The sequence below is a fragment of the Triturus cristatus genome, chromosome 2_1 (genome assembly GCF_964204655.1).
Source record: "Triturus cristatus chromosome 2_1, aTriCri1.1, whole genome shotgun sequence".
In the NCBI taxonomy this organism is placed as follows: Eukaryota; Metazoa; Chordata; class Amphibia; order Caudata; family Salamandridae; genus Triturus; species Triturus cristatus.
Genome location: NC_140581.1, coordinates 537,407,013 through 537,479,101, shown reverse-complemented (window position 1 = coordinate 537,479,101; position 72,089 = coordinate 537,407,013).

The following is a 72,089-nucleotide window of genomic DNA, read 5'->3' as shown; positions in this document are numbered from 1 at the left end:
CCTGTCTAGTAGTTTAAGTAAACATTCTTCCAGCTACCGAGCAAAAGGCTCGACTTCTCTGTCCTCATGCAAGTAATTCATAGCCCTGTTACCATGGAATATTCCTACCCCCTCGCTTTCAGTGTAGACATTTAGACGCTTGTACACGCACGCACAGTCAGTATAGAATAGATTCTGTCCGAGAGTCCTTCTTTTATGGATAACATAGTTCTTTAAACATAGGATGTTAGATATGATTTGGGATTAGGTTGACTTGACCCCCCAGACTTTTTGTCTCCACATGTAGAGCTAAACGTCAAGTCCCCTTCACCCCCTAGTTGCACGTCAATCACACGTCATACTGCTGCGCGCGCATCTATGCCAAGTATTATCTTATAGATCCACCTATAGGTGACATCAGAACCAATTATGTTCCTTTTTACTCCTTGTTCCACCCATTTTTGGTTACGTAGACAAATCGTCATTTTTCCTTATCAATTGTTACGCCTACTGTATTCGCTTCATTATAATGTATGTACTATAAAAGTCATTTCATGTCAATAATGCATGTACTTCACTTCCTGAACCTCCGTGGTGATGGAACTTGGAGCAACCGATTATAATCGATTATTGGAATAAAGCCCATTCCGAACCTCTAATACCACGGATTCTGCCTCTCATTTTACTGAGCTATTTAATTATGTTTCTGTATCAAATTATGTCCAGGTAAAGGAAAATTATTTACCACAAGCTGACTGTCAGGAAGGAATAGTGGGGATGCAGGTGAAGTGAGTGTAGACAAAAGCATTATGGGGCCTGTAGTCACAGATAATGCTCCCCCTCCTAATTGGCCCATCAAGACCTCTCTGAAACATGCCCACATCACAGGGAGTGGAAAATAACTGACAAGATGGCTGACACTGGGTCCTGCTGTGGGGAGCACAAGGCCCTGCTAGGGCATGTGTGCAAATCAGAAGCAGGACACCACTGACTGACATCCTGAAAGACAACTTGCACGCCCTACAATGGAAGCACATGTCATGATGGGAAGCAGGACTGACAGCCCTGACCATACTAATCAGCATGGGGAGGCACCCCCCCAACACAAACTCCACACAACTCACCGGGTACAATGCATTGACACACACCTCATTGAAATATCAGCAAAAGATACCCCGTACTGGGTGCTGCTGTGTGAAGCACAGAGGCTCACTTGGGACTTGTAGCCAAACAAACACCAGGATTTTACAGTCAGCCATCTTGCCATTGCTGTCACACCACCTCACAGGGAAGCAGAGTCAAGAGGGTGGAAGCATGGGCATGCTGGGAAGGGGGGTGTAGCCAAGAGTATGATGGGACTCACAGTCACTGACAACATACACCCACCCACATGGCCCAGCAAACTCAACCTGAAACATACTCGCCTCACAGGGAGTGGGAAGGGACTGACAAGATGTCTGACACTGGGCTCTGTTGTGGGGAGCACAAGGCCATGCTGGCAAATGGCCACAAATAAAATCAAACTCTGTCTGTGACAAGCTGGGAAAAAGCAGTGTAAAGGCAGGCATCTGTTAGAAAAGTAGAAAATGTCATGTTTGTGAACCAACGATGCATCTAGAAACATAAATCACATTGTGTGTCTCTTCCAAACACAGGTCGTGCTGGGCACCCAGTGACAAATTATGAGGATACCCAGTCCCTGACTCTGTTGGAGCTCTCAGTGGTCTGACTCTCTCACTGTCCTCTTCGGATGACGACGACCAACCTGGCCCCTCCGGTGTGAGCCATCATGCAGCACCAGCAGCAGCAACATCTGCCCCCCCTGTACCCATGCCTCCAGCATCTGGACACCGACAGGGCACCCCTGCCAACACGGACAGACCAAGGACAATTAACACCCACAGCACTGGGACACAGGACCCCCCGGAAGCTACAGCCAACACCACCAGCAACACCACCCAAGGGGTCCCAGGGTCACTTGTGCGTACCGCCGCTGGTCCTGCCCATGTGGAGAGGGGTCCTGGGAGGGGTGGGAGGCACAGGGCACACCTTGCAGAGGGGTCTGGACTGCATGATGACCCCCATCTGGCAAACATCATAGATGCGTACCAGGATAGCACCGGAGGATTTGGCCAGGTAGTGGGGATCCTTAAGGACATGCAACATGAGCAGGTCGCCCACCATGCCCACATGGAGGCAAAGTGGGATGGCCTTACTGCGGTGCATCGGGACATACTACAATGCCTCCGCCAGATCAACACCAACCTGTCCCCACCCCCCTGTGTGCCCACAACATCTGTCGCAACACCATCTGCCAGCGCCACAGGGAGGGAGGAGGACTCTGGAGGAGAGTGCCCTGCACCGCAGAGGCCTGCACATGAGGATTCCCCCCCCCCCGAAAGAAAGAGGGGTCGTCCGAAGAAGGACATGTGAGAGGCAGATGTCCCAGCACATCCCCCAGGGCCTCTAAACCTGTTCTGGACAATATTCTTTTTGCGCAACCTGTTCACCTTGTCCAATCGCACACAACTCACCCACATGACATGGAGGGTTCATGTTGGGCCAATGTAGCAGACGACTGTGGACTTTACTCTGGACATTTCATCTACCAGCACTTCCAACTCCAATGTGAACTTTGGATTCCCAAACCACTGTACAGCACCCACCATCCTGTGCACCTCACTCACACATGTTTGTAAATAAACTCACCACTACACTATACTTGCCTCTGTTGTGATTTAAACTTGTCATGTTCAGGGCGAAGTCGATCTGCTACACAACACAGTGCATGCCAAATACTGCAACAATGTGACCAACGTAAGGTGAGTGATGGGGATGTGACACATGTGAGGGAGACAAACCACTATGGCAACACAAAACATACTCACCATGGCCATGTTACTCATCACATACAATGATGTTGACCTGAAACACATTGGCATGCACAGACACAACACCAAGCACAGTCAGTGGTCACAAGTCCACAGGTGAGGAAAGCAGATGTCACTCAGGGACAGAAAGACAACGCACATAGCAAAGCGTAGCACAGGTTCATTACACATCAGCAACACGTTTATTCCACAATAGTTGCACGGTAATTCTACGAATAAGTTGATGGGAATTGTCAACTTCAACACTGGTGTTGGCTTCTGGATGTTGGGGATCAGTGTTGACCACACAACAGGCAAAGAACCCTGGGAAGGACAGACAAGATACAGTCAAAAGCACAGACAAACAGGAGAGAAATGCAATACACATGCACAAAACATGTTGCAAAACACCTACACAAACACTAGTTAGCAGTACTACCCTATTGTGGAGTACACACCCGTTGAATTGACACATCACAGCATGCATCCAGTCAAGTGGCACACAGACACACTCAGACAGCAACAGAGATGGGTCAACACATTCCTGGCTACCTCCATACATTCACATAACAACCCTGGAAACTCACTTTCAGGTGAAGAAGTTGTTGATGAGCTGGGAGCAGACGTCACCATCATCTTCATCATCACTGGCATCTTGGCCCAGGCCGGGATCCTCCACAGGTGCCGGACGTTGGTCGTCGTCATCCTCATCCTGGATGAGAGGCACCTCCTTCTGCACCGCCATGTTGTGTAGCTTGCAGCAGACTAGTATTATTTTTCACACCTTTGCAGGCTCATATGGGAGGGCCCCTACGGTCTTGTCCAGGCAGCGAAAGTGGCTTTTCAGGAGGCCGAATGTCTGCTCAATCACCCTCCTGCTCCGACCATGTGCCTCATTGTAGCGCAGATCGGCTGGTGTCACAGGGTTCCTGAGGGGTGTCAGCAACCACCGCATGTTGGGGTATCCGGAGTCACCTACACACACAAAAATGAACAAGTAGATGAGTTTTGTAGCAGTGCGGAATACAACACTGACAAACACACACAATGAGAAACAGTCAGTACACACCGACAAGCCAGGCACGCTGAGCTGGCATCTGTGACATCAGCGTTGCAATGTGACTACTCCTCATAATGTCGTCATCGTGCGCAGATCCAGGGAACCGTGCACACACATGTGTGATCAACATGTCAGCAAGACAGACCACCAGAGCATTGATCGAATAGTAGTGCTTCCTATTGCGGTATGCCTGCTCATGTGCCTGTGGTGGTATCAGGGCAACATGTGTCCCGTCAATGGGTCCAATGACGTTCGGCATCCTCCCCAGTGAATAAAAGGCATCCTTAATTTCAGGGAGTTCATCTTGGCTCGAGAACTTGATATACAGGTCAAGGAATTGCAACATCCCCTCCAAGACATTGCGTAGCACCCGACAAAACATCGTTTGCGACATCCCACCAGCCGTAGCCACAGTGTACTGGAAGGTTACAGTAGCAAAGAAGTGCAGGACTGCCATCACCTTCACCTCTGGGGTCAGTGCTGTAGGGTATGTCCGGCCAGGTAGCAGATGTGGCGCCAACTGCTCCGCCAGCTCCTCAATCAGTGGCCTGGTGAAGCGGTACCGTCTGATGCTGTCTCGTTCCTGCATGGTTGCAAGGTCTGGGAACGGACGATGGACAGCTGGTTTCCTGCAGTGCAGAGATCCACAAAAGAAGATTTTCAGTACATCCCCCCATGTGGCCATGACCACGATCACTCTCACATGCTAGTTCATGACATTACACAATGTACTGAGGTGTGTGCTGTTGGTCATGGACACATATGTCACCTACAAGACCACCACCTCACATATCAATTCCACATGTCCACATGAGTGCCATGTAGTGCAATGGGCTACTCATCTGGCTGTGTCACCCAACCTATATGCTGCTGCAATGTTAAAAAAAACCACCCCAGAGACTAATGAGGACTCATGTCTCCCAGACATCACAGATCTTTGCCATGCAGAAACTCAGGCTCCCTGTATTGCCACATCAACACAGCAATGGACATGGCGTAGCACGTACACACCACAAGGCAAGCGTAAGTCCCACAGGTAGTGGCCACTGTTGTTCATGCCGGTCCTACATGTACGTCTCTTAGACACACACCCCATCAAGGTTGATGCATATACCACATGGATGTGGAGACTGTCACTCATTGGAACATGTGATCAGACACATCTGAGACACAACATGCACACAGACTGTGGGTGCACATCAGTATTGGGGCTACAGGTCTCACTGTGATGTACATGCCATCACCCCCAGGACTAAGGGTGTATGTGACATGCCCCAAACATATCCAACCTGACACTGTGGCCTTCACTCATGCCAATTACTGTCCAATTGCACATCACAGTGCTAATGTGCACAACACACAAAGGACTCTCCCCCCATGTACACAAAGTGCCAGACAATAAAACTGCTGTGGCCCCCTCAAACAACCGGGGAATGCAGCCTCACATGCCATGGGACACTGTGTGGCCAATGCTATAGTGTGGCAGGTGTGTGCAGGTGTCCATTGGCCAGTATATGTGTGTTGCATCCGTCTAATAGTCACACTAATGCGGTCCGACGCGGGTGACAATGCGTACGCATTGCACGGGTCATGTCCGAGCCGTGCGTACGCCTTGTCATTGAATGCAATGAGGTCCGACGCAGGTGACAATGCGTACGCATTGCACGGGTCATGTCCGAGCCGTGCGTACGCCTTGTCATTGAATGCAATGAGGTCCGACGCAGGTGACAATGCGTACGCATTGCACGGGTCATGTCCGAGCCGTGTGTATGCCTTGTCATTGAATGCAATGAGGTCCGACGCGGGTGACACTGCGTATGCATTGCACGGGTCATGTCCGAGCCGTGCGCACGCCTTGTCATTGAATGCAATGAGGTCCGACGCGGGTGACAATGCGTACACATTGCACGGGTCATGTCCGAGCCGTGCGTACGCCTTTTCATTGAATGCAATGAGGTCCGACGCAGGTGACTATCATGCATACGCGTCGGACAGGCATGGTCCGAGACAGGCGTACACCTTGGCCATTGAATCGTATGGAGACGGGTGCGTGTGTACATTCAAAATACGCGTTGTACAGTCAGTTGAACGAGCCGGGCGCACCCATTGGCTCAGGACTGTCATGGAGACGGATGCGAATTCAAAACTTGTACGAGTTGTGCACTGGAAATTCAGTTGGATACCTTCAACAATGTTGCAATTTCAAGTGTTCCATGAAGGTGAAGATTTGAACGATGCGGTAGGCCTGTACAAGTCGTACTTTTGAATGGATTGGCCGGATTCATAGAATGCAACCATGTTGGACCTATCACTTTGGACACATGGCACAGAGTCTGCCTCTGCAGCACAGATATAAGGCTGGCTGGACCCCAGGGAGCTCACTTGCCTGCACTACATGCTACTGGACCACATCCCTGCTACCACTGCTGCTGTCTATGCATCCTCTGGCTCCTGCTATGGCACGTACACTGGAGAGGGCCCCAGCCTTCACTGAGGAGGAGAACCAGGCCCTGCTGGAAGGGCTCCTTCCAGAGTACAGAAAGCTCTATGGGACATCAGGGGAGAAGGTGAGTGTGCTGTCCACTGCCTTCCTAATTATGCATGTTGTCTGACTAGCAGTACTCGCAGTGTTTACAGCAGTGGCAAACATTCTCACTGACTACTTTAATCCCCCAAAGTGTGTAGGTATATGTACTGAATAGGTTTCCTGCTGCTAAAGTGCATTTTTGCCAGCTTAAACTATCCAGGCATTGTTAACATGTCAGACATGCATGCGAGTTATCATTCCCCAGGGTTGCACTACCTGGGTAATTAATTTCCCTTTGTGATGATTACATGTATATCTAATTGTGTGCTGCACAAATATGGGGTATGTGTGTTAATGTACTTTTCACTTTGTCCTCCTCACAGGTTGATGCCCACGAGAAGCAGGAGATCTGGCTGACCATCGCCCGGGCTGTTCGTTCGTACAAGCGCCGCATCCGCAACTGCCAGAAGAGGTGGCAGGACCTTCGGGGCTGGACCTGGAGGATAGTTAGAGTCCAGCTGAAGCTGTCACCTCCACGCAGGAGGGGCGGACACCAGACCCTGACTCCCCACATGCTCCGGATATTGGCGGTGGTCTTCCCGGACCTGGATAAGCGGCTGAAGGCCAGACAGCAGCAGGAAGTGGGTAAGTTCATGCCTGATCTGTGTACTATGTCTGACATGCAAATAGAAGTCTTTTGTCCGGGTCACACTTCCACATTACGTAGGTCTTGTAGACCCAAAATCAGGTCCCTCATATGTGTGATGCACCCTCCTCATCTGTTCCACAGGTGTGGCCCCTACAGTCTTTTGCTTGTGTCACTAGGGCACTGTGTCCCTGCAGTCAGCTATGTATCAGGTACCAGTCAGCATCAGTTCCCGTGACTCTGTTGTGTGTTTCATGGGTGGGTCAATTGTTTACACAATGTCTGAGATCTGACATGTGAACTGTGTGTGCCCTTGAGATGTGTACCAATTGCTGGTCTGACTCGCAACATGTTTCTGGGGTATTCAATACAAAACCATGCAACAGGGTACTCCAATTTTTGGGCATCAGGAGTAGGTATAGCAAGTATGCCACAATTGCTTAGCCACCTGACTACTGTCCGGGGCAAAACACTGGTTCACTTAGTCCTACCCAGTCCTGCCCTCTCAAGGGCATTCAGAAACGCTCTGTAATCCCACTCCTGTGTGTGACATTGCAGGTTATGCTTCGTGACATGTGCCCTCAGTTGTGTGCCTCTGTATCATTAGGGTGTGGCTTGTTGCTATGTATAACTGGGGTGTCCATGATTCAGAGGGTCAGGATGACATCTGCAATGTGACTGTGTGAGACAAGACCTGTGTGACATATAGGTGTGTGATCATGTGACAGCGCACAATGGTGTATGCAACTCTGTCCCTCATGCAGCTGGATTATATGCATGGCAGACTGTGATGTGTTAATGTACATGGATTTGTGTTTGCTGAGACTCATATGTCTGATTTTCATGATGTGGGGTCTTCTGGGTCCTGGATATGTTGTTTGCATGGGATGGGCAAGTGCGCAGGTCATCTGCAGAGTCAGATTTGCTCCTGAGCTAGGATTGTGAGTCAGTGCATATTGTTGTTGTCTGGATGCTCTGCCCCTGTGACAGGAGACAGTGTTGACTGACTTTGAGGGCATCCCAGTGCCATGGCATTGAACTTGCTATGAGTGAATCTGCGTTGTGTTCAAGTGTGCACCATGCACCCCATTGTGGCGTTGCCCATCAGGACATGAGTACATCATAGTGTGTGTTGCTGGCATGCATCCCAAGCATGTGAAATGAGTCTCTGCCCATTCCTTCATCCGGACACCAGTGCTGAGTCAGTCGCAAGAGATGTGCTGTGGGTCTAGTGACATACTCCTACATGTTCACTTGCATGTACAACTAATGTGTGGGTGGTGCATGTTGGCACATTGGGGAATTAGCATCCACCATGCAACAGACATATGTGTGCAAGTTAAGGAGGGATATGTGTGCCATGGTTGATGTTGAAAATGACAATTGGCTTATTCTTAACAGTGTTGGCACTTTGAGCTGTGTTCAGCTGATGATGCCAGGGCTTGCCCTGTGATGTGATGTACTCACTGTGGTGTGTGCAGTCGGTGCAGGTGACTGATGTTGTTCTCTTACTTCCTATTCCTACCCAGATACATCCACGGCCACAGGAGGGGACAGCTCCACGGACCAGGAGGAGCCACAGAGCCTTACAGGGACAGAAGGAGAGGAGTCAGGTGGACCCAGTGGCACGGAGGGCAAGTTGAGCCACACAGAGGAGTCGTCAGCACCATCCCCATCAGCTGAAGGCCACAGCAGCTCTGAGGATGACTCCCCTGTGGAGGCGGGTGTCAGCAGCCACCAAACCCCAGCTAGTGTGCTGTCTCCGCCACCACCACCACCACCACCACCCCTCTCCCATCGACTCCCATCCCAGAGGTCCTTGTGGGCTCCCGTGTTTGTGAGAATGTCTTTTTTGTGCCAGGCACCACACCCCCAGCCACTGTGTCCCCTGCTGCCCTGAGTGAGGAGTCTGTGGACTTACTTAGACAGATGCATGTAGGGCAGACGTCGATGCTGAAGGTCCTCCATGCACACACAGGTCTGTTGAAACAGCTGGTGTCATTCATGGAGTGCATTTCCTCGGGAATGTCTGCCCTACAGAGGACCAACCAGTCCATGGCCTCCTCCCTGACGGCAGCAGTGTCCCTCCTCCAACAGTCTCACACCCCTCCTACCCCTGCAGCACCCACAATTCCTAGCACACTACCTGTCCAAAGCACAGAAACCCCAAACCAAGGGCTAGATGTGCCCACAAGCAATCGCAGGGGACTGATTCCACACTCACAGGGGCTGGTTTGCTGACACACACACGCAGTCATCCACAACCACTCCACAGTCCTCCGAGACCTCTCCCTCCCAGCCCCCTCCCCTTGCCTCACCTGCAACCCCATCCCCCCAGAAGCTCTTCCTCTGTGACCATGGCCTCTTCCCCAATGACCCAGCAGATCCTGATTACATGGGGAAGAGGAAGTCCCCACATACAGAAGGGAGTGCCCCTCACACCCAGACACCCTCCCCCAGGTGCACTCAGACCGAGACGCCCACCCGCAAGTCTCCCAGCACAAGAAGAGCAAGACCCCCCCCGCCAGCATGCAGCTCCAAGGCAAAGTCTCCGTCCTCCATCCCCCAGGCCACCACTCCGGAGGTTCCCCCACCACTCCCTGCCCCGGGTTCCCCCACACACAGATACACCATCCCCAAAATGCTAAGGCCATCCCCCCTAGCACTTGCTCCTCCACACCTGGTCAGACAGTTGGTGCCACTGATTTGGGTACCGTGTCCCCACCCCCTGCGCTGCAGACCTCACCTGTCCCCCATTCCACTCCCATGGATGTAGGCACTGCTTTGGAGTCCACGCCCACCCCGTCTGACTTGGGCACTGCAGTGGTGAGCCAATCCATTCCATCTGACCTGCCCACTGGAGTTGTGCCAGCACCCACCCCATCTTACTTGTGCCCCACAGTTGTGACAGCACCCACCACTTCAGACATCTCCACTGCAGTTGCAAGTGTCTCACCTGCATCTCCCACCTCTTCACTGCCTCCTTCTGCTGCACCCTGATCCTGTCCCTGCGGTGCCTGGCCTGCCCCCATGTATGCCCCTCCGAGGGGATGACCCCGGTCCGTAGCAGTGCAGGCAAGCAAGGTGTGACAGTTGTCACTCTAGTTCAATCCTTGGCAATTTGACATGGACTGGCCATTGGCCTTTTGGTTGCACAGACGTTTCGAATTTCATATACTGAATTTGTGACTCTAGTTCACTGCTTGCCATTTGGACATGGACTGGCCATTGGTCTTTTGTTGGAACAGACGTTTCACTTTTCATATGCTGAATAAAGCTTTTTACTTTGTCCCTGTGAACTTGATTTAGCTGTACATCATGTTGAGGTTGTTTTAGATGCCCTTGCACCTGTAATGCTTGGTTTACAATGTTGCATACTGATGTGTTGATGTGAGGTACTCCCTGTGGTCCATGAGATATGTATCCTATTCTGGTGGGTATCCATGTCATCCTTTGTAGCAAACTGGGTGTGTCTGGATCAACTATTTGTGTACAACTCTCTGTGAGCATTTAATTGCCATGGTCGCATCTGTGGCTTGCACCCCTGCACATATGATGTGCTTCCCATAGTCCAAATTGTCATCTCCACATACTTCGTGCTCATCACTACTGGCCCTACAGGTGTGGGCATCATTGTAGTAGGAGAAACTGGGTCCTCTGTCCAACTTGCTAGACATATGTTTGGGGTATGTGCAGCTGACTTAGGGGTGACTCCCGTACCCAGGCTGTTGTGACCAGAGCCTTCATTGTGTGGTAACTGAAGGCTGACTGACCAAGTGTTCTGCAGACATGTGTGGGACTTGCGGTGAATATGTTTGGCACAGCTGGGCTCCCACAGGAGTTGTGTCCCCTGATGTGAATGTTTGCATGGATGGTTCCCTAGCTCCCGGTTGTCCATGGATGAGGGGCCATGCTGAGTGATTTGTGTTTGTGTATGTGTGATGTATGTTTGTGGCACAGGACACATGTCTGGGTTTCCCAGTTTGTACGGCATCTGCCTCTTTCCTCACAGTGGAGGTGTCATGCATGCTTGTGTCACAAAAATGTCTTGTCCCTGGGGATTGTGCTGTTGTGTGTCAGTCTCTTGCTGTGTTACTTGGTGTTCATTCCAGCTAGTGTCACATGTGTCTGTTGTGCTTCCTCTCATCTCCCAACACCTGATTGCCCACTGAGGGTGTCCCAATGATGGTTTACTTTTGTATGGCACTGTGTCCACATCTGTGTCACTGCGGTTCAGCCCCTCTCATGTGTTGTGTAGTTGCCTGGGGATACTGTGACACACACACACACACATGTTGTGTCCGATGTGCAGTGTGAGTTTGCCTGTTTGTGTATGTGCATCTGCACCAGTGCATTGGTATTGCTGTTGTGGGCCATTGTCTGGATGCTGTTTCTGTGATTTTGCATGCTGTCCCTGTGAGTCATTTCACATCATTGTGCACATTCATCCTGGTTACTGGGTGCTATTGCTGGCATGGAATGTGAGTTAGTGAGCTGACACCTACAGTCTACACATGTTGTTTTGATTGGTGTGTCTATTTTCGAGATGTGTGCATGCTTGGTGATGGTCACTTCTGCTGTTGTGTCATTGTACGCTGTGTGCATTGTCATCCCCCATGTGTGGTGCTTGTCTGCACATGGCCAAGAGTGTGTTATGTTTTCACAGCACTGTTAGCCTCACCACATCTCTGTGTGTATGGGACACAACCACTAGTTTGCCCCAGAAGTGTTTGAAGTGTTGGGAGCAGGGATCATACATGTTGTTTGTTATTTGCAGCTTTGACCATGATGACACTTACCTTTTGTTCTGTGATGAGGGGGGTTTAGTCCTCATCACCATAATGCTCAACATCTGTAGCATTTTGGAAGCCCCCACTTAACTTCTGTTCTACACAGTGAGGGGGTGTTCTTTTTATATTGCCACAGTGCTATGGTGATGCTTGCCTTGTGTATGTCACACTCATGTGTTGGTCACACATGTGCTGTTACTTACATTGTATGCTTGTAGCCATATTCACTGTTGTGGGAATTTGTCACAGACTACACACTGTTGTCATGATGTTGTGGGGGATGTATTTTGTGGACATACCTGATGTTTTCGTATGCTGGATGTGTTGTGCATGACCCATCCTATGGCTGGGGGTGGCAGGGGTGATGGGCAACATAAGCCCTGTGAGTGGGGTTGGCAGGGGTGATGGGGAACATAAGCCCTATGGTTGGGGGTGGCAGGGGTGATGGGCAACATAGTCCCTATGGGTGGAGGTGGCAGTAGTGATGAGCAACAGGTCCCCTGTGAGTGGGGGTGGCAGGGGTGATGGGCAACATAAGCCCTATGGGTGAGCGTGGCAGGGGTGATGGGCAACATAGTCCCTATGGGTGGGGGTGGCAGTAGTGATGGGCAACAGGTCCCCTGTGAGTGGGGGTCGCAGGGGTGATGGGCAACATAAGCCCTGTGAGTGGGGGTGGCAGGGGTGATGGGCAACATAAGCCCTGTGAGTGGGGGTGGCAGGGGTGATGGGCAACATAAACCCTTGGGTGGGGGTGGCAGGGGTGATGGGCAACATAGTCCCTATGGGTGGGGGTGGCAGAAGTGATGAGCAACAGGTCCCCTGTGAGTGGGGGTGGCAGGGGTGATGGGCAACAGGTCCCCTGTGAGTGGGGGTGGCAGGGGTGATGGGCAACATAAGCTCTATGGGTGGGGGTGGCAGGGGTGATGGGCAACATAGTCCCTATGGGTGGAGGTGGCAGTAGTGATGAGCAACAGGTCCCCTGTGAGTGGCTGTGGCAGGGGTGATGGGCAATATAAGCCCTATGGGTGGGGGTGGCAGGGGTGATGGGCAACATAAGCCCTATGGGTGGGGGTGGCAGGGGTGATGGGCAACATTGTCCCTATGGGTGGGGGTGGCAGTAGTGATGAGCAACAGGTCCCCTGTGAGTGGGGGTGGCAGGGGTGATGGGCAACAGGCCCCCTGTGAGTGGGGGTGGCAGGGGTGATGGGCAACAGGTCCCCTGTGAGTGGGGTGGCAGAGGTGATGAGCAACAGGTCCCCTGAGAGTGTGGGTGGTAGGGGTGATGGGCAACATAAGCCCTGTGAGTGGGGGTGGCAGGGGGGATGGGCAACATAAACCCTATGGGTGGGGGTGGCAGGGGTGATAGGCAACATAGTCCCTATGGGTGGGGGTGGCAGTAGTGATGAGCAACAGGTCCCCTGTGAGTGGGGGTGGCAGGGGTGATGGGCAACATAAGCCTTGTGAGTGGGGGTGGCAGGGGTGATGGGCAACATAGTCCCTATGGTTGGGGGTGGCAGGGGTGCTGGCCATGCAACCCCTATGGTGGGCTGTTGTTAGTGGCCCAGATATGGATCCCCTGTGTGTGTGTGTCATTTTGCGGGTACGTGTCGTTTGTTTATGTGGTAGGTGTCTGACTTACCGCCTGCGCCGTCGGCATCGGTTCCAGATCCGGTCATACATGTAGAGTACTGGTATGACCTGCGCAGTGGGATTCATGTTGTGTTTGTGTCGTACACGCTGCTTTTTGCTCCATCTCGTACCCGCTGCAAGCTGGTCCGTCTCAAAGCCGTGTATTGATTTGTGGTGCGAATCGTAGCTGATATGCTTGTTTTCCGGATGCTGTGACGTGCCGTACGTGACGACCCGACCGGCGCGTAGGAAGTATGCATCGTACTTGTCATGCCGGAAACTGCTATGGATACTGCTTCCGGGCGACACGGTTCCTCTTTGGGAGTTACGGTTCGGACGGAGAATGGGTCTTGATTCACAGCCTACGTGTCGGTCGTGTTTTTGGCAGTTATGCGCATCGTACTTACTCTACAGGACGGACCGACTCCGGGTACGTGTCGGTCGCAGGGTAAGGCTACGGACAGCTGTCTGACCGGCCATCGGAATTGGCCCCTATATGTGTAAGTATATAGGGGGTTTGCAAGGCATATATGGGTTGGTGTGTGGTATAGTGTGTTATAACTCAGGTATTATTATTAAAATCTGAGTATCAATTACAAAACATGGAAATATAATAATACATTTATTTTTAAAACATTTTTTAAAAAGTAACATTTACTTTTACGCACAGGGTGCAAAGGATTTAGTGGTGTAGAGTGCATTAATACTCAGGTGTTAATCTTAATGCCTGTGTACTAATATTTACACTTGTTAATATAAGAAAATTAATTACGAGAAATGGCTATTTAATTGTAACACTGCCATTTCAGCACAGAATGCATTGGATATAGGGTACAGGGTTGGAAGTATATTAATACACAGACATTGATTTCAATTCCAGTGTATTAATATTTATATATTATATTATATTCATTATAAAAAAATGGTTATTAAACTGTGACAGTAACATTTAGGTACCAGATGCAAGTACTATAGGGGATAGGTGAGGAAGTGTGTTAATATTCAGGTATTCATTTTAATACCTGTGTATTAGTATATATAAATTATTTATATTAATGGCAAGTCCGAAAAAATATGGTTCTTCCCTTGGAGATTTTATCACTCGTTATTTGCCTCCATGAGGCAAACTTTGACAGGGTTCACTGGGGTTGCCAAGGCCAGCTTACTGATCCAATAAATGTCAATAGGGGAGTACGTCAGGACTGTGTACTGGCGCCAACACTCTTTTCCCTTTTTGTGTGTGACGTCATCCAGTTTCTTTCCGATGCCCCAGCAGATGCCCCCCTTTGGGGGGAGTAAAAGTGGTGACCCTACTGTTAGAGTGAGATAGTTTTATTTCGTTCCATCAGTTTTAGCAGTGTTTTGCATTGTTTTTATTGATAATACCTAAACGGTCTTGAGTTTAATGCACCCCCTAGATTGAAGGCAGCATAGCGGGTTTTGTCATTCATCTTGGAATCGGCGAAGGTTTTTGTTGTTTTGGTCTTGTAGTTTTTAATCTATTTATACAATGAAACGTAGATTTTTTTTTTTAGTCCTCATTTCACCATGGCTACTGCACTCTGGGCCATATGTGAATACCCTCAATCCGTCTGTGGTCCATACAGATTCAGACTCTGGTCTCCACGTCCCAGGTCTTTAAATAGGAGGGCTGAGAACCACCTCTGCCTAAATCCATGGCCTGATGTAATCATGGGACCGGAAATCAATATATATTACCAACCATATGCATTATATCTGAGCCCTACCCTGACCACTTCAAATAATCTCCCCAAACCTCCTCTGTCTGGTATGGGTTGCACTTGATGTCAATATTGCAAGTCCACTTTACTACGCTTAACCAGGCTGTAGGATGAGGAGGGAGGGGGTCCAGCCAATGTTTACAGATCTCATGCCTGGCCAGGAGCAGCAAATAGAAAAGTAAACTCCTTTGCTTTCCACTTAAGGCGTGTTGTAAGACGCTGTCCACCCCGAGAAATACCTGTGTTTCAGACACAAGTATCTTCTCTGCTAATATGGCTCCTAAGGTAGCTTCTACCTTCTTCCAGAATTCATTGATCGAGGGGCATGTAAAAAACATCATGGACATCATTAGCCAGTAAGAGACCACACCTCTAACAACAGGGAACCAGATGTTGCACAAACTTGGCCAATCTTTGCTGAGTCCAATACAACCTGTGGATGACAAAAACATGATGCCTTTTAAAATTATCAGGGGTTACTAAGGCGTAAGTAAATTTCATTTCATAGAGTCTGTCCACAAAGATTGTATGTTGCCTTCCTGCAGTGTATTTGACCAAATATCGGAGGGGGCCTTCAGTTTCCCTTCTTCTGCCTCCAAAAACTGACCATCCCATTTTGCCACTTCTTTGGCCATCAGACTAGTGTCCTGAAGTGAGGTCTCAACGTCCCAAATACCCCCAACCCCCCCTAGGACTGTCGAAGACCATGAGGTAAGTTGCAGGTACTTGAACCTGGATAGCTTGTTTCCTGTCCTGATGATTAGAACCTCCCAGGGAATTATTCCTCCAGTTGTTAACAGATCCCCCCATTTTGTTATCCCCTCTTGCTTTAGAGGCAGACTCAGAGCATCTTTCATGCACTCCAGTATTACTGGAGATCCCCAGATTGGGGAAAGTTCTGAAAAATTGACAATCTTTAATGACCTTCTCACTGCAAGCCACAGTCTTAATGCGGATTTTGAAACCTTTAACCTGACTTTTTTTTTTTACGTTTGGGCCCCGAATTTGTATAAAAAGGCATCTGGGCCAACATCTTTGGTCATTTCTCTCAATATAGACCCCCATGTTGTATTAGTGGGCTCCCCTGTTCCATAGGCAGACCATGGCGGTCTGAGCACCTGCTTCAAGGTGGCAGTGATGAAAGATTTGGGGTGTGTGCTCACCCCTTTCTTCTTCCAGGCAGAATCCAAGATGGATCAGTGAAAGTGAGTAGTGCGCCTGCACGCAATGAGTGGGATTGCACCTGAGAAAATTGGCAACATGTCCAGTAACCCATAAATATTCTCTACTGATGAGTGAGGAATACGAAAACAATGTTGTCTAGAGATACGATTTTGAAAGATGGCATTAACTGAAAAATAAAATGAACTTTGTGTGAAAAACTGAACTACAACTACCAGGACGCTATGGGGTAATGGGCCTGTTACATGCAACACTGCGTTCCAATGCACTTTCACTGATGAAAAGCTCTCATGAGCGGCCCCCAAGCTAAAGAACTTTGGAATGCCCGCATGCTATGAGTGGGATTCTACCGGAGAAAATTGGCAGCATGTCCAGAAACCTGTAAATATTCTCTATTGATGACGGAGGAATCCTGAAACACTGGTATCTAGAGATACGATTTTGAAAAACAGCATTAGCTGAAAAATAATATGAACTTTGTGTGAAAAACTGAACTATAACTACCAAAATGCGATGGGGTAATGGCGCTGTAACATGCAAGCAGTGCATTCCTACCCCCTGTCACTGATAAAAGGCTCTTGTGAGCCTCCCCTAAGCTGATGAGCTTTTAAACGCCTGCACTCTATGAGTGGTATTATACCTGAGAAACTTGGCAGCATGTCCAGCAACCTGCAAGTATTCTCTACCGATGAGGACTGAACTACAACTACCAAGACGCTATGGGGTAATGGGGTAATGGCGCTGTTACATGCACACAGTGCACTCTTACCCACTTTTACTGATAAAAGGCTCTCATGTGCTGCCCCCAAGCTGACGAGCTTTGAAACGCCTGCACTCTATACGTGGGATTGTACCTGAGAAAATTGGCAGCATGTCCAGTAACCCGTAAATATTCTCTACTGATGAGGGAGGAATACGAAAACAATGTTGTATAGAGATACGATTTTGAAAGATGGCATTAACTGAAAAATAATATGAACTTTGTGTGAAAAACTGAACTATAACTACCAAAATGCGATGGGGTAATGGCGCTGTAACATGCAAGCAGTGCATTCCTTCCCCCTTTCACTGATAAAAGGCTCTTGTGAGCCTCCCCTAAGCTGATGAGCTTTAGAACGCCTGCACTCTATAAGTGGTATTATACCTGAGAAACTTGGCAGCATGTCCAGCAACCTGCAAGTATTCTCTACCGATGAGGACTGAACTACAACTACCAAGACGCTATGGGGTAATGGGGTAATGGCACTGTTACATGCAAGCAGTGCACTCTTACCCACTTTTACTGATAAAAGGCTCTCATGTGCTGCCCCCAAGCTGATGAGCTTTGAAACGCCTGCACGCTATAAGTGGGATTGTACCTGAGAAAATTGGCAGCATGTCCAGTAACCCGTAAATATTCTCTACTGATGAGGGAGGAATACGAAAACAATGTTGTATAGAGATACGATTTTGAAAGATGGCATTAACTGAAAAATAATATGAACTTTGTGTGAAAAACTGAACTACAACTACCAGGACACTATGGGGTAATGGGCCTGTTACATGCAACACTGCGTTCCAATGCACTTTCACTGATGAAAAGCTCTCATGAGCGGCCCCCAAGCTAAAGAACTTTGGAATGCCCGCATGCTATGAGTGGGTTTCTACTGGAGAAAATTGGCAGCATGTCCAGAAACCTGTAAATATTCTCTATTGATGACGGAGGAATCCTGAAACACTGGTATCTAGAGATACGATTTTGAAAAACAGCATTAGCTGAAAAATAATATGAACTTTGTGTGAAAAACGGAACTATAACTACCAAAATGCGATGGGGTAATGGCGCTGTAACATGCAAGCAGTGCATTCCTACCCCCTTTCATTGATAAAAGGCTCTTGTGAGCCTCCCCTAAGCTGATGAGCTTTAAAACGCCTGCACTCTATAAGTGGTATTACACCTGAGAAACTTGGCAGCATGTCCAGCAACCTGCAAGTATTCTCTACCGATGAGGACTGAACTACAACTACCAAGACACTATGGGGTAATGGGGTAATGCCGCTGTTACATGCAAGCAGTGCACTCTTACCCACTTTTACTGATAAAAGGCTCTCATGTGCTGCCCCCAAGCTGACGAGCTTTGAAACGCCTGCACGCTATAAGTGGGATTGTACCTGAGAAAATTGGCAGCATGTCCAGTAACCCGTAAATATTCTCTACTGATGAGGGAGGAATACGAAAACAATGTTGTCTAGAGATACGATTTTGAAAGATGGCATTAACTGAAAAATAATGTGAACTTTGTGTGAAAAACTGAATTACAGCTACCAGGACGCTATGAGGTAATGGGCCTATTACATGCAACACTGCGTTCCAATGCACTTTCACTGATGAAAAGCTCTCATGAGCGGCCCCCAAGCTAAAGAACTTTGGAATGCCCGCATGCTATGAGTGGGTTTCTACTGGAGAAAATTGGCAGCATGTCCAGAAACCTGTAAATATTCTCTATTGATGACGGAGGAATCCTGAAATACTAGTATCTAGAGATACGACTTTGAAAAACAGCATTAGCTGAAAAATAATATGAACTTTGTGTGAAAAACTGAACTATAACTACCAAAATGCGATGGGGTAATGGCGCTGTAACATGCAAGCAGTGCATTCCTACCCCTTTCACTGATAAAAGGCTCTTGTGAGCCTCCCCTAAGCTGATGAGCTTTAAAACGCCTGCGCTCTATGAGTGGTATTATACCTGGGAAACTTGGCAGCATGTCCAGCAACCTGCAAGTATTCTCTACCGATGAGGACTGAACTACAACTACCAAGACGCTATGGGGTAATGGGGTAATGGCGCTGTTACATGCAAGCAGTGCACTCTTACCCACTTTTACTGATAAAAGGCTCTCATGTGCTGCCCCCAAGCTGACGAGCTTTGAAACGCCTGCACGCTATAAGTGGGATTGTACCTGAGAAAATTGGCAGCATGTCCAGTAACCCGTAAATATTCTCTACTGATGAGGGAGGAATACGAAAACAATGTTGTCTAGAGATACGATTTTGAAAGATGGCATTAACTGAAAAATAATATGAACTTTGTGTGAAAAACTGAACTACAACTACCAGGACGCTATGGGGTAATGGGCCTGTTACATGCAACACTGCGTTCCAATGCACTTTCACTGATGAAAAGCTCTCATGAGCGGCCCCCAAGCTAAAGAACTTTGGAATGCCTGCATGCTATGAGTGGGTTTCTACTGGAGAAAATTGGCAGCATGTCCAGAAACCTGTAAATATTCTCTATTGATGACGGAGGAATCCTGAAACACTGGTATCTAGAGATACGATTTTGAAAAACAGCATTAGCTGAAAAATAATATGAACTTTGTGTGAAAAACTGAACTATAACTACCAAAATGCGATGGGGTAATGGCGCTGTAACATGCAAGCAGTGCATTCCTACCCCCTTTCACTGATAAAAGGCTCTTGTGAGCCTCCCCTAAGCTGATGAGCATTAAAACGCCTGCGCTCTATGAGTGGTATTATACCTGAGAAACTTGGCAGCATGTCCAGCAACCTGCAAGTATTCTCTACCGATGAGGACTGAACTACAACTACCAAGACGCTATGGGGTAATGGGGTAATGGCGCTGTTACATGCAAGCAGTGCACTCTTACCCACTTTTACTGATAAAAGGCTCTCATGTGCTGCCCCCAAGCTGACGAGCTTTGAAACGCCTGCACGCTATAAGTGGGATTGTACCTGAGAAAATTGGCAGCATGTCCAGTAACCCGTAAATATTCTCTACTGATGAGGGAGGAATACGAAAACAATGTTGTCTACAGATACGATTTTGAAAGATGGCATTAACTGAAAAATAATATGAACTTTGTGTGAAAAACTGAACTACAACTACCAGGACGCTATGGGGTAATGGGCCTGTTACATGCAACACTGCGTTCCAATGCACTTTCACTGATGAAAAGCTCTCATGAGCGGCCCCCAAGCTAAAGAACTTTGGAATGCCCGCATGCTATGAGTGGGTTTCTACTGGAGAAAATTGGCAGCATGTCCAGAAACCTGTAAATATTCTTTATTGATGACGGAGGAATCCTGAAATACTGGTATCTAGAGATACGATTTTGAAAAACAGCATTAGCTGAAAAATAATATGAACTTTGTGTGAAAAACTGAACTATAACTACCAAAATGCGATGGGGTAATGGCGCTGTAACATGCAAGCAGTGCATTCCTACCCCCTTTCACTGATAAAAGGCTCTTGTGAGCCTCCCCTAAGCTGATGAGCTTTAAAACGCCTGCACTCTATGAGTGGTATTATACCTGAGAAACTTGGCAGCATGTCCAGCAACCTGCAAGTATTTCCTACCGATGAGGACTGAACTACAACTACCAAGACGCTATGGGGTAATGGGGTAATGGCGCTGTTACATGCACACAGTGCACTCTTACCCACTTTTACTGATAAAAGGCTCTCGTGTGCTGCCCCCAAGCTGACGAGCTTTGAAACGCCTGCACGCTATAAGTGGGAATTTACCTAAAAATATTGGCAGCATGTCCAACAGCCCATAAATATCCTCTACTGATGAGAGAGGAATCCAGAAACACTGGTGTCTAGAGATACGATTTCGAAAGACGGCATTAGCTGAAAAATAATATGAACTTTGTGTGAAAAACTGAACTACAACTACCAAAATGTGATGGGGTAATGGCGCTGTAACATGCAAGCAGTACGTTCCTACCCACTTTCAAGAATAAAAGGCTCTAGTGAGCCTCCTCCAAGCTGACGAGCTTTAGAACGCCTGCATGCTATAAGTGGGTTTATACCTTGGAAAATTAACAGCATGTCCAGCAACCCGTAAGTATTCTCTACTGATGAGGAAGCAATCCAGAAACACTTGTGTCTAGAGATATGATTTCGAAAAACAGCATAAGCTGTGTGAAAAACTGAACTACAACTACCAAGACGCTATGGGTTAATGGCGCTGTTACATGCAAGCAGTGTGCTCCTACCCACTTTCTCTGCTAAAAGGCTCTTGTGAGCTGCCACTAAGCTGACAAGCTTTGAAATGCCTGAACGTTATGAGTGGAATTATACCTGAAAAACATGGCTGCATGTCTAGCAACCTGTAAATGTTCTCTACTGATTAGGGAGGAATCCCGAAACACTGGTGTCTAGAGATACAATGTCGAAAGACAGCATTAGCTGAAAACTAATATGAACTTTGTGGGAAAAACTGAACTACAACTACCAAGATGCTATGGGGTAATGGCCCTATTACATGCTAGCAGTGCGTTCCTACCCCCTTTCACTGATAAAAGGCTCTCACTTAAGCTGATGAGCTTTGGAACGCCTGCACACTATGAGTGGGATTCTACCTGAGAAAATTGGCAGCATGTCCAGCAACTCTTAAATATTCTCTACTGATGAGGACACAATCCTGAAACACTGGTGTCTAGAGATACAAATCCTGAAAGATGCAATTAGCTGAAAAATATTATGAACTTTGTGTTGGAAACTGAACCATACCTACCAAGACGCTATGGAGTGATGGCGCTGTTACATGCAAGCAGTGCGTACCTACCCACTTTCACAGATTCCAACAAGGATCTCTTTCTTCTGGGCCTCCCTTCACAGCAAGATCATCACCTGGAGGACTACAACCCTGTTTGTGGCAGTCTACAGGTGAGTCCTTTTTTAACCATATACCCATTGCAGGGACTACCCTCATTTGGGCCGTACCCCGATAATGAGTATATGTATTTGTCCCATCTATATAATGCATATGTGTGCATCCGACACATATGCAGTGGCAATGCACACAGGCATAAATATATTTGGTATTAGTACTCACCACAGCTGCAAGATCCCCGCCTCCACACGCCGGCCTAATGGCGACTGGAAAAACTGCGGTCTTTATACCACCAGTGCTGTGTGCTACTGGCAGGGGCTGAGGCATTGCTATGGAGGTCATACCACTAAACTCGAAATGAGGCACTAAGCCTTTGAATGTAATTTTAATGCCAGTTTCCATCTCTGTATCTTCTCTAATACATTCATGCCCCTTTACCTCATAATATTTAACCATGAGCTCTGAAGCAGGATGTATCTCAGACAGTTTGAAACAAGCTTCGACAATAAACACTAACACGTTTAGTAGAAGTGGATTTAAAAATAGTCAGATATTTTTAGATATTGGTCAATTATAGAGTTGGAAAAAACAGTAGATACAGGCCCATTTTATTGGCATTAATATTTTTCTTTGCTTCATCTGTTTGTAATACATTAAACATTATCAGCACATCATTTGAAGAAAAAACATTGGTCCAAGCGACGTTGGGAGAGTGTAATGCATCCGTTTTTTATTTTTGCAATTATTATATAGTGCAAACTCAACCCAAAGGTGTTGGAGCGCTTTACACAAGTTAATATAGGAACACTGGAAGATTAAGGGCCTAATTATGAGTCTGGCAGTCCGATGACATCCATCGCTGCACCGGCCGTCCGACCACACAATTACAACTTTGGTGGTCATACTGCCATTGCACCACCACAACTGCCAGGGAAAAGCCATTTCCTGGAGGTGATGCGGTGGTCAGGGGCTCAGAAATAGACTTGTGGGGCTGCTGCTGCACCGCCATGGATTTTACAAGTTTCAGTGGTGACATGGAGGTCTTTATTCCATGAAAAGGCTTGTGGTCCTTAAACAAAGAGGCACTACAGGGCTCCCTGTTGCCCATGTGGATGGGAATGTATGCAGGGGGGCACAACATGTCCCCCCCTGTGTAAACACACTACAATTCCTGCACAGCATGGACTTTACAGTCCATGCCGTGCAGGAACAGTTTTTAGTGTTCCCAGTGTGGTGCCCATTTCAGAGGCACTGCTGTGGGACTGCCAACAAAAGTCCAACAGACACAAGAAAACTCGTAATCTTGCGGCCGGTGCACACACAGGTTTCGGGGTGCAGGCACAGGCTGTCAACATGGTGGTCCACTCCTGCATCGCCACACTCGTAATCAGGCTCTATGTGATTTGTCCAAAATCACAAGATTTTGAGCAGAGACCGAGACTTAGACCTGGTTCCCAGTTCCAAGTTCTGCAGCTCTGGTTATTAGGCCACATCCTCTTGCCAGAATTTTAATTTATTTTGTATTGTTTTATATAACGCAAACTCGACCCAAAGGTATTGGAGCACTTTACATGAGCACATGAGCACCAGTTACATTACAAAAAGACACCTTCATGTTTAGGTCTCACCTGCACATCACTTGCAATAAGCTTGCAATGTCTTTTGTGTTGAAAAAAAGAAATCTTAAAGGGGTGTAGAACCCGCCCCATACTTACCTGGACTTACGATTGGTTTATTCTAATGTCACTCACTTTGTGTACTCCATGTATTCTCTGATAGAGACATGGAAAGGAGGGTGGTGGGTCTGCTGTCATTTTTTGATATCAGGATTCCATTCTTTTAACACATTGGCCCTTCTCCTTTCACCTTGCAGTTCTCTGACCACTTCGGTCTCCAATTCATCTCCACTTCTGTCTTCTTTTTTTTCTTCCTCTTCTCTGTAATCTGTTTGATCCAGTGTCCACTGTTATGTGCTTGACCCATGTATTTGTATTCTTCATGTTTCATTCCTTTTCATTCTCCTCCATTTTCTTTGTGTTTATTGTCTTCATACCCTTACGTTTATGTAATAATCCACTAGCCCCATGCTATCTATCTTGGACCCTTCCTCATCATCTCTTTTCACCTCCAACTATCTATCTGTCTCCCTTTTCAGTCTCTGGCACTCGCCTCTAACTACCCGCCTCTCTCCTGAATGCTACGTACCAGCCTCGATAATAACACAGTAAGCAGCATATGCAGTAGGAGACACCTACTGAATGAATATTTAGCATCTGAACATTGACAAAGTTAATAGATGTTGCCTAGGCAAAGCCTACTGCTTGTAATGCATGTATGTTGTGCCTAACTAGAGCTCTTTTTGATTGAATACACAGCGGGAATGAAAGTTAGTGCATGTGAGAACGTGGATTATTACTTGAGATGGTGGTTGTCCACCACAAGTAATAATGTCACTGTTCTTGGTAGGCCCAGTAAAAGTAACAGTAATTTTATTCTGAACTGAACCATTTGTAGATCTAGCACAGATTAAAAAGACAAAAACACAGCACAATAAAAATCCCACTTCAATTTATAGCAATAGACAATATTTTAATTAACAAATTGAAACCAAATCAACAATAATAAGGGGACCCGGAGAAATACATTTTTGAAGTTTTAAGAAAAATAGTACCAAAAAGTGATAAGTGCCAACTATGGTTATCTGGTTGCACTTGCCAGATACCTCACAGGCATTAAAGACAACTGCAATGGAGTGCAGGTCATATACAGAGACAATGTTTGTTCCGGTAGGAAGTTTTATCTTCTGACGTAGTTTCTGAAATGGAACTCAAAAATACTCAGTAGGGCCAGGCTGCAGGCTGTGGCTGAGAGGGCTTTGACAAAGCCTACAGCTGTTGGGCGAAGTCTTGGTGAAGCGTTTGACTTTTGGCGGGAAAGCTTTGAGCAAGAGGAATACAAAATGTGCACCCTTGAGGATCCTTCACCAGCCAGATACCTTTGGCGCTTTCCTCTGATGAAGATTTCTAGCTTCAGACTTGGTTACTTTTTTGGAGCTCAGATTCCTCCAGAAGGGCAAGGCTGAAAGTTGCAGACAACCAGAGCTCCAGTAGGCAGGATACTTCTCAACGTCCAGCTGAAACAGATTTGTTTATGCAGAAAAGCTCCAAGAAGAAGCAACCTGAATCATTGGCGCAGAAGTAATGCACCTTTGTTTGATTGACGTGGCCCAGGTCTCCTGGCCTTCTGTTTGTTCCCCGGGCAAAAAGTCTTCCAAAAGCTTTTAAGTCCTAAGTTTTAGGTTTAAGCAGGAGGAGTATGCTCTGACATTAGCCAAGGATTCTATCACTTCAGGAACAGCACTAAGTGGCTGATCATGAGCCCCATGCCCTATTATGATTTGGGTGGTGGGACTGCCACAGCCACCCACAGCTGCCAGGGAACCCCCATTCCCAGAGGAATGGGGGTTCCTCTGGGAATGGTGCAATACGTCTCTCGCACTGTACAGGTGGGGCCTGGGGTTGCAACGCAACCAGCTGGCCCGGCCGGGATTACCATTAACCCCATCATGGTTAATTCGGTAATGGGCAGGTGCCCCCAGAATAAGGACGATATGCCTTATTGGCTTGCTGAGAAATTTGACCAGCTGGAAGCAGTATTTCCAAATTCTACTCCTGTGGAAAAACACAGGATCCTTACCATTAGTTTGCAGAAAGACTTGGTCCCAGAGGCAACAGATTGTGAGAACTGAGGTAAAGTATTTGCAGCAGTCTACGCGAAGTGCTTCGGCACACTGTCTATGACTGTACTGCCCTCCGTGATCAAGCGTGTTCGGGATGAGCATGGTCTGGAGGCGGCGGTCGAGTTAGGAATAAGGCTTGTCGGCATGTTCGACGTAGTTGCTGATCTCATCCTTGCTAACGTCAAGGGAGATGCGGTTAACTTTCAAGTGTCGAATGAGCTGTGCCTCATCGCCGAAGTCGATAAACCCCGGCAGTTACAAAGAATTATTGCAGAGGCTTATAAGAGCATTGGCCGCAATAGTCTGGGGGTTAAGCCTTTTGCTAAAACAACAGCGCAACCGCAAACTCAGACGGTTAAGTTTACAAAAGACAACCGTCCAGCTTTTCCAAAGCAAAATTGGAAAACTAAGAAACAGGGGAAGCAGCAACAGAAACAGGGGTCTCGTCCCGTGTCACCGATACCAGTTACTACTGAACGCACATATGAATTGCGCGATCACACTAGAATTAGGTCTTCTGATAGATTTCAGGTTCCTGAACAACGTTCTCCTCGTTCTTCACAGGAAACATCGGTCTCACAATCTGGTGGAGGAGAACGTGGCAAAGGTCGGGGTGCCCCTCAAGGACGCGAGCATCCCCGCCCGGCTGATGGTACAAGCAAGCAGGACAAGTTTGCACGTCAACGACCCCCGTTTCAGAAAAAGAAAGTTACTGCATTAACAGCGAGGTATGCCACAGATAGTGAGAACACAGTTTTGGTACCTGACATGGGCACTAACGCTGCTAGACAGCTCAGCGGAGGTTACACTACTGCGGCAAGCACTGCGTCCATATCTGAAGGCGACAGCAACTGACACATTTATTACTGTAGAACCTGCTGACACTAGAGTGGCTCCCCCTGACAGACTAAACGACAAAGGGCCATATGTAGGTACAACATGTTTTGCGATTCTCTAATTGCAATTTTTAGGGAATCGCAATTAGAGAATTGCAAAAAACGGAATGTAGGTAGGATTAGCAAAATATTTTGCGATTCCTACCTATTCCTTATTTGCGAGTCCCAAATTGAGATTCGCAAATAAGGAATACCTTGCCATTCATTCCTATGGGCTAGAAGGCCCATAGAAAAGAATAGGAAGACATTCTCAATTTGCGATTCTCAATTAGAGAATCGCAAATTGAGAATGCAATTTCAAGGTTGCAAGGGTGTCAATAGGACACCCTTTTGCACCCCTGAAATAAACATGTGTGCACATGTGGCGCACATACATGCGCTAAGGGCATGTATGTGCGCCACATGGCACTTTGAAAAATGCAAAAAAGTGCATTTTTCAAGGAGCTCGCAAATTACCACCAACCTGAGGTTGGTGGTAATATGCGATTCCTTAAGCCAAAATTGCACAACTTGGGTGCTTCCTACATTGCATGTAAGGAATCGCAATTTGGGATTCCTTAAATGCATTAGCAAAATAAGGAATCGCAAATTTTGCGATTCCTTATTTTGCATGTGGGTTTTTGTGTGCTACAAAGCACACTGCCCAAATTGCGATCGCAAATGCCGAAATTCGACGAATTTCAGCATTTGCGATCGCAATTTGCCTTCCTACATATGGCCCATAGTCCTTTTAATTGAAGGTGACATACAACGTACCATAAAAGGGATTTTTGGGGAAAATCTGACCTCTACATATGACATTCTGCTAGCAGAGGCGGACTGGCTGCCAGCTTTCGTATTTCCCGCTCCCAGAGGGGAGGAGGTAATCCTCCCATCTTACGTGCACACAGTGCCGAAGGAGCAAGCTCAGAACTTTGCAGAAGAGTGGGCACAGGTGCTTGCTCCAGTATTTTACCGAACTCAGGTTGGGTGGGATAAATTGTTGCCAAGCCATGAAATTCCATTACGGTCTATGCCCCAGCCACAACCCCAATATCCCATGTGCCGAGAAGCTAGAACTCATGACGCAGAAATCCTTGAACAATCGGAATATCAAGGTGTAATTGAAACATGTGTGTCACCCATGAATAATCCTCTTTTTACTGTAACTAAACCTGATGGGTCGTACCGCCTAGTTTTGGATTATTGGCATTTGAACTCTCATTGTCGAACGTGCGCAGTACAAAATACACACAGTTCTGCCCTCATTGATAGTCTCGTGAGAAAAAGGTTTAAGACCACCCTTGACATCTCCAATGGCTTTTATAGCAATAACCTGTCCTCTATTAGTAGTCAGTGGACAGCCTTTACTGCTGGCAGCAAACAGAAACAGTTTAAAAGATTAGCCACGGGCTACAAAAACAGTCCAGGTGTCTTTGCCGCGCGTGTAGTCTCTCTGTTAGAGAGCATTGACCCTGATGCGTACTCGTATGTTGATGATATCTATCTCACAGACGACAAATTATGGCCACATCTGTGTCGCGTTGACCGCATCATTGTTATGTTTGCGGACTTCGGTTGCAAATTTAACTTTGCTAAATCACACATTGCAGAGTATACAGTGTTGTTTTTGGGCTACGAACTCAACAATGAAGATCGAGGTTTAGCACCTTCGTTCCTGGAGAAAGGCGCATGTTTGCGCGCTCCAACAACTCTGAAAAAACTACAATCTATGCTGGGTTTTTAAAATTTCATGCGTACTTACATTCCTGATTATGCCAAGCGTATCAAGCCGCTATATGCCTTGTTACAACCTACTTTTTCCAAATCGAGCTGGCTGCCAGAACATTCAGCTATCCTGCTATCTTTGCAGACTGAACTTCTTGCTTCTAAATACTTATTGACGCGTGATAACCACACAAACCTCGTGATAAGAATTGTGCCTGGTGCAGTGGGTTTTACATACTTAACGTTCAATGAGGGAGACACAGTGCCTATTGCTTACAAGTCACACTTGGACACTTCGGCTGAAATGCGCTTTTCAACTGTCGAAAAAGTTTTGACAGCAGTGCAGATTGCGATTCTAAAGGAGAGAGCGCTTTTGCAAGGGAAACGCATGTTGGTTGTCACACAGTATCCTGCCCTAGAGGTAGTGACGAAAGCCAGTGTACCAAATTCTAGAGCTTTGCATCCGCGTTGGATACAATGGACCACTTCTTTGACGTCTCCGGATGTCACTTTCATCTTTGATGCCTCATTGCAGACTCAGGAGTATTATCAGCATGAATTTGTTCATCCAACTCCTCTGTCCTTGCGCCTGCTTGAGGATTACAATTGTATCATTTACACTGACGGTTCGGCGTTACTGGTGACGGTGTTCCAAGCACGCATATTCAGTGGCCTGCGCAATAGTGGCGGGTATTTTTGTGAATGGAGAATTCAAGTCTGATGTCGTGCATACGGAGACATTGGGTGATTGTACTGCCCAGTTGGCAGAGCTTCGGGCTCTGGTGCTTGCACTGGAGTTTGCTGATCCTCTAGGGACTACTCTTATTGTGAGTTACTATTTTTACTGTGTTCAGTCTTTCAGCGACAATTTATTCTTTTGGTCTCAAAATGTGTATCGTGATTCCAAAGTTATCACAATCAAACATAAAATGCTTTGGGTGCGAGTAGCAGAACTTAAACAACGTCTGCCGCTCGTGAATGTAATCCATACTCTTGGTCACCAGCGCGTAGGTGTACACGCTGTTGGCAACAGTTTATTTGACGAAGCAGTGAAAACAGCAGTGGCGACATATCTGGTAGCAGCAGTTACAAGATCCAAAAGTAAGATTGATGATGACATCTTGGCAGTGATTGCTGCAACAGAGAAGGGTGATAATTACCCTAGAGATTTCCCTTCCAAATACTCTTATCATTTAAGCCCTGATAAAGTTCCCTACATGAGAATTAACGACGTTGGTGACAGATTGATTCCCAACGCGGACCGCAGACTTGCTTTGATAACAGCCGCTCACGAAGGTATGGCTTCTGCCCATGCCGGCGTTTCTGCGACTGTCACTATCTTACAACAGCATTACTGGTGGCGCGGATTGTATAAACAAACTCATAATTATGTCCTTACTTGTGACATTTGCCAGCAGATTAAACCTTCAACTGCAGCGCGACCGCCTCAAACACAGTTGTACATATCTAATAAACCACTTGGGTATGTTTATTTAGATCACTGCGGTCCTTTCTCCTCTGATACGGCGTATAAGTACATCTTAGTTGCAGTGGATTCGTGCACAGGTTTTCTATGGGTCTGGCCACAACGGAGTGCTGATACTCATCAGAGATTTGCGTGTCTTTGTGGTAATTTTTGCATGTGGTACCTTCCATTCGGACTAGGGTCCAGCATTCGCCTCTAAGGCGTACAAGGATGCCATGAGATCTTTGGGGTCCAAGTCAAATTTTCGTCTTCATACCGACCTGAGGGCAATAGTGTTGTGGAACGAATGAACCGTGACTTAAAACAATCCTTGACAGCTAGGGTTTTAGGTACTGGCAGGAACTGGTTGGCTCATTTGTATAGCGTTCAACGTGCACTTAATAATCTCCCTAGAAGGTCTCTGGGTGAGCGGACCCCATACGAAATGCTCTTTGTCTTAAAAATGTTTGTCCCGGACCTTGATGGTCTAGACATGGCGGCGTCGGCCGTACCCTTTGACGTAGATGATCATTCTGCTGTGTTACCGAATCTACAAGAGACCCGAGGCAGTCTTGCAAAGGAACACTTGCCCTCCATAACTGATGCTGCACTTCAGATTCCGGTAGTTGGCTGGCTACCTCGAGTTGGTGACCTGTTCCGTGGGAAGGTGGAGAACATGAAGGAGTTTGGCCCCTCTTATCGTGCACCGGTTCCAGTGCTTGGCGTGCAGGGTACAAGAACAGTCATTTTACCTCCACTTCCTGGTCACAAGGATAACAGGTACATCTCCATTGACAATGTCAAACTACAACGAGTGGCCGATTCTTCTTAGTATGACTCCAGCAGTCTCTTGCCCAGCAATGCTGAGAAATTCTGTTTTAGCTCCGGCAACAACCAACAGGCCTGACATTGCCATCGAGATGCATACAGTTACTAATCCTTTATTGACTCCACCGTCTGGTGGTCCCGTTGAAGATACGGAGTATGCCTATCCCACAGATGTGTTGTTGCCTTGTGTGCAATCAAGTGCAGTTGGCCAGTCACGTTTGACATTTGACACTAACTCTACAACATCGATTGCCCCATCAAAAATTTCTATTTCTGCTGTTTGATTTAAAAGACATTTTTTAATTCCCCCTTGGACCTACATTTGGCTGGTGCTCATATCTATTTTTTTATTCATGTCGATTGGATTTGTAGTTGTATTTTTTCGTCTAGTGAATGGACATTATCTTACAGAAAGATCTGCAATTAGATTAATTGATGGAACTTTGGCATCCCACTCCTCATCACACATCATGAAGAGGGACCCCACTTTTGTTAATAATACTGCCTGGCCTGTGTTAGATGGGATTGCATGGGCTGCTGTAAAATTTCAAATTCATGGCCCTACAGAGGTGATTAATGTCCCCAATGTATTTCGTGTTTCTATGGGGGATGTTGTGAAACAAGACATATGCTCTGATGATTGGGATGTCCAAGCTGTCTGTTTTATACCATGGTCAAAATCAATTGCGTTCTATAATGCAGTTTGCATGGACTTTACAAACATTGAAGGCTAGGAAAGTTCCTTGGGACTACATGAACACATCTTCTTTATTCCTGCCTATCAATCTGACTGACAAACAACAGTCCATGTCCATGAAGGATGCAACATATTCAGTATTGCAAATTGAAAAATTGGAACCGTTGCCATTCTCTGTGGCCGAATCGAACTCAGCTGTGTGGCTTATCCATGAGTTAATCACTTTACCTTTTCCTTTGTTTAAGTTCAGTTCATGTATAAAACACTATGCCTTAGGCAGATATGAACCGCTCGGTACAGCTTTCTAACATGAAGTTTGGTCACTCCAATTTACATACAGGTGCATGAGAGAGGGTAAAGAGGTTTATTTGAAAGGAGAGGATTGCACTTCCACACCTGATCATTCAGTAGTCTGTAGGAACATCCAATTTGATGGTGCATGCAACGTTCACGCACCGAATTTAGCTTGCGTTCTGAAGGGAAATCCTGTGCCAGCGATAACACCCACTTTCACGTTATTAGCTAACGGTAGTTATTTGCTTTTAAATAATGAGGCGTCCTGCGGGATACTAATAGGGATTCCGTACATTGTAACTGTCCCACAATGAGTAGTCTGTTGTAAGAATGTCCTTTTCCCACCTCCGCATGGGAGACTGGATGTATCCACCTGGCGTTCCGTACCAACCTTGAAGGCAGAGTTCAACAAGAGGAGCAGAATAAGGGCTCTATTGTCTCAAAAAGAAGTCGCCCTGACTTCCTCTCGTGAAACATTTGTCCTTCACGTAGCAAACACCCGCATCGAGGTGCACACTCTTTTAAATACTGATCTGCCCCTTCATTTCGGTGCTCTGATTCACACTACATTCAATGCCTCTTCAACAACTGGCTTGGTACATTTTTTCAAAGTTGTGGGCTCCGGCCTTGTGACCTCGTTCCAAAAAATATTTGGTGTGATACCGGCATTTTTTCATTCTATTTTATCCAGCGTCTTCGGTGGGCTTCCATTAATTCTCGCCTTGACTGCTGGTGTGCTGCTGTTGGTTTGTTTGCTCCGCAATGGCTGCACGATCTGTGTCACACGACTGCCTGTCTTGGCTGCTTCAGCAACGCAACCGGATTCTTGAATACTATGGAACACTACCGCTGGCCACTTTGAGTGTAGCCTATGGATTGTCCTTCCGGTTCTCATACTTTACTTGCGTGCAACCTGTTTTACATTGCCTAGATTATTCATTTGAATGGGATCTGGATTTGTGCCTGTCCAACACGGCGTCTCCTGCCCCGGATTATGATCTACTGAGGAGTCCCTTAGTGGCTCATGAGTTAGACTGTTCCGGTATCGGGATTATGGCCTGTGTGGCTGCGCATGGAATTCTGGAAAATTGGGGTATATACGCAGCAGTCCATGACTTCCTGGCGCGAAGTTTTCTTGAAGAACACGCAAGTTGTCCTCTGATGGTGCTAGAGGCTCTGGTGAACGAAGAACATGTATGTTCTTTTGGTTTATTAGATTGGATGGCTGACTCATTCACTGAAGATTACAAAGACTTCCTCTTGGACGCTGTTGCCACATACTGTGCCTATATGTTGATGGATTAAATTGGCTGTTGTACATCTTCCTGACATATCGACTGTAATTTTTATTTTTAAATTTTCTGATCCCGAAGGGGCTCTGTAGAACCCCTGATTGATTTTTATTTTTTTATTTTTTCCTAACAAACTTTTCGAACTTTCACTACCAATAATACGGATTGGCAATATATGAATTTGGTTCTGTCTCACTCGAACTTGAACTCTACATTCCTACATTGCTTCCCTATTCTGTTCGTGGTCCGATCAAGGGAGGGTGTAGTGGAGACAGGGTTTTGTCTGCATACATTGGCATATTAGCATAAGTGTTTTAGATGTTAGCGCCACCTTGCCACTTTGCTGCTTTTGCACACAACACTACAGGTAGTTGTTATTATAAGTATAACTACTTGCTTGCTTTTTCACATGAGAACGGTCTGTTTTTTAAACATCCCTAGACTTGCACCGCGACCTTAGTCTGAACACTGTGTGCAGAAACCGTCAAGGTCAAATAACAATGTATGCTGTTGAATTCAGGTTGATCGGCCCACGCTCTAGACACAACAAGCACACAGCTGCAAATATCTGAAACTCGGGTGCCTTTAATATTGCATTTGCCTGCATGATTCAGACACTTGGAGAAAACCTTTCCAGACACAGAGAGCAGAGCTAATCCTGTGATGTGATTCACCTAAGCTGATCTTTGAGGTATGGTGTTCCCCATTCAAACCTAGAGACCTTCTATTATTATATAAAACTAGCTTATTAGTCTGGGGAGGGTGGTACACAAGGTATTATAGGACCTGTTTCCACTATCATTGTAATATGATTTCTCCCTTTGTGTTCTATGGTATTGTAACAATGCTGATGGTTTTATTTCTAATCATTTGTCTGCTTATGTTAGCCAAAATACTGCACCTTAGAGCACGTAGGTAAAAATAAACATTTTAAACTTTTCCGTGTCTCTGATTACTCACGTTGTGGACTGATATGAGAACAATAACAAAAAGGTGTTTCTGATTCCCGCCATTCCTGAGAGTACTCTAAGTCGCTTGTTCTGGGTTGTCTAATCATTGGTAGCTTCGAAATGATACGGAGAACGAATGAGACACTGATGCTAGTCAGATAGGGGTTCTGGGTACTGAGGTGAGTTTTTGGTACACCACAATTCACTGAGGTCCTGGTTTCCTGCGCATAGTTCTGTGCATGAGCAGAATCCCCTTAACAATTTAAAAACACTGGGGCCCAATTCACAAAGCCATTTGCTTATAAAGTTCAAATTATGTACACAAGTATAGTTTTTTATAAGTCCCCTCCATTATTATGATTCGCAAAATGTGGATTCACATTTGTAAAAAGATTTACTACTGCATTCTTTTTTTTTGCAAATACACTTTCTCTCATGGCCAGGGAGAGGGTATTCTAGTGTGGGACGGCCGTGGAAAGTTTTGTAACACCCAGATTCCTGGCTTGAAGGTATTTCTAAACTATTCCACTGCCCTTTTTCTCCATGGAAGCAACTCTGTTACAGGCGGTGAGTAAATCAATTTCTAAAATAAGATTGGGGAGCGCACATCCTAGAAATTGGAAAGGAAGTGGTTAATCCATGTAGAAAGCAGTATTCCCGAAGGGATTTTTTATTTTCAAAGTGCACTTGCTCTAGTGCACTAAATATCATCAAGCCTAAATGTACACTGTTTACGGATGTATGATGTAAAAACGCATACCATTACAACGCGGTATGTTACATCGCGGTTTTAACAACGCAAGTCATTACATCGACTTGCGTTGGAGGGCGCTGGACATAGGAATAGTGTGAATTACTATTCCAACTCCAGTCTACGTACAGTAGGGAAGGTGTTGGAAAGTAATTCACACTATTCCTTATCCTCCAGCGCCCTCCAGTGCAAGTCGGTGTAACGACTTGCGCTGTTAAAACCACGATGTAACCATACCGCGTTGTAATGGTTGCGTGGTAAAGGATGTTTCCCCTGTTTACAAATGGCTTAAGCAGGAATTTACTGACAGCTTCTCCTGTAAAGTTTTGACTGCTGCAGCTTCTGATGCCTAAACTTGAAAACGACGCGTAATTCAACATACGTCAAGAATGAGGGGGAACCACCGGGGGTTACTTACATTCATTAATTCTTTTGTAAACTTGGCCAAAAAGGGGAAGCCCATTGTAGTTCTTGTTCAACAATATCTTTACATGACTTTTCTTCTGGGGACGGGCTAGGTTTGTCATATATAAGAAGCTGTGGTTGTTGGCCTCTTGTTCCATGACTCCACTTCGTGATATGATATTCCTTTGCTTTGTGCTTCTTAGTATTTCCTTGCCTTGGTCCCAGTCTGACTACATTAGTTTAGTCCAATACATTTTAAGAGGAAAATACTGTTGTCTGAGGTCTGTTTTTTAAGCAAACCCAATAACACCCATATGCATTAAAATATTATGTTTGTTTCATTCATGTGTTAATTTATAATGTGTGTGAATCATTCAAGTCCGGTCTGTAAAAGATTGATTGTCGTGCGAAACAATGAAAAGGCTGAGTTCATGAACTTAGTCTTTGGAGATATGATTGAAACTTCCATGCTGAAGCAGAACATATATTGTGAATGTTTTTTTTCATCTACTTTTATGATGTTTTATTACCAGGATGGGGAGAATTTATGAGGGAGAATTCTTCTCAAACTACATTCTTATAGCCTTTTGTAAGAACATAAATTCATACTCCCTAAAAGTGGTAATATACAGTTCTCCTTAGAGTAGGATTCACAGCTGACAGATGTAGTCTCCGGCTCTTTACAGCCCTAGACATAAACAATACTTATAAAATAACGCGTAAATGCAGTGCATGCAGATTGACAGTGCCCCTGAATGATTAGACAGCATATGCTCCAGAGTGTACATTTACATTTTTCTGTCTTTCTTAAAAGTTAATAACATTATAGTTTATTGCAGATGTGTTCCTTGGATTTGTCAGCTTATTTCACACAATAGCGCCACTGGCATATGTTATTTAGCAAGGACTTGTCAAAGTGTCCTGAAAAGAAAGAGAAACACTAATAGCTAGGACATGAAATGTGAACCAATAGAGAGCTTCCATTTATTTGATGTTGACCGGGTCAAATTACAAAATAGTAACAACAAAGCAAGTAAATAAACATATTTCTTTCAGAGAGAAAGCAACACGTTCAACGCTCATATTCATTAAGTTTTTTTATTTTCAGTAATTATTATTTAAATCATCTGTTTCTTAATGTTGAAATGTTTCACAAAACTAACGGAAACATTGAAAAACCTTAACTGTTTTCTTTCAACAGCCTGATATGGCTTCGATCACACCATATAATAACATCAATGTTTAGTAAAAAGCTGCCATGTGGCAAACACACACAAGCGCGCAGGCACGCACACCATAACATGCCTATTATACTGAGGACCGTCCAATGACCGCAATGAGGTGTACATTTACTATTCTAACTCCACACGCGCTTTGATGGCAGGATAGGTTATAATAGTAGGATAGGTTGTAAAGCAGACCGAGGCAAATATAACTTCACTTTTATCTTTTGATGCACTCACTCGACAGGACCTAAGCACACTACCGGAACAGGTCCTCCTAAAGCACCAGAACTGCGAAACAGAGGGGCTTGTTTGCAAGTAACTGACGCATCTGTAGAGATGCCTCAGTTTCCCTGCGCCAGCCTGCTATACTCTTGCGCCACCATGGATACGCCGTATTTACAATACGGTGCACCATGGCACAAGGATTGACAGATGCGTCAGAAATTCTGACACATCTGTTGACCCAAAAGTCATGCATTGCTGGAGTCGTGTCATAAGCACGATGCAACTCCAGCTATGCATGTTGAGGCCCATACTTATTGTACTGCGTCACTCCCTATGACTGCTTCAAATAGGCGTAAGGTTTTGACGCAGTGGTGTGCAAGATGTGGTGCAGTGAAATCTTGTAGCTTTCACTGTGTCAATTTTCTGAGGCTTTCCAACATGGGAACGCCCACCCTGCATACATCATACCTGACGCAGGTATAATGTGATGCAGGGCTTTACAACGTGACAAATCTCCTTAAATGCTTCACCTTGTAAATGAGCCACACTGTGGTGGATTGTGTGCGCCGCCACTGCGTTACAAAAAGTAACGCAACAGCGTCATAAAAGTCACGCAAGGAGCTTGTAAATCTACCACATAGTGTTTGTCTGGCTCTTTAAAAGTTTACCCATGCTAGGAGGAGTGATCCAGTTCTCATAGCGTGGGTTATACATGCCCACACGCACACACAAACACAGCACCTCTAACTGCAAAGAATCAGTGTAGAATGTCACTCGCAAACAGCAAACAAAAGAAACTAAGGGGCAGATTTACAAGCCCCTTGCATCATGTTTGCACTGCCGTTGCGTCACTTCTTGTGACACAGTGGCAGCATAAACATTGACATTGCAGCCCATTTCCAACATGACGCATCTAAAGATGCGTCAAGTTGTAAAGCCTAGCATCACATTATACCTGCATCAGGTATAATGTATGCAGAGTGGACGTTCCCACGAAGGAAAGCCCCGTAAAAGTGACACAGGGAAAACTACAAGATTTCACTGCACCACTACTAGGACGCCACTGCATCAAAACCTTACGCCTGCTTCAAGAAGGCATAAGGGTTGACACAGTACAATAACTATGGGTCTCAACATGCATTGCTGGAGTTGCGTCGTGCTTGCGACACATATCCAGCAATGCATGTCTTTTTGGCCAACAGATGCATTAGAATTTCTGATGCATCTGTCAATCCTTGCGCAATGGTGCACTGTATTGTAAATGCGTAGCATCTATGGTAACGCTTGGGTATCACACACTGGCGCAGGGAAACTGACGCATCTCTACAGATGTGTCAGTTTCTTGTAAATCTGCCCCTCAATTTCTAATTGACAAAGGGTATGATGCAATATTATTTTAAGGCCCTTAAGCTGGTTCCCTCAAGTACATGTTAAATTGCAATTCAAATCAGCTAACCCTATGGGCTTGATCATAATAAAGGTAAACTGCTAACAACTTCTAGCCGCATGACCCACCACAAAATAACACAGGTCTGCATCAGTGCATGAGACATCAGTCTGGTAATCACAGGTGCGAATATGTTGGCATCGAATTTGCATGCTGTTTCACAGTTCACACTGCCACCACACATAATAAAAGTTCGAGCATTCTGGTAGTGTCTAACATTGCCACAACCATGGCAGGTGCTCTGACTGGTTGACATGCACCAGACTGTGTACGGTGAAAATTACTCTAGAAGCACAAGCACTTAGGGTCACCTTCGCTGAGTCACAGCTCCTGAGCAGTGCAGAAAGATCCAGCGAGTTTGAGAGATTATGATGATTCATGACCCCGCACTGACATTCGGCAGTTCTCGATGCTGTAGCCATAACCAAGATATCATTGATTTCACAAGACTTCCGCCGGAGGTTCCTGTCGGAATACAGCTGATTCACAGTCAGTTTTTATTTGAGTGTTAAAATCCTCTTCACTATTATATTATATTCTTCACAGCCTCTGTGTTGGACACAGTGAGCCTGATTCACAAAGGTAAATTAACACTTTTGTGTAAGTTTATGCTTCTTTTTTATTCACAAGCTACGTGTTAATAAATGTAAGTATGTTTATGACTGCAGAGACTCTGCAGTTGGGGCAGATATCTTCATGCATAAAAAGGTAGGCCTGAATACGAACGAACATAACCTTACACAAAAGTGGAAGCTTACTTTTATGAATCAGGCTCAGAGCTGAACTTTTGTGTTAACTTACACCTTTGTAGGTAGGACGGCTCTACACATGGCCAACCACTGTTACTGCAGCAATGTCCCATAGAAAATAATGGAGTTAAAGACTTAGTACAAAAGTGCAAGTTACTGCAAAAGGTAGCATAATTGATGAATCGTTGTACTACTGTATAACTACAAAACATACTACAAGGTACATTTGGTGAATTAGGCCCATTCTGTTAGTTTAGTAACAAAAACAGTGATGGTTTTGCCAAGTTTCTGGGTTATGGAATGACAAATATAACAATCGATATTTTTCTTGGGAAGAAAAAATATCATGAGACTTTGTTTCATGTTACCGCAAGATGACCATCCATCATCATCATCAAATTAGAAAATGATGTCAGAAGTGTCAGGATGTGGTACCTGCCATTTTCAATACCTAGCTAACCCTGTGGATTTCAATCTTTTTGACCCATTTGTAACATATAGATGCCAGATTGTTCGTGTCAAGCAGGCTGAAAGGCTTGGATAATCAACTGTAATATGCCACAAAGTGACAGAATGCATGCTTGAATTAATCTTAGCCACTTGTGACCACTCAGCTGCGTTCCACACCATCCTTTGACACTTACTGTCCCACTCTAGACAGAGACTTGCCATATGCAAATTATTATAGGTCCTAGACCAATGTTAACAGTTCAGCCGAAAATGCCAGACCAGGTTACTTATAGAACACAAGGAGACCCAAACCGTCTTTTTTTACTTTTTTAGGTTTCATCACCAAGGTGTAGCTAGAGTCCTGTGGCAGAGTGAGAATGGGACCTATGTCAGCGCATGCCCATTGCACTTAGAATGTCTACTGCAACAAACAAGACGATGGAAGGAATTTTTTAATACATCTCAGCCATTAGCAATTGCATGGGGCCACATTCCAGACCCTTGTATTTTACTCACTATGCCACTGTAGACAGAGACCTGCCATGTGTCAACCAGTCTTGGTCGTGACTGGACTGTGGTAAAAAATTGCAGCCCATGATTGGAGGGAATACTCTCTATGGAGCTGTATCTTACCAGACAAGAAATAATTAATTTGTGACATATATCACGAAGCCACACATAACACTCAGAGTGCAGAACCCACATCGATGAGGGGCTTGCAAACCAAAGTCCTGCACTAAAGATGTGTTCAACACCGGTGGTTCCAAAGAATCTGCAGGGCTGCGATGTGGAGTCCTGTGTTGTATTCGAGGATGCCATTGATAAGGGGCTTTTGATGCGAAGTCCTGCATCGAGGATGTGTTGCACTACAGAGGTACCAAAGAGACTTCGAACTTCATTGTGAGGTCCTGTATTTGGGATGCATCACACAGTAGTTCCAATGCGGAGCTGCAACGTGATGCATCATGCTCAGTCAGTTCTGCTTGGATCACAGCTGGACTGGCAGAGCACCTTCAAGCCTACTTGCAAGGATCCAGGACAGGTCTGGCACCACCTGGAGGCAGGCAGAGTTCAGGTGCAGAGTTCAAAGTTGTTGGAGCCTGTTCTGTCCCTGAAGCTGAGATTAGGAGGCCAGCCAAATAACCCTTGAAGTTACTCTGGTTGTCCTAGGTTCAAGATGCAGTTCCAGTCCTTCTCACTCAGACAGGAGAGTAGCACAGCTGCACAGGAGGGCAGCAAAGTAGCTGTCCTTCTTGCAGCAAAGCAGCACAACAGTCCTTCTGAGTCTTCAACAGATCCCGAGGTGCACTGACGAGCTGGGTCTGTGGGCTCATATTTATACCTGGTGCCCACTTTGAAGCAGGACAAGGTTCTATGATATTTTCACGCCCCTTAGATGTAAGGCATCCCCTTCCTGCCTGCCCTGGCCCGGCTTGTATGGGGACACAAAAGACTAGTGGCAAACCCTTAATGAGTGTGTTCAGCCTGAGACTTTGGGATGCGAGTGTCGTAGGTGACTGCTTCTGGTTAAGTCACAGTAGCCCTTTCTGCCATCACCTACCCTCCCTTTGTTTTACTGTCTTACATAGAGCAACTGCCAAGCCACATCTAGTCTTCTGACCCAGAACCAGGCTGAAGGCTCCAAATGGAAAGGACAAGAAAATGCCATCCTTCTAAAATTTTCAGAACTGCGACTTAAAATCCGACTTTACCATTAAAGAGAACCTCAAATAATAATTATTTAGAAAGCAAACGCAAACTGTCTACCTGCTCCCAATTTAAAAGTATAACATATTAAATGTAATTAGGAAAGCCAATGTTATCCTATGGATAGGTAGTCCTTGCAGGAGCGAAACAAAATGTGATTTCTTTTCACTACCGGGCCATGTAAAACACATAAGTACATGCCCAACGTTCTAAAGACACTGTAATCTGCCCTCTGGACTGTTCACGGTGTACAGTAGGGGGGAATTCTATATATGAAAAATAAAGGTTTGGGCCTGTCAAGTTTATTTTGCCAGATTGAAATTGCAGTTTAAATCTGCTGCACTTCCAGGCCTAAGAAACATTCTACAGGACTACTTAAGTGGGTGGAACAATCAGTGCTGCAGGCCCACTAGTAGCATTTCATGTACAGGCCCAGAGTACATTGGGGTACCACTTTACTAGGGACCTACAAGTATATTACATTTGCCAGTTGGTTATAGGTCACTGCTACCATGAATGGGGGAGAAATCACAAGTACTTTAACACTGGTTAGCAGTCCTAAGGCCAACAAATACAAGATCAGCAAACAAGTGGTGAAGGCGAAATGTTTGGAAAAAGACCACCCTAAGGCTGACAGGTGTAAGAATTTTTCTGTAATCTATCCCACATTACACCTCTTTCACTAAAATCAACATCACCAAATGCCTTTGCCCTGGTCAGATCTCCATGTGCACTCCCATAGGATTGGCCATGGAAATGGACAAACCCTTACCTGTGGTCACTTCAAACACGTTCTGGGGCAGATCCCCCCTCCCTATGGCTTTGGAGACAAGTTGACTATGAAGAAAAAGGGTAGGCAGACCCAGGTATGAGTTGCATTGCCAGTGACAGGTTAGGCACCCTGAAACTTAGGAAGGGGCTGGGAAAAGCCTTGCAGTCCATCGTGCTCAAGGAGAGAAACACCTCTCCATACTCAAGCCTTTTGTTCAGTGTCTGGGAGCAATCCATATCTAACCACAAGGGAGCCATTCAACAGGCAGGTGACACTAGGCACAGGCAGAAAAGCACGTTTGGCTTAGCCAAGAAAATGACAACGTTCTAAATGTGTAATTTTCAAAATAGCATTAGGAAATCAGGCTTTACCATTAAGTTGCATTTCAAATAATATCTATACCTTGAATCATTTTTCTAGCTGCCCAAGCTGAAATTAAGCATAATAAATTGTTATTATGAAACTCAGTGCTTTCCTTTAGGAGAACCAGCCTTGTTACAGTGAAAAACAACTTTGGGGGGGGTTGACAGCTAGGATATGTAAAACACTAAATATACCTGTTCAACCTTTTAAATACCATGCACCCTGCCTTATTGGCACTTAAGAATTACCTTAGAGGTGACTTATAAGTATTCAAAAGAAAGGTTTTGGCCTGGAAAAAGGTTTCATTTGCCAGAACGACGTGGCAGTTTAAACCTGCACATACAGCGGGTGTGAAGACATGTTTTACAGTGCCTCTTCAGGAGGTGGCACAATAGGTGCTGCATCTCAATTGTAGCCTTTAATTTACAGGCCCTTGGCACACTTAGTACCATATACTAAGGAAATTAAATGTGCCAATTCTCTGCATGACAATTTTACCATGTATAAAAGAGAGAGCACAAGCACAATATCACTGGTTAGCAGGAGTGAAGTGTGCACAAACCTGTTGTCAAGAAAATCGGTTCAGTTAAAAAAGGAAAAAATTCAGGGGAATACAATGCAAAAGATGGTAATTTTCAACACCTAGGTGCCGATTACGATCCGGTAAAAACCGTGTACGAACCGTCGGTCGGAGCGAATTCCCCGTCCGACTCGTACCCGGTCGTAAAACTTTACAAACATGGAATTACGATTCGCACGGAAACACCATTTCCGTACGAATCGTAAAAAACACCGACCGACGAAAATATACATACGAATGTGATCCGGGAATGCTGCGACGTGACGTCGGGACGCTTTCAGGCAGCGTTTCACGACCCAGGAATCACGATTCGAACCGACAGCAGTCCGGACGGCAATATTTTCACGGCTCCCAAAAAGTGCCGCAAAAGCGAAGTACGGCGCGAAATGACCAGAGTAGGTGGCCCGGTACGTGCCGTACCCCCCCCTGCCCCCTTAGGTACGCGCCGACCCCCCCAGCCCCCGTAGGTATGCGCCGACCCCCCCCCCCAGCCCCCGTAGGTACGCGCCGACCCCCCCTGTGTGTACACCCGTGTACGTGTCGAACCCCCCGTGTACATTCGAGTCGTACCCCCACCCATGTATGTACGGTGCGTACCCCCCGTGTACGTTCGAGTCGTACCCCCACCCGTGTACGTTTGAGTCGTACCCCCACCCGTGTTTGTACGGTGCGTACCCCCGTGTACGTTCGAGTCGTACCCCCCCGTGTACGTTCGAGTCGAACCCCCCCCGTGTACGTTCGAGTCGTACCCCCACCCGTGTATGTACGGTGCGTACCCCCAGCGCTACGCCCTACGGGGGCTGGGGGGGGGTCGGCGCGTACCTACGGGGGCTGGGGGGGGGTTGGCACGTACCTACGGGGGCTGGGGGGGGTACGGCACGTACCGGGCACCTGTTTGGACGTCTCCATGGTTGTTATGGGAGTTCGGTGCGGACGGTCTTTTAACCATACGGTTGTACATTCGGACGCCCGGGATGGATCATGATTCCTCGGTCGGACTTCACCTTTCACGTTTGTACGGTGAATCGTACGAGGACGTGTCGGACACATTTTCCGACCCGAGGACGTGTGGGGAATGATTCCCAATGCGGTTCGTATGGACTTTTTACCATGCGAATCGTGATTGCCAGTTCGTACGGCACTTGTACGATTCGTACGGTAAAAAGACCGGATACGAGTCGCACGGGGATATTTTTTACCGGATCGTGATCGGCACCCTAGTCTCACTGATGAAGCCTACACGTGGATAGTGCACTCCTTGGTGTGTTAGGATGTCTGGTGGGCAATAGGAATGCAGAACACATAGAAAGAGGAAATAGTAAGGAGAAAAAAAAATGTTTCTCCTCTATATGCCATTTTCTGGGAGGCAAAGGGATTTCATGCAACCCCAGATATACAAACCTTTGTAATGCTAGGATTGTGTGGGTGGATGCACAGGAACATATTGAATTTATGTCAACGTAATTCTCATAATTTTGGGAACTTTGCCAGTACCCTTGTTACTGGAAATTCCTGAAATTCTATCATTAACCCATATCAGGTAATTATACATAATTTGCGGTACAATCTGTCCACATGCGTGCAGGAATAACATGAAAGGCCAGCATCTAAGCGTCTGTTGTTTACTTCACTTGTTTTCATGATTTTTTTTACTGTGAAATGCATCCTTGCATCAAAACGGTCCGCATGAGCGCATTTCATACTAAAATACAATGCTCAATTATGAATTTGCATTTTATTATTATGTGATACTTATAAAAAAGATCACCTATTTACACAAAAGACAATCCTGAAAACTCCCCACTTGTATAAATGACTCCATCTATTTTGAAGATAAGCTCACTGTTGGCTTTTGTTACCTACTGGTTTTCTAAATACATTAGCAATCCAAATGGTAGTTTTCAGCAACATTTGTTTTATCCTGACACTATGTTCAGACACAATTATAAATTACACCAAATGTCAATAGATATGCTACAGATGATGCATCATCAATTTCAAGTTCTAGACTTTGGCTCATTCAACATGTACTAGGTACTTTTGATGAAACTTATTTACATTGCCATCACTCCATGGCTGACAGGAAGTGTTTCACTATTTGTTTGCACTATTTCACCCCTTGTCAGTCAGCTTGCCTCTCAGACCTCTCTGTAACAGGTATCTGTGTAACACTCCAAAGTATCCACCTATGACTTGCTAGGGCCACAGCTGATGACAGAATGAGTTGACTTAGGAAAAATTATACAGAAATAATATTTAATGTGTGAGTTATATAATATTGTCATTGTAGCAAATGGGTCCCACAGTTAAATCTCCCTGGATTTTTTTCATTTGCCTACCTGGTTTGTGGGCCTTTACTGTGAGTGTTAGGGTATGGTGATTATAGTATCCAGCCCTTGCTAGGAGTATAATGCGAACAATAGTCATACCAGCAAGCTGGGGTTACTAGCCCACACCACCTCCCATGAGTAGGCTTGGACTCCTCTGTTTCACTATCCCTGAGAGAGTCAAGTGCTACAATTGGGTCTTTGGGTGCAGCAAAGACAGTTGCAGAAAAAATACTTGTAAAGGACTCATGTTATTCATAGCTAATATCCAAATTTCATGCACTGGGTGCCAGCCCTGAGAATAACAGTATCAAGTTCCAGGATGCACTAATAAAATTTGATCAGTTTAGTTTTCATTACCTATGCCAAATATCAGAGTTCAGGGCTCCGAAAGGAATTCAAAGGTTGGAGAATGTAAAGCCTCCGTACTTATATTCCATGTGAACACATTGATGGTTGATGCATTAACTGTGTTGAATGTGATAAGTTGTCATTTTTTATTAATGATGTGATGATGGGGTGCACTTTCTTAGAACTGTTGCCAATAGAGTGTTCCCAGGCTATAGTGTCCTTTAAACTTCAACATTGCACATGCTAAGCCTGTATGAGGAGACTCCTTCTTTATGGTTTTAGGTACTGGGAAAGGGAGATTCTTGGGTGACAGAGGATTGGGGTCTTCAGGAAATTTCCCACTTTGCGCAGCCAGTGCAAATGTCATTGAGGATGCTTACAGAGCCACACGTTTTGCAGAGATATTCCCACCATATATTCTCACATCAATCAATCAATCAAACAGTTGTAAAGCGCACTACTCACCCATGAGGGTCTCAAGGCGTTGAGGGGAGGGGTGCTGCTACTGCTCGAATAGTCAGGTCTTGAGTAGCCTCCTGAAGGTGAGTAGGTCCTGGGTCTGCAGTAGAAGGATGGGGAGGGTGTTCCAGGTTTTGGCGGCGAGGTGGGAGAACAATCTGCTGCCGGTGTTTGCTCTTCGGATGCGGGGGACGGTGGCGAGGGCGAAGTCTACGGAGCGGAGCTGGCGGTTCGGGGTGTAGAAGGTGAGTCATCTGTTGAGGTATGTCGGTCCAGTGTTGGGGAGTGCTTTGTGTGCGTGGGTGAGGAGCTTGAAGGTGAACCTCTTGTTGACGGGAAGCCAGTGCAGGTCTTATAGGTGGGGTGTGATGTGCCTGTGGCGAGCGATGTCGAGGATCAAGAGTGCGGAGGCCTTCTGTATGCGTTGTAGTCGTTTCAGAAGTTTGGCTGAGGCTCCTGCGTAGAGGGCGTTGCCGCAGTCTAGCTTGCTGCTGACGAGGGCCTGTGTGACCATTCTTCTTGTTTCGGCGGGGATCCACCTGTAGATCTTGCGGAGCATGCGGAGGGTGTTGAAGCAGGAGGACAAGACGGCGTTGACTTGCTTGGTCATGGAGAGTGTTGAGTCGAGGATGAACCCTAGGTTGTGTGCGTGGTCGGTGGGTGTAGGTGCTGCTCCCAGTGTGATCGGCCACCAGGAGTCGTCCCATGCTGAGGGAGTGGAGCCGAGGATGAGGACTTCCGTCTTGTGTGAGTTCAGCTTCAGGCGGCTGAACTTCATCCACTCGGCGACAGCTTTCAGTCCTTCATGAAGGTTGGTTTTGGCGGTGAGGGGGTCCTTGGTGAGGGAGAGGATCAGCTGGGTGTTATCGGCGTAGGAGATGATGTTGAGGTTGTGCAGTTGGGCGACGTGAGCGAGTGGTGTCATGTAGATGTTGAACAATGTCGGGCTGTGGGATTATCCTTGGGGAACCCCGCAGATCATCACGGTGGCTTCGGATCGGAAAGGGGGAGCCAGACGCTCTGGGTTCTGCCGGAGAGGAAGGAGCTGGTCCAGTCCAGTGCTTTGTCTCGGATCCCAGCATTGTGGAGGCATGTGCGTAGGGTGTGGTGGCAGACAGTGTCAGAGGCAGCTGACAGGTCCAGGAGGATGAGGGCCGCGGTTTCGCTGTTGTCCATTAGGATCCTGATGTCATCAGTGGCAGCGATGAGGGCAGTTTCAGTGCTGTGGTTGCTGCGGTACCCGGACTGGGACGGATCCAGGATGCTGTTCTCCTCAAGGAAGCGGGTCAGTTGTCTGTTGACGGTCTTCTTGATGACCTTCGCTGGGAACCGGTGCAGGGAGATGGGTCGGAAGTTCTTGAGGTCCTTAGGATCTGCCTTGGGTTTTTTGAGTAGGGCGTTGATCTCGGCGTGCTTCCAGCTTTCCGGGAAGGTCGTGGTCTCGAAGGAGATGTTGATGGCCTTGCGGAAATGGGGCGCAATGGTGGAGCTGGCTTTGTTGAAGAATATTATGTGGGCATGGGTCTGCCGGAGTGGATGGTGTCCATGATTTTCATGGTGTCGTTGTCGTTTTTGTTGGTCCAGGTGAGCAGTGGATCAGTGGGGGTGGTGGCTGTGAGGTTGGAGGTCTCGGTGATTGTCGGGGCGGTCTGGGTGTTTAAGCTCTCGTGGATGTCTGCGATCTTGCGATGGAAGAAGGTGGGGTACCATGCTCATCATTGTATGAAAAATATGGTCAATATACCACATTCAAAACACATTTTTATAAAACAAAGCACTTGAATCTAATTATAAATATGACATATTATTAGTAGATTAGAAGCATAGATTCTAAAAGAGGATATGCCAATTGAGAATACAAGTTATTTTTTCAATACAGTCGCCATTAGCCAAAGATGTTTTCATTGAGCTCACAACTGAGGTCAGTGCCTTCATCCTCATCATTGTCAACCTGCATGCGCATGCCACTAACATCACCATACGGGTTCTCACAGGCAAACATCATCAGGGATAATAGAAATGTTTCTCTGCAGAGAAATGTTTTGAAGCATAGAACATAATACAACCGTCTTGCCGACTTTGCCAAGAAAGTAGAGGATGCCCCTCTGATCTTATCCAGGCCCAAAAACAGGGCCTTCAGGAGCCCAGAAACTAACTCCACAAGACCCCTCATTCACATATGTTTCTCATTGAAGCAGAAATTCTCTGGTGCTGTTGGGTTTATCAGAGGTGATAAGAATCATGCACAACTGGGATAAGCATAGTCCTCTGCAAAATATAATTACAAAGTAAACAGAGGCAAAGTAATGTTTGGAGGGGCACAACTTTCACCAACTGTTGACATCAACATAATCTTTGATACTGAATAACAAGCCAGGCCCTCCAGGATGCAAGGTCTGCCATCAGTTGAGGTATTCAACTGTTGCACAGCACTAACAAGTGTACACAGGTGATGCAGAGACCTCCCATGCACACAACCTGCACATTAATAGAGGGAAAAAGCTTCCTCTTGCAGTGCAGTTGCTCCCTGTCATGAGGTGGTAAGCATGCAACATGGGTTCTATCCATGGCACCAATCATATGTTATATGACTCCCAATCCATAGAACATGGCCTTGGTATTTTTCAGAGTAGCATTATCAATTGGAATTGGAAATTAGATGTAGTTGCTTATTTGTCTGAGCATAGCATACTGGACCTGGCTGAGGGGAAATGAACATTTTGGCTGCTACATTCCCTTTGAGTTGTTAACTGTGTGCTAGAAGGAGCCAGTAGCACAGAATTGTAACAATAGGTAAGTCAGTGTTGATTGAGATGTCTAGCAAAAGTTCAGATTGAAATTGTGCCAAAGCATCAATGATGCCTGTAATTCTTAATGATGTACCTTTCATTCATGGTTTCTCTCTACAGATGGTAGTTTATACACATGATCTTTAAATAGACCTATCATTCTCCCTTTTTTGACCAGGGTGGGAGGGAGGTAGAAAAACAAGGGGGCATATTATCAAGCACGGCGATATAATTATCGCCGCTTTAGCTGCAGAAAACTGCCGCTAAAGCGGCAATAATGGGCTTGATAATATGCCCTTGAGAATTCCAATAGAAGCCCAGGTTGACACCAGAACATGGGCTTCTATTGAAATTCCCAATGGCATATTATCAAGCCCATTATCGCCGCTTTAGCTGCAGTTTTCTGCCGCTAAAGTGGGGATAATTTTAACGCCGTTTGTTGATAATATGCCCAAAGTTTATTTACACAATTGTCTATAAAACATTCTAAAAACTCAATTGACGATTAAAATCATTAAAAGGGCCCCATCCAAATTACCCAACACCCCCTAACCACTACAGCTCATCATTAAAACTTTGTTTAACAGACCATAAAAACTGAGCAATTCCAACTGCCACCTCTAAGTAACGCATTTCTGACAACAGCTCCACAGCTTTCCTCCTATGGAAAACCTCATATTTAAAAAACAGAGGTCTTAAAATTTAATTTGATTTGTGAGAAAAAGATGCAGGCCATAAGTATATGCAGTAGGGAGCATTTCATTTTCAGGGGGCAGGGGCAGAGACCACTATTATCCTGAACTCTGGCCCAGTATGGGCGGGATGAATAGATTGGATTACATCCCACACTAACCTTTAATATTTCATTTCGCAATCCTGGGTATGGTAACTGTAATAATTAATGGAAAGCAGTGTCCTGGCCCAGATTAGAGATTGAGAAAGTGATGGATGGTTTCTTGCTCAGGTAAAATAGGTCATTTGATTCAGACACCAAAGCAACAGTTTCTTTCAATATGTGCTTGCCTGGGAAAGGGGACCAATGTGTAATTATACCACTTTATCAATTGAGGTTCCTAAGAGCAATTAATCTAGTTCTTATGTCCTTTTCCCACATTCATTCACTACATTGAATCTCTTCCCAGCACAATTTGAAGACTTTAAATACCTCATCATCCTTCAGGAGTGTATTAAAGTACCTTAGGGCCTGAGTAAATGCCATCAGGTTCCAGGAGACTAGATTGCGCTCTCTCCTTATGGCCTGAGCCATGGTGCCTTGGGTGATTGATAAAAGCCTTCTAGTAAATAACCCTTCTAATCTGTATTTGTATTGGTCAATTTGCTCCACAATTTAGTCAGCTCTGAGAGTTATTAGATGCCTGGCGCATTTAGGTTCAACAGCTCCCTCTCACTCACTGGGCCATGTGAATAAATTGAAACCTTCAGCAGGGCCTGGGAAGTGTGGCTCAGTGAGCATACACTAGAGACACAGGCATGCCCGCAGGAGGAGCGGTGAGGGACAGAGACTGCCTTCCTGGTAGACTGTATAGGTCCTACTGCGAATGAGAGAATAATAAGGGAACCATCAGGCCACTTCAAATGCTACACTTGTATGCTGCCCATCACATATGTGGCCCTTAAAAGAGGTGAGGCCAGAATAAGTGAGGAGCACTGCGGAGATCAAGGGCAAGACACTACTGACTGGAGTGGGTCCTTTTCCTTTATCTGCGAGAACTGATTCAGCAATGCCCTGCGAAAAAGAAATATTGTTTCCCCCTAACCTCAGTGAGATCTCTCTCCCATAGGCCTGGGAAGGGGTCTGAAACATCAAACACAGGCGGAGATACATCGAGGAGCTCATCTAAGCCCACCGGCAAGAGCTCTGAAGAGGTTCTGCCTGCAAGTCTTTACCCAGTAGGGGAAGCTGAGATCTACATGCCTCCAAAGAAATCACAAACAAACAGGGTGTCAAGCTATTTCTAACCAGCCAAAGCAAATGATTAACACCCACCTGGGACCCTTTATGGCAAAACTAAAGAGCATTTACTATTCTCCCTCCAGCACTTTAAAAAAAAACTAAGGGAGGACTCAAAGCTGATCTTGCTACCTCTCTAGGGCCTCTTCGGTCGGATCTCACACCAAAGGTCACTACTCTCCAACAAGATGTGGACTCCGTCGGGGCACGGACACTTGAACTGGAAAATACCTGAAAGTTTCTGGAACAAACAGTGGGTCAGCTCGAATGTACCTAAGCGCATCTTAAAATCCACTTAAAAGCTACACTACTAAAATGTGAAGACCTGGAAAATCACACATGACATGATAACATCAGAGGAAGGAGTGGAAGTACCATATTTGGAGGTCTTTGTGATTGGCCTGTTCAGGTATCTCTCAGGGGAAAAAATGGCCCAAAAGTCAATCTTGAACGAGTCCACAGAGTCGGACCCCTTCTCTTTGGCAAAGGAAGGTGTCCATGAGATGTCTTGGCAAAGCTCCACTCTTTTAAAGTAAAAGACGCAATCCTGCAAGCGGCAAGGAAAGTTGAAGAGGATCAATTTGGCCACTCTCACCCACTTCCTACAGTTCAGATCGATCACCAACAAACTGTGCAACTAATAGATCAAATACAGATGAACCTATATTTTTGGCCTCACCTTCAATTACCAAAATGTGGTGTTCCATTTCTCAATACTTCAGGAAGCAGCGGGGCTGCTTGGAGTACCAATCTCATAATTGGAGCACCCAGAAGATTCAACAGAAAGACAATCCAAGAGCAACTTGGCCAGCTCTAGCACACAACAATGGCTCTTGCAACTGCGATCGAGATGGTATAGGAAGAATAGGGTCCCGGGGGGGTGCTCAGATGGGCTCCTGAAAGTTCAGCAATGAGGACGCTGAGACAAAGTTTATATTCCATTTACTAGAGAAGACTCTTTTCGAGTTCTCACTAGAGGCTGAACCCCTGTATGGTAGGCCTGGCCACTGGAACTATTCTTACCATGTGGTACCCATTGAACTCCATTGTACTCTATGTCTATTGGGGGGACTCTAAGTGCAGTATTGAGCCCAGTGATAACAGGAGATGTATTTTAGCCTCTAAAATGTATGCAGTAATCTTGATCAAAGATTATTATAGCATAAATGCATAAAGTGGTTCATGACTAACACGCTTACACAACCACACCTTACCTTGCTATTACAGAATTGTTGGGGGTCACTGTACCCAAAAGTTAAAGTTCTTGTATTGCTTTTCACTTGATGTTCTATGAGTCAGATGAAGTTAAAATGAGGGGTGAGGTTTGGGGCAGACTGGAGAGGGTGAGGGGCAGGGATCTCAGGGGGAGAGAGGGGTACTGGAACACCAAGAGGATGGTGCGAGGGGAACCACATTTGCCTTTTACCATCCTACACTGCATTTGACATGGAACGTTAAAGGGCTTAACTCCCGAGCCAGAAGGCACATAGTTTGGATATACCTGATGGATAAAAGACACAACATAGTAGCATTGCAAGAGACTCACCTCAAATGTATTGCGGCCCACAGATTAAGACATAAAGCCTATCCTGTAATTTATCGATCCTCAGCTTCCACTAAACACAGTGGAGTGGCAATTCTCCTCCACTCCTCTCTCAGATTACAGCCACTCAGTAACAAATCGGATAAGAAAGGGAGGGTGATAATGGTAATGGGGACCTTATTAGTCAAGATATGTATGAAAGCCTCGATGTATGCCCCAAAAACCGCACAAGCTACCTTTCTTTATTCCTTCCTCACCCTCTTGGGGGGTTTGCGTTGGGTGAAATCATACTAATGGGGGATTTGAGCCCCTCTTGGGATCCAGAGATAGATCGCACTCATCTGCGGAGAGCCAGCACAGACAGCTTTGTCTAAGTACTTAAAAAAAGATTTCCCCTCTATGGGCTTACTGGACGCCTGGAAGACGACACATCCATCCTCCCCGGATTATACCTTTTTTTGCTCACTCCATCGCTCCTATTTCCATCTCTACTATGTATTTCTCAGCCCATCACTAAAACACACCATCATGGTAGCCTATTGCTCTACCTGATCATGCCCCAGGGGAGCTCATACTAGATTGGACGGCTCCTCTGTCAAGGCTCTGTCGCTGATTCTTCCCAAACTCTCTTACTAGAGACCGTCTTCCCCGTGATGATATACGAACAGCCATCCGAGAATTTTTCCAACTTACTGACCTGGAAGACACCAGTCATTCCACCATCTGGGATGCCTTCAGGTGACAATTAGAGGGAAATGCATCTCCCTACTATCCACCGTAATTAAACAGAAATCCCGTAGTAGAATTGCTCTTGAGTGAACTTCAGATGGCAGAGAAAGCTCACAAAGACAACCCCATCTTAACACTGAAAATTAAGGTTACGGCACTCAGTGGGAAACTGAACGACGCAATGTATACCAACAGAGCAGAGTCACACTTATATGTCTTAAACACACAACATACGATAAAGGGAATAAGGTAGGTACCCACCTGGCCCGGCAGCTCAAGGCACAACTGTAGATATGATCCCTCTACTCTACATCTATGATGAGTTCTTCTACCCCAACCGACAGGCTGGTCGAAGACAGTAAGTTAGACGCCTACCCCTACACAATAACGCAACTACCCCACGAAAGACAATACAAGAGAAAGCAGGGGTGCAACTAAAGCCAAATGTAGGGGATAAAAGACACAACATAGTAGCATTGCAAGAGACTCACCTCAAATGTATTGAGGCCCATAGATTAAGACATGAAGGCTATCCTGTAATTTATCGATCCTCAGCTTCCACTAAACACAGTGGAGTGGCAGTTCTCCTCTACTCCTCTCTCAGATTACAGCCACTCAGTAACAAATCGGATAAGGAAGGGAGGGTGATAATGGTAATGGGGACCTTATTAGTCAAGATATGTATGAAAGCCTCGACGTATGCCCCAAAAACAGCACAAGCTACCTTTCTTTATTCCTTTCTCACCTCTCTTGGGGGGGGTTTGCATTGGGTGAAATCATACTAATGGGGGATTTGAGCCTCTCTTGGGATCCAGAGATACATAGCACTCATCTGCGGAGAGCCAGCACAGGCAGCTTTGTCTAAGTACTTAAAAAAAGATTTCCCCTCTATGGGCTTACTGTACGCCTGGAAGACGACACATCCATCCTCCCCGAATTATACCTTTTTCCGCTCACTCCATCGCTCCTATTTCCATCTCTACTATGTATTTCTCAGCCCATCACTAAAACACACCATCATGGTAGCCTATTGCTCTACCTGATCATTCCCCAGTGGAGCTCACACTGGATTGGACGGCTCCTCTGTCAAGGCTCTGTCGCTGATTCTTCCCAAACTCTCTTACTAGAGACCGTCTTCCCCGTGATGATATACGAACAGCCATCCGAGAATTTTTCCAACTTACTGACCTGGAAGACACCAGTCATTCCACCATCTGGGATGCCTTCAGGTGACAATTAGAGGGAAATGCATCTTCCTACTATCCACCATAATTAAACAGAAATCCCATAGTAGAATTGCTCTTGAGTGAACTTCAGACGGCAGAGAAGGCTCACAAAGACACCCCCATCTTAACACTGCAAATGAAGGTTACGGCACTCAGTGGGAAACTGAACGCAATGTATACCAACAGAGCAGAGTCACACTTATATGTCTTAAACACAAAACATACGATAAAGGGAATAAGGTAGGTTCCTACCTGGCCCGGCAGCTCAAGGCACAACCGTGGATGTGATCCCTCTACTCTACATCTATGATAAGTACTTCTACCCCAACCGACGGGCTGGTCACAGACAGTAAGTTAGACGCCTAACCCTACACAATAACGCAACTACCCCACAAAAGACAATACAAGAGAAAGCAGGGGTGCAACTAAACCCAAATGTAAGGGTGAAGTTACTTCCAGCAATGTAGTGTCAAATTGGTGGTTGGGGCAAATCCCTTCCGCAATGTTTAACCAATGTGGGGTTTGGGGGGACAAATACCCCCAGCATTGTAGTGTCAAATTAGGTGTTGGGGAAAATGCCCCTAGCAATCTTGAGCCAATGAGGGTGTTTGGTGGTAAATACCCCCAGCAATGTAGTGTCAAATTGGGTGTTGGGGGACAAATGCCACTAGCAATGTTGAGCCAATGTGGGTGTTTGGTGGTAAATACCACCAGCAATGTAGTGTTGAGTTTGATGTTGGGAGAGGCAAATACCGCTAGCAATGTTTAACTAATGTGTGGAATGGGGAAAATACCCCAGCAATGTAGTGTCAAATTGGGTGTTGGGGCAAATGCCCCTAGCAATGTTGAGCCAATGTCCGTGTTTGGTGGTAACTGCCCCCAGAAATGTAGTGTCGAAATGGGTGTTAGGGGCAAACACCCCTAGCAATGTTTAACCAATGTGTGTGTTGGGGGAAAATACCCCCTGCAATGTACTGTCGAATTGGGTGTTGGGGCAAATATCCCTAGCAATGATGAGCCAATGTGGGGTTTAGGGGCAAATACCCCCCACAATGTTGAGCCAATTTAGGGTTTGGGGGCAAATACCCCCAGAAATATAGTTTCAAATTGGGTTTTGGGTTAGCCCAGGTGGCGAACTCAGGTCCGCCAGTGTAGTTTGTGGAGTTTTGCCAACTCCGCACTCCATTGGGAACTCAGAGTTCAGGCAATACTCCAACTCTGCAGTGGAGCAAAGTTAACCCCTGCAAACGCCCAATAAAAAATAGAAAATAAAAAAACACTTACCTACTCTGGCATCTACGGGCTGCTCTCCTCCTCGCCATGGTCTCTCCTCCTCGGCGTCCTTGTCCTCATCGGTTGCAAACCCCTACGTTGTGCATCTTGTGTGGACTGTGCATGTGCAGTCCATGGTAGATGTACAACGTAGGGGTTGTGACCGGCGAGGATGAGCTCAATCAAAAAAAAGAGGGGGAGGCATTGCCTGCATCTACCGCTATAACCTCCTCGTAACGGAACTTCTGGCAGATCCCACAGACTCCTACGAATACCTTGCACTTTCCATATGAAGCAACACCACTCAACTGTGAAGACTGCACATCTTGTAACACCCCCCAGGCATGAATGACACCTTCACTGACCACCTCATGGAAATTATCACAGCCAAGGTTTCCTCCAATTCCAAAGACATTTTCCTTGGGGACTTCAATCTGCACTGGAACGACCTCAAGGACCCTCAAGTCAACGCCATCAAAGACTTCCTGGCTGACCAAGCCCTTACCCAAGTCTGCACCCTCCCAACACACTTGAAAGGCGCTACTCTAGCCTGGATAATTTCTAAGGAATTAGCAGTCAAGCTTATCTCTAGAGACCCATGCGACTGGTCTGATCACCACGCTATTACCTTCCATGTCCCAGGCACCCACAAGAAAAGGGCTCCACAACCTACGATTCCTAAACATTTGGTTATAGACACCAAGAACCTTCATCTCGAGAAGCTGGCTGCATGCTGCGAGATTGACCTCCCCCCCCCTCATATCACAATGGTCAGCAACCTCACAGAACACTATACCATTACTATGACTAACATTCATGATGGTCTTGCTCCGCTAAAACTAAAAAGAACACAAATCAAAGACAGAAACCCCTGGTTCAACAGATCCCTCAACAATGAAAGGGTAGCCCTCTGGCATACAGAAAGAAACTGGAGACAGCACCCCTCAGCCTCCCATTTAAAACTTCTCCGCCAGACCAGAAATGCCTAAAACAGGAACATCCTCAATTTAAAAAAAAAATCTTCAGATCAGAACTGGGAAACACCAAGAACAGACCTAGCAGGCTCTTCAAAATGGTCAAACACCAATCTAGCAAACTGGCTAAAACCTTCAAAGAAACCCCTATATCTCCAATAACATGCAAGGAATTTTCCTCCTTCTTATCTGACAAAATTACTGCCTAGGAAACAAACTTACATCCGCTTCCTACTCCCAGCCCCCTCCGAAACTACCTCATCTATCCGCGCTGCGCCCCCCGATATCATCCAAAAACCGAGCGCACTGGTCCAACTTCAATGTTTATGACGACCATTCTGTCTCAAAAATTCTATCCTCCTTAAACCCAAACAACCACTTTAACAACCCACTTCCCTCTAACTGCTAAGCCGCTGCCTCCCAATCTATCATTCCTAGTTGGACTGCAATAATCAAAGCCTCCCTTCTTCAAAGGTCGATACCTGACTCTCTAAAAGCTGGTCAAGTCACCCCATCTTAAAAGACCTGCGCTAAGCCCTACTTTCCCTGACAACTTTAGACCTATATCCAATATCCCACTCCTAGCCAAAGTTCTGGAGAAATGTGTGCAACAGCAGTTGAGCCAACACATCACCAACTTCCATCTGCTTGACGACTTCCAATCCGGGTTCAGGCCTGGGCACAGCACGGAAACCACCAATCTCCACATCGTGGATGATGACATCCAAGCCCTTGACCAAGGCAAAACCTGTCTCCTAATCCTCTTAGATCTATCCTCGGCTTTTGATATGGGCAACCACGAAATACTCCTCGAACGCCACAAACTCAGGATGGGACTGGATGGCCTCATTCTTGAATGGTTTAGGTCCTTCCTCCACAACCGCTCTCAGAGATTCCTCATCAATGATAACTTATCCGCTCCCTCAAGGCTCAACTCTGTCCCCTACCCTCTTCAACCTTTACCTCGAACCGCTAGCAGAAGCACTACGCTCCGCCAATATCTCCTACCACTTATATGCCGATGACACCCAGATCTACAACAAAATCTCTTCTCTTGAGGAGATTCTTTCCCTGAATGAGGCCTCGTAGCTGACTGTCGAATGGCTCACCTCTAAACAGCTCAAACTTAATGCTAAAAAAACTGAATTTCTTCTAATATCCCCACCCAAAACCAACCCTGACATGTAGAAATGGATTAAGGCGATCACAGCTCTAAACTGCCCACCGACCATAGTGGACTCTGCTAAATCCCTGGGAATAACCCTAGACTGCAGCTTGAATATGCGTGACCACATCAACTCGATGGCCAAAACCGCCAGATTTCTCCTGAGCTATCTCAGAAAACTGAAACCTTTCATCGACACTCCCAACCTAAAAATGGCAGCCCAGGCACTAGCCATCTCCAGACTCGAATATGGATGCTCGACCCTCTCGGGTCTGCCCAAGATCTCCCTGGCCCCCTTAAAAGCCTGCCTCAACGCTGCCGCCAGACTCCTAACAGGTTCAAAGAAATTCAACCACATATCACCACATGTAAAAGCTCTGAACTGGCTCCCTCTTGAGACCTGACTCCAACTTAAACTGGCTTGCATCACTCACAAGGCTCTCTACACCAAATCCCCTGCATTTCTCGCCATGAAACTCATGGTATCCAGAGAAGCCAGGAACTCCTTGTCGGCCAGAGACCTCTTGCTCCAGCCTCCACACTTGCAAAAGAAAAAAACGTACAATTGGGCTTTCTCGGGGGCCGCACCAAGAATATGGAACTCACACCCACCTGCCATTAGAAGAGTCTGTCTCTGACACGCTTTAAGAAGGAGGCCAAAACCTTCCTAATGGGCAAATTCCTCTCCTAATTCTTGCATTGCACTCTCCTCAGCGACTTTGTTTTATATCCTATTAGTGCCACACCTTGGATTAACCAGATGCTACCCACCCGGCACCTCCGGATAGCCCACCCTTAGGCTCTTGGACCTCTCTCTCTTGTAAAATAGATGTACCTGTCTTTATCCCAAATGTTCCCCCCTATGTTTTTTTGTATACAACCTGTTAATCCTGTAAAGCACTCTGATACCCTAACGGGTCACGTTCGTGCACTATAAAACACAAGTCTAACCTACCACCCACTCCTTTAAACAGCAGCAGTGTGCTTTTAGAAACCTCCCTTACCAGGGAAATGCACAGATGCTACAAGGAAAGGGATGATCACGGGAATGTGTGTCAATTTCTTTCAGAGTGCCCAAGCATCATTGTCATCCCAATCCGACCATGGTGACATAGCATGTTGTGTATGTCCAATAAGGGAATGTCATCACCAGGTAGGTACAGTTCGACCATTAAATACTAGGAGAAACACACATTCAACATTGGAACAGGAATGTCCATAACCATAAATATTTATGTATCACAAGGTGAATGCACGAGTCCACCACAACACACAATGAAACACAGCAGGGCAACAAAACTCCAATGTACTCACAAAAGTATGACATTGTGATGCCTCTGTGTACAGTACAGCCCAGAGAATGTTGCCACAGACAACACACAAGTCCACAGCCACTCAGTACTGAGTTCAGTGCCTCCCACAACAACAACCTGGAAGTGGTTGTGTCACAGTCATCACTGAAATATTTGTAAACGAAATCCATCTAGATTTAGGAAGAAGCATGGGCCAACAACAATGTAGGATACTGTCACCATGTGTGGACTGGGGGTGCGGCACACAACACACAATCTGTATGTGTACAGGATCATCTTCGGAGAATGTTATTCACAGCAATTATTTATCTAGCTACTCAGGCTGTAGTGTGTGCCGCAAAATAATAATCCCATTTTGAATATGCAGATTGTATCCTGCAGAGTAGTAAGAGTATGCATGAGTCTCAGGGCATAGGATACACGAACAATGTTGGAGGGTCTAGTGCACAGCGTATTGTGTAGCACAAGCTGCCAGCACTGGTGAGGATGCCAGTTTGGGTGGCTCAATCCGTGGCTCTCCTTCACATTGACATAGCCATCCCCAAGCCAGGGGATATGGGTACATCTTGTGAGGATGAGAGATATGTGCAGAATGAAGTGTGCTTTGTCCACATTTGGCACTGAAACACTGTCTCTAAATCTATGAAAATGTCAACCAGACCTTCAACAAAGACATATTGCCCTTAGCCTCTAGGGAAGTGTTTAATGGCCAAAGGGTGCGTGTGTGTGTGTTTGCCCTTGTGTCTGTGTGTTTGGGTGCTGTGTGTGGTTGTTGATATAGCTGCATGCATACATTTGCATGTGCTTGGGTCAGGGAGGGAATTTGGGAGTGTGGATGGGAAAGAGGCAGGAGGCGGAAGGGACTGCTGGGCCACTGCTGCCATCAGTGTGGAGGCCAGAGCCTCATTGGATATGTGTAGGGCAGACATGTTAGAGTGAATGCCCTCCAGAAATGATACCATTTGTGTCAAATGATTGGTATGCACCTGGAGGACATTCAGCACTGCTGTCTGCCCCACAGAGATCTGCCTTAGGATGTCAATGGCCTCCACACTTAGTGCAGCAGGGGAGACTGGGGCAAGGATGAGGTGCCTGCTGCAAAGGAGATGCCTCCCCTTCCACAGGTATATGAAAGAACAATGGTACGTAAGAGACCAATAAGCTCCTCAGGTAGCCTGTGCTACTATTATACAAAAGAACATTTAGTCAGCAAGAGCAGAAACAAGTCCTATGAGGACTGGTTACGCAATGTATCCAGGGACACAAGGATGTAATGACATCACATTTATTAACAGCATAAATGGAGTGTCAAAATTCTGCTGTTTAAGTGATAGTTCTGGTGCTCACACAAGAATATAATGAAGGTGCGTGAAGTGAGGGGTGCTAGTGGCATTTAAAATTACATCGCATTGACAACATTGAAAAACTCCAAATTAAATTGATACAAAGAAGGAGTTTTGGCTGTAAAAGGTCGACGGCGTTTTGATCTCATAAATGTGAGATCATCATCAGGACGAAAGCAAGTGTGAGCAAGTGGAATTTGCCAGAAGAGGCTAAGCTTGTGGGTACGGGGGGCCAGGATAAGAAGCAGCGTAGTAGGGGAGCTGTTCACATGCTGGTAACAGGGCGGCGTCATAGGACTTTTTTCTGCTCTTGCTGAATAAATGTTTTTTGAATAATAGTAGCAGAGGCTACCTGAGGACCTTATTGGCCTCTTATGTACCATTGTTCTTTAATATACATCAGACTACCCCCGGTCAGACTACTGGGGTCCCCTTCTTCTTTAAAATATATCCCTTTCCACAGGAGCGGCCACGGACACTGGGCTTGGGTGCAGCTGGGAGGGTAGAGATGGTAGTGGTGGTGGTGGACTCTGATGTAGAGGATTCAGTCCCTGTCTCTTCCACCACCACAAGGGAGTCATCACTGGAGCTTGAGTAGTCTTTAGATCCTGCAGATGTTACGTCTGACATACCCTCAGTGTGGCTCCCCTCTCCCTCCGCGCCACTGAATCGCTCCTCCTCCGGCTCAGCACTTGACCCAGACTGATGAACAGCTCCCCCTTCATGCGTGGCACTGCCTCCTCCACTGGCGGGTGCTGATGCTGTGAACAAGAATGAAAAAGAATAACATAAGTCATCCGTATGTACTTGACACATAGGTAACATCAAAAATCTTCACAGATCAAACAAATACATCATTTTGACTAGTGGTATTACTTTCTGATACAATTACATACATGGCACTTGTTAGTCTGCCAGTTATCCATTTCTCCCTCACACATGATGCTATCTGCAGTATTGGGTGTATCAACATCAAATGCCACAACCATAATTTCAACTACTTCACTATGTAGCAGATGATGTATTGTCTTCTGCTCCTGATGGTCTCATGTCCTGACATACCTATTTCATTTCCTGCAAGGGAGTTTAGAGCTCACACTAGAAATAGGATTCACACAATTGGATTGAGACATGGTATCTATTCTGCAATCCCTAGTCATCAATTTGGGAACCATTGGCTCAAATATTTTGGGTCAAATGAGTTCCTTGCCAAACTTTAAGCTTGAGTAGTCATTGCATGAGTCATGTCACACAGATAACAGTGATTGGGCTCATTTGCCCTGTAACTTAGTTTCTCTACTGTCAGGGCACACATTTGACTCTAATTGCACCAAGGTAGTAGGTATAGCTAGGGTGAGAGGCACGTGGCACAATGTCTTGTGTCATCTATGCACAGTGTCATGAAGATGAATCAGAATATTGTGCACATTGTAAACAGCTCACCATTTTCAGATGTGAACAATGGGCAACACACTTCCAAGTCCGATGACTGTATCTTCACAATGCTTTAGGTGGAACACCATGCCACTGGCCCGTCTGGGTGCATTGGCTGTACAGACTATTAGTACTGAACCTCTGTTCTTCATGAGTCCAGTCAACACTGTGTACACATCCTGACTAGACTGCAGAAGTCCCCATTTGTTTGGGCCAAGGCTGAATTTACCTCTCTTCTTTTCGACACATTGCACACTTTGCACAGATTCTATTGCTGTTGTTTTCCATCTCATTTTGGTAACTTACTCCAAAATGATGCACATTTCTCAATCTGACAGTAATGCATCATACACATGGTTTTTTAAGCCCACAAGTATGAATATCCAAGAGCATTTACACACATGTCAACCGTTGTGAATGTGTATCTAACATCATACCTTACAATTTTAGCCATGTTTCCACCGGTGAACACCTGTGTTTGACAGTGAATGGCATGTTTTGTCACTGCTACAGAGTTAGACGCCTGGACTAAAAATGTAGGATGGAGTGAATGGAATCTTCCACACAATCATGTGAAAGGCCAGTGTGACAGGTGACCAGAGCTAGCATACATGTAATTGGCCCATGGAATACATTTGATTACACTGAGCACCACGGCTGAGACCTAACATTGGCACACTGACTAAGCAAAAATCACCAAGGCCTCAACATAGAACATCAACTGCTGCCAAGAAGCATAGCATGCGCTTTACACACTTGAGTGCTCCAATAACAACATACTTAACAGATTTGTTGAAACCACACTGAGAACAGGTCATACATTAGTCAATGTGCTGACACATGTTGTGCAATCACATTACTCCTAAAGGTTATCACCATGCACATGTTGTTGTCATGTGTGCTGATTACATGAGCATGGCACTACTGTCACTATCCTGAACATAACTTTCTTGCATGTCCCTGATGAAAGGGGCATAACCAGGCATCTAATAATCCTTATGCATATGCATCTTTTAAAAATAAACAATGGTTTTGGCTGATTTCTGACCTGGGCGAAGATACTACAACATGCATTTTAGAGAAAGATGTGCGCAAAGGCACATACTCACCTCCTCCTTGCTCCCATCCCAGTCAGGGAAGACCAGTGCTAGGATGAGGAGCATGTGGGAGGATCAGGTGTCGGCACCCTCCACTCTTGCCTGGATGTGACAGGCCCAGCTGGACTTCAGTGATCTTCTTGGTCCAGCCACGAATGCCCTGCTATGTCTTGCGGCAATGACGGACGCGCCAAGTTTCTAACCACATGAAGAGTACCTTCCGGGCGATGGTCCTCCACAGCTTGTCCTTCTGATGGGAGTTGACCTGTTAAGATGTCATGGTTACAGACACTTAGTTGACATGCAACATGTTTCTCAGTCAGATACTTGTACACATAGGTCATGGTCAGATTGACAACAATGTCTAAGGGGTAGGCAAATGGCATTATGGGCAGTTGCTCTGTGCTTAATTATGACTCCATCCCATGAGAACAGTGATAAGATGTTTACCCCAGTACACACACTTCTACAGCGGTGTGCCTGCCCAGAACAGTTATCTACACATTTTTAAACGTATAAACAACAGTTTACATGCCTGCCTATGAGATTACTAATGCTAGTATTGCTTGGCAATTGCACATGTCCAATGAAAATGCAGTGTAATCATCACTCACTGGCTCCTCTTGTTTGCCATACAGCTGGCTGTACAGTGGCAGGAGGGTGTCCAGTAGGGCCTGCTTCTCCTCTTCGATGAAAGCTGGGGCCCTGCCAACTATACATGCTATAGTAGCTCCCAAAGGATGTGGACACAGCAGCAGAGAGATGAGGAGGTGCAGGAATGATGCAGGTAGTTCAGGCAAGTGAAGTATGTAGGGATCAGACAGATATATCTCATTTGCAGAGACGGTCTTCATTCAATGGGGCCAAAGCTACTGGTTTGCATCGGTCGCATTTTCTGAATCGGTCCAATGCATTACATTACTTACAGATGACACTCCAACTGTGATGTACTAAAACTCATTATCGGACTGCGATTGACTCTTATACATTAGAAATGGGAGGTTGCTAAATCAGTTTCCACGGCATGAGGACACAATCCGAAACTTGCGTCTGTCCCCATAACAACCAACAGACAATGGCTGTGTCTGAATCAGTAGGATGCGGGTAGGCCATACTTTGATTATTCACCTGCGTCTAACATCATAACAACCAACAGCCAAGGACTGAGTCCGAATCAGTGAGGATGCGTCTAGTGCGTCCTTTGAATATTCACCTGCGTCTATCACCATAACAACTTGCAGCCTATGGCTCTGTCAGAATCGGTGAGGATGCGGCTAGCGCGTCCTTTAAATATTCACCCGCGCCTGTAACCATAACAACTTGCAGCCTATAGGTCTGTCAGAATCGGAGAGGATGGGGCTAGCCCGTCCTTTGAATATTCACCCGCGTCTGTCACCAGAACAAATTGAAGCCTATGGCTGTTTCAGAATGGTGAGGATGCCGCTAACGCGTTCTTTCAATATTCTGTCAGCAGGGCAGACACTTCTGTAATTAATGTATTTTTGTGCATTACACGTGTGGAGGCACCCTCCTAGTCTTGGTCACAGTGCCAATGATTTTTTGGGGATGTATATGACTCAGTGTGCAATCTGTGTGATTTCTGACTGTAAATGTTTTGTGTCCAAGTAATGGATAATGCATTTACCTTTGAATGAATAGACTGTGAAATTATACAGCCACATCAGCTTGTGTTTGTAATGTGATTGACTAGAGTATCTTTGTGTCCGCAACTTAAGTGGATGATGGCGTCATATATGTAACTCCTACATAGTTAATGGTTTGATTATGTCTCAGGTTGGCAACTCGAAAGTATAAAGAAGCATTAAGGATATTGAGTTGCGATTGTTCACCTTATATAGCGGTGGCAGTGGCAACGTTTTTAGGTTGGTCCTGGATAATACGTAGTCGAACGCTCACCAAACCTGCTGCTAGCTAGTATTTCCCATGAGCTAAGACACTTTTTATACCCAGTGACTCTTTCAGCTGATATTATTGTTTTAATTACATTTTCGACAGTAACTAATTGGATTTAATGATTTAATGGTTTTTTAAAGTCTGTATATAGTCTATGATATTTATTGTGTTGTATTTTATGTACTATTGTGCTTTTAAGACATTCTGTCGAAGAAAGCTTTTTTTTAAATTGATTATGTGATGTATGTGTATTGCAGACATGACAACATGACAGTGTCCACCGTGTGACAGTAGTGTGCATAATTTACATTGTGAGACGCTGTGTGTATATGATGTCCCACGTATCTGGCATTGCTTGATCCTTATGTGGGTACATTTTAAGCATGTAATTGTCATCACAAAACTATATCTCGACTTACTTGGTGGGGAGTTGTTTAATATGTGATGCTTGATTAACATGAACGGTGACAGACACTAGTGAATTTGTCACTATGGCACTCAAATCACTGTGTCACCATACCTTGGTAACAGATCTGGCAAGGGTCATAATGCTGTGATATGCATCTAAGATCAACTGTATTCATTGAAACATTTATTTCAAATGTTCTATATTATGATGTATGTTCATATTTCATGTTCTGTTTGTCTAAATGTATGTTAGTTTGGAGATTTGGAACTAACACCAACTGTGTTTACACTCTACAGATAGGTATTGCAGATGACCACTATTGTACAGGCCCTTTCCAGACCTGCAGACCATGGAAAAACATAATACAATAAGGAAATACCATTTCACAAGGCCAATATTTGAACTGAGCTGAGCTGTTGACACCTCATTTGCTGCCTGATCACATGTATCTGACTGCACTGATCCCCAAGGTGAAGGTTATGGCTGCTTACATTTCTTTGCCACTGGTTCTTTCCAGTATACTGTGGAAACATCTGGTGTAATGTTACAATCAATGTTCATTACTTGGACCCGTACATCAAGTTCCCAACACCAGGAAACTTTTCTGTAATCAAGGGGGAATTCTACACATTGTGACGGATACCCCAAGTCATTGGAGCAATTAATGTAACCCATGTTGCTTTGGTACCACCACAGGCCAATAAACAGGTCTATCGCAACAGGAATCACTTCCACTCCATCAATGTCCAGGTGGCGTGTTTGTCTGACATGTCCATCTCACATTTCTGTGCACATTTTCCTGGCTCAGCACATGATGCCACCCCTGCAGAAGTGCGTTTTAATGAGGCCCATGCTCAGACCGGGCAAGTTGTTGAGTGGACATTTGGGCTCCTGAAAACAAGATTCTGGTGTCTGGATCGCCCAGGAGCAGCCCTCCAATATGATCCATTGAAGGTGTGCAAGATAATCACAGCTTCATGCATGCTCCACAACCTCGCATTCCGAAAAGAAATTCCACTCATACTGGATGACAGAGACCAGCAGCAACCAACTAGGCAGGATCCAGGCTTGGGACATGATGCCAGTGGTGATGAGGAAGATGGTGGGGATTTGAGACAACAACTTATCCACAACTTTTTCACATGAATGTAAGTATGCAATGAGAGGAGATGACAAACCCAAATTGTTTGTTTGTGAGTTGCTGTTGTACAAGGTTTATGTATCCCAATGAGTGTATGATAATTTTCCTGAGGTTTATACTGAGATGGTTAAAATACATTTACTGGTTGACATGTACAGTGCTAATCTCAATACTAGCTTGTGTTCACATTGACATTGTTGTGCTTTAGCTGACATAGTTTGCAACATAAAGCTACATTATTCCTGAGTTCTTGACTCTGTTCTATGTTTCTCCTTACCAGGGTACTTTGCAATGTAATCTGAAAAATGTTGACCTCTCCAGACACATCATGCTGTGAGATACTACAACATAGAACAGTTACGGAAATCCATGGCGCACACTTCCTTCTGAATAGATGGTTTTGTTTTTTAATTTGTGGTCATTTTGTTCCTATGTTATGTGCTCTGAGTTTGTGTTAATGCGCCAGGTTGTATCTGGAGAATAAACCTGTGTTCCACATTGAGGTGTGCCTTGTCTGCTATCACACACCCAAACATTTTTATTTAAAAAAATGGACCAAGATTAGCTGGTTGGCTAACAATGAGTGTTGATTGTGCTGGCAAATGTTGATGAATTTGTATACAATAGGCTTCCATTGAATCTGTACTATGTACTACAGGTTGTGTGTTCACCTGGTTGTGTCTACATACAATGCTGTGCCAAGGTACATTTACTCACAAGCCCTCAGTTTACTTTTTATAAGTGATGTGTTGCCAATATTGTTGACAGTTTCTTCTTTGTGATTTTGCGGGTCATTACCATATGTTCATTTGGGATTCTAAGTTAGGACATGAGCAAGTACTTTTGTGAAAACAAATGTATTTTTGTGCATGATGGTAGGAGATATTTCCACACAATGGTGGTGTGCTCACAACATAAAATTTGAAAAAGTGCAGATAAAAGTGTTTGTAGAGGAAGTCTTCAAATATAAATCCAACTTTGACCCTCTTTCCAAAATCCAATGTGGGTCAGTTCGATGACAGTCAACAAAGTTAACGATTGACACACCTTTAAGGATATCAGGGGCACATTGTCACTTCCTAGAGATGATACATTTCCATCTGTCCCACAAGGGTATTTTCTTGGATGACCCTTCCTACGTTTTGCGGGGGACACACAGCTGCAGGCAAGTGGTGTGATGGGGACTCTCCACCAGATTCTACGTCCCTCCCTGTGGCTTGGGCAGATGTTGACACACCAGATATTGTGGGCACACAGGGAGGTGTACACTGGTTGTTGGCAATCTGGCAGAGGCTAGTGATGGTATCACATTACACGTCAGTCATTGCATCTATTTTTGACATGAACGTGTCCAAACGTTGGTTTTGGGGTGTCTGCAGCTGTTTGATGTTCCTGAGGATCCCTACGACCTGGCAAATTCTCCCTCGTAACCCTCATAAGCAATGATTTTCTGGGAGTGGCTTTGGTGATTATCCTCAGCAGCACTAGCTGCATGACGCTGTAGGTCCCCATGGCCCCTCCCACCTACCCAAACAGGGCCAGTCGGTAGTATCACTGTCAGCACTGAGCGTCCTTCCTAGTTGACAGGGTTTTTGTTGTCCTCCAACTCCGGAATGCCCTGTATTGCTGTGCTGTCAGTGGTGTCCCGTGCTGCTGTTTCCATCAGGGTAGGGGTCAGCTGGATGTTGTCAGCTGAGGCTGGAGTGATCGCAAAGGATCCTGCTGTAGCCGCTGCTGGTGCTGTCTGGCACCCCAAACCTGATCGGCCAGGTCGTTCATCGTCATCCGAGGATGGTTGTGAGACATCTATGCCAGAGAGCTCCTGTCCGACCAGAGTTTGGGACTGGCTGTCCCGGTTAGTTCCATTGGTGTTTCCAGCTTGCCCTGTGTGTACAGAAATGACACAATGATTGATGTGAATTAAACCTGGGTGTAGTGGGTGTAGTGTGCGTAGCGGGGCTACGCGGATTGCCACGGAGTTGGAAACAAACTCTGTGGCACTCTGCATAGCTCCGCTTTGCCACCTTCCTCCACCCCCCTATTTAAGATATAAGTTAGCAGTGATTTAAAACAATTAAAAAACACTTACCTCTTTCTCGCAAAATGCGCAAGCGCAGGCGTGTGCGCTTGCGCAGTTTTCTTAAGTAGTATCCAAATGGCGAAGAAGAGGAGGGCAGCCAGGGGACGCCATGGTAAAGAGGTAAGTGATTTTTAATTTTTTTAATTACTGCTAACGTATATCTGAATAGGGGGTTGTGGCGGGCGGGGGGCCAACTCTGAACGCAGAGTAGGCAAAACTCCGCACACACCGCTGACAGAGTGGAGTTCTCCGCCCAAGGGTAATGTGAATGTCCACTGCCCCTCAAATCATACACATTACATATGTTACTGAACCTAATGATGAGTTAATGTAGATAGATTGATCTCCTTCATCCAGGATGCTGGCCTATGTTTTTGGATAAAAATGTAATTTGGACAAGAAGGGATTGATGTGCATGTACAGCATGGTGTATAAATGGGGCATGTTGTGTTTAGTTCACATTGCATGTCCTAAGACATTGACTGGTTCGTGGCAATGTGAATGACACATGTGGGTTGGTGTTGTTCACATCTGTACTTTCACAGTGACATATGTACTCTTTGTCTCCCAATGTTGGTATTTTTCAGACCTGTGTACTGAGCTTAGTCCATGTCCCTAGCAGTTACATAGGTATGGCTGCATACACAATCACAGTCTCTTTATTTACCCATACATTTTTGTTCATGGTGTGAGTGAGGTGCTTATTGTTGTCATCTCATTACAGATAAGTGAATGTCTATGAGGACCCAGATGTGTGGCTGCTTAGCTTTGTGACTACAAAGATCATGCATTCTGTACATTGACACCATAGTCAGATGCGATCACAAACTCTGCTTTCTGCCATTTCCTGTGAAACTATTTTAATGTGCTGAGGTTTGAGGGTTTATTGTGTCACTGGTGGCTGTTGTTTGTAGCACAAAGGCAAATGTGGTAGTTGTAATAGGTTCAGACAGCAGTCCCCAGTGTCAGGCATCTTGCTAGTACACATCAACGCACTGTCAGGTAGACATTGGCATGGTTGAAGTGGTTGTGCTGGGTGTGTGTGAAGGAGTGCTTGTTGTTATTGCATCTCCCATCAGGCCTGGTCCTACATACACCATCCCACCAAGCCCAAACAGCCAATCTGGGACTATGCTTTACTTTAGTGAACAAACCGATCACTATGATCCTTCGGCCTCAGATACATATCACAACGGAGCATTTCTCTTAAACCACACGACCGCTTCTGTACCCACCATGCCTGTAATGCGCTAAGACCGCTAAGACCTTTAGGACCATAGGGCCTCACATATTACGAAGCGCACTTAGCATGCCTTCCTTTTAACGTGTTTTCCACCCATCGGTGGCTACGAGGACCTTTGTGCCTCGTATTTAATAAGGACTCTAACAAGTACTAACCAGGCCTCAGGGTATATGCAAACGCAACTCCGACTCCACAACACAATACCTGTCCTTCCGTGTCTGATTATATGATACACTGCACAACCGAAGTCGCCCCATTAATATTTAACGATATTGCACGATCATAATCAAACCATTGAGGGTCACATTAGTTAAACCATATGTACAACAAAGCAACAGGAAGGGGCTCATCTATGCCCCTCCCCTCTTGTCTTTCCAGTTCTGGGCGATCGCTACGGCGGGGCCTTCCTTCAAGCAACCGGTATGATACATAAAGAATAAACAATTGTAATAGGTATGTATACAGGAACATTTAATGATTTCCCCCCCCCCGCTCCCCCACTTTCTTTAGCCAGCATGTGTACTAAATAATATAGACCTGACTCACACCTCACCTCTCTTTACAGAACAAAATGTTCCTCCAAGTAAATGGATCGTGTCAGCGGATACTTCCATAAGTGAAATATGACTGCACTTCCTTGATACCAGGTGAGCAATCGCTAGCCACCTTGCTCTACATTTGGAGATCACTAACACACACATCAATCTGATACATGTCTTAAATTTACAGGCTGTCTGATGCTTTTCTGTCCTGATGAAGACCCGCAATAGATGCATACGAATCTCCACTACACCATAGGGTCAAAACGTCGACGTTCTAAGTTCAATTTGTCCGTGCAAAACCACAAATTCAATAAAGAAATTTGATACCCTGCTGTGGTCTATGTATTTATCTTTTGGACTTTTGTACATAATCTTGTTGTGTAAATATATGTAATATATGTTAGCACCAGTTATCACCAAACACAATAAGTCACTAATTGTCTCACCGCACTTGTTTTTGTGGACAGCCTTTTGCTATTATAATTGGTTCAAATAATTTAAAGAGCAAAAAAAGAATTGCATTCACTGTACTTCTCCTCTTATTGAGTAATATTGATGATGTGTTGTTTGTGTGTTTTACTCTCATTGAATGACCAATGTAAACATTTGCAGAATGTATTAAGTACAAGAGAAACTCAGGTTTCATGATTCCCGACAGAACCATTTTTTTGTTTTACTTTAGTGACTGGCAATGTACTTGCGAGATGTCTGACACTGGGGACTGGTGTCTGATGTGTGACCAACTCCCATCAGGGCCTTGTGATTCAACACCATGTGCCAGTGTCAGACCTCTTGCTGGTATATTTCCACTCACTCTCATGACAACAGGATCCCAGTGCTGCTGTTTGGGATTGGTGGGATGTGTGTGTGTATGGCATTGCCTGATGGGATTTGGAATAATGTAAAACAGTACCCCCCACATGGCACATCCACTTCATCTGTGCATATTGCTAACTGACAGTGAGTCGAGAATAGACTAGCAAGATGGCAGACACTGGAGACTGGTCTTTGAATCACAAAGCCATGATGTTCGTTGTGCTCAATTCAGACACCAGGGATCACAGTGAGCCATTTCGCTAGTACACCGCCCCTCACTGTCAGGTAGCTATAGGCCCACATGAGCTGTTTGGTTTGGGTGGGAGGAGGAGTGTTTGCACTGACTCCATCTTCCATCAGGCCCTGTACTGCACACACTCTTTCCACCGTGCACCAACATCACCCCTGGAACTATGCTTTAGTGAGAGTGAGTGAATATGTGCTGACAAAGATGGCTAACAAGTGTGCCTGGTGTTTGGAGCACAAGGCCCAGCTGGTAGTTGTGGTAACGTCAGACAACAGTGCCCAGTGTCATGCATCCTGCTACTACATTTTGAAACACTGTGGTTAAGCTTAGCTCCTGTTGGCCTGTTTGTGCTAGGTGAGAAGGTGTATGTTGGACAGGGCCTGACGTGAGTTGTAGCAATTCACAATACTCCTCATCCCGAACAGCCCAGCTGCATCCTCTGAGACTATAACTAACTGACAGTGAGGGGAAGTGTACTATCAAGGAGGTTGACGGTGCTGCATGGTGTTCAACTTGAATCCCAATCCCAACAAGGCCTTGTGCACCAAACACCATGCACCAGTGTCAGCCATCTTGCTGGTGCACTTCCATTCACTGTCAGGTAGCCATAGGTCCAGATTAAGTGGTTGTGCTGGGTGGGGGGGATGAGTGTTTGCCATTACTCCTACTCCCATCAGGCTCTGTCCTAAACACACTCTTCCCACCCAGAGAAACCTGACCACATGGCAGAATGGTTTCTTGATGGTGATTGGAAATAGATTATCAGGATGTGTAACACCTGTGCCTGGTGTCTGATTTGGCCTCAAATCCCAACAGAGCATTGGGCTCCACACACCTGTCCCCAGTGCCATAACTATTGCCAGTACAAATCCACTCACTCTGAGGTAAGCAGAGTTCCATGACTGCAGTTTGTGCTGTTTGGGAGAGGGAAGATTTGCCCTGACTACATCTTCCATCAGGCACTGTCCTCCACACACCTTTCCAGCCAGCCCAAACTGACCACCTGGAACTATGCATACCTCACAGTGAGCGGCAATGTCCTGCCAAGATGGCTGACACTGGTGCCTGCTGTACCAACCACAAGGCCGGTGTGAGTTGACAGGCATCACT